This window comes from Lacerta agilis, chromosome 3 (assembly GCF_009819535.1).
Source record: "Lacerta agilis isolate rLacAgi1 chromosome 3, rLacAgi1.pri, whole genome shotgun sequence".
Lineage (NCBI taxonomy): Eukaryota > Metazoa > Chordata > Lepidosauria > Squamata > Lacertidae > Lacerta > Lacerta agilis.
Window position 1 is genome coordinate 79,430,850 of NC_046314.1, and position 63,189 is coordinate 79,494,038.

The 63,189-nt window shown below is 40.5% G+C and overlaps 1 protein-coding gene across 3 annotated transcripts; it reads right to left on the reverse strand.

The window, feature by feature from the left end:
* Positions 1 to 6,935: 6,935 nt before the first annotated feature.
* STRN (striatin) lies at positions 6,936 to 59,717 on the reverse strand. Of its 3 annotated transcripts, XM_033144456.1 has the most exons (19): positions 59,236 to 59,717; positions 46,979 to 47,082; positions 43,424 to 43,497; positions 42,567 to 42,645; positions 41,355 to 41,522; positions 35,662 to 35,797; positions 35,110 to 35,245; positions 31,194 to 31,304; positions 27,135 to 27,221; positions 26,462 to 26,605; positions 18,386 to 18,522; positions 16,286 to 16,461; positions 14,970 to 15,017; positions 13,571 to 13,692; positions 13,040 to 13,207; positions 11,374 to 11,514; positions 10,197 to 10,304; positions 8,117 to 8,203; positions 6,936 to 8,027 (listed from the first exon to the last, which is right to left on the reverse strand). In XM_033144456.1, exons 1-19 carry the CDS (start codon positions 59,527 to 59,529, stop codon positions 7,858 to 7,860), a joined length of 2,490 nt encoding a protein of 829 aa, XP_033000347.1. In that variant the 5' UTR covers positions 59,530 to 59,717; the 3' UTR covers positions 6,936 to 7,857. The 3 variants fall into 3 exon arrangements, with proteins under 3 accessions (XP_033000347.1, XP_033000348.1, XP_033000349.1); XM_033144457.1 differs by lacking the exon at positions 27,135 to 27,221 and having other exon boundaries at positions 59,236 to 59,716; XM_033144458.1 differs by lacking the exons at positions 27,135 to 27,221; positions 31,194 to 31,304.
* Between the last annotated feature and the right edge of the window lie 3,472 nt (positions 59,718 to 63,189).

The following is a 63,189-nucleotide window of genomic DNA, read 5'->3' on the forward strand; positions in this document are numbered from 1 at the left end:
TTAAGACTGCAACGATCGTTGCAGTCTTAAAACGCAGCGGCGGGGCTCCGGGAAGGAGGGAGAGGGCCGTGGGATGATGCCCGACATTGGGCACGATCCCACGCCCCCCTCCCGACCGGCACCGGAGCTCCGCGCCGCCGAGTTTTAAGACTGCAACGATCGTTGCAGTCTTAAAACGCAGCGGCGGGGCTCCGGGAAGGAGGGAGAGGGCCGTGGGATGATGCCCGACATTGGGCACGATCCCACGCCCCCCTCCCGACCGGCACCGGAGCTCCGCGCCGCCGAGTTTTAAGACTGCAACGATCGTTGCAGTCTTAAAACGCAGCGGCGGGGCTCCGGGAAGGAGGGAGAGGGCCGTGGGATGATGCCCGACATTGGGCACGATCCCACGGCCCCCTCCCGACCGGCACCGGAGCTCCGCGCCGCCGAGTTTTAAGACTGCAACGATCGTTGCAGTCTTAAAACGCAGCGGCGGGGCTCCGGGAAGGAGGGAGAGGGCCGTGGGATGATGCCCGACATTGGGCACGATCCCACGGCCCCCTCCCGACCGGCAGCGGAACTTACCTTTTCGCTGCGGTCGGGAGGGATGTTGTCCGCCTCTGCCATTTTGGATCGACTGCGCATGCACAGTCGATCCAAAATGGCGGACGCGGACATCACCCCTCCCGACCAGAGCGAAAAGGTAAGCCAGCTTACAGTGGTACCTCGCCAGACGAATTCGTCTTGCGAAAAACAGGCATAGACGAATTCGTCTTGCGAGTCAACTAAAAACTCGCAAAACCCTTTCGTTTTGCGAGTTTTTCGTCTAGCGAGGCATTCGTCTTGCGGGGTACCACTGTACTTACTACTTTAAGATATTCTGCTTTATACTGATTAAAAGGGTTTTTTAATTTAAAAGTGCTTATAAACTGCTTAATGTTTTTAAAAATCTAAGTGGTGTAAAGGGACCACTGACCATTGGGTCCAGTCGCGGACAACTCAGGGGTTGCGGCGCTCATCTCGCTTTACTGGCCGAGGGAGCTGGCGTACAGCTTCCGTGTCATGTGGCCAGCATGGCACCGCACGGAAACACCGTTTACCTTCTCACCGGAGTGGTACCTATTTATCTACTTGCACTCTGACGTGCTTTCGAATTGCTAGGTGGGCAGGAGCAGGGACCGGGCAACAGGATCTCACCCCGTCGCGGGGAATCAAATCGCCGATCTTCTGATCGGCAAGCCCTAGGCTCTGTGGTTTAACCCACAGCGCCACCCGCACTGTGGTGTACAACATAACAATAAAATAAAAATAATATAAAAACAAACAAAAACAGGAATTCAAAGAAATAATTGCCCTACGGCAGCTTTTGATTTTTTTATTTCCCAGTGGACCAACATGTCTACCTCTGAGTTTTCTGAAGTAAAAATGTAATTCATAAAGTCTGTGGAGAAAATGGTGACACATAAAGAGGCTTTTTTCACCCTGTGGCTTGTATTTTTGGAGAGGTTCCATAAACTGTAATATACATTTAGAACACACACAAAGATGTTGAAAAATAGTATTTATTAGCACCCAATTTACATAAATACATAGTACAAAGGACATTTATTTGCTGCAGTAATATTTAGTAAAGCTGCTCTGTATAGTGTTACTTCAGGAAGGTCCATTTGATTTTACTCAACATAGAATGCAGGTACTGTACACAGAAATTCACTTTGCAACTCTCCAGTGCCACTGCCTTCATTAGTACCTCAGCACTGCCTCATTTATGTGAGGTATTAACAGAAGTTATTTTTGTATTTAATAATGAGAACAACTTTCTCAACCTCTAGAACAAATTTACTCTAAATCTTCCACAAACTGCTTTGCTGTTCTTTACTTTTAAAGGCAGTTAGATATTAAAAGACTGAAAAACAAACAAAACCAGGTACTATTGATGCTTTTACAACTTATCCTTTACTTTACTACAAGAACTATTCTCCGCTGATCTATGAACAATATGCAATTTATTACCCATGATAAAGACAGAAACCATGAGGACACGTGGGCATGACTGTTCTTGGAAAGATTGACTAGACTAAGCAACCAGCCATACTCTGTGGTGCAATTGACCATTCATGCATCAGAAAATGGATAGTACACACCTCACACTGGTCCTAATTTAATCCACTCCACACATGCATTCTGTAGCCTATTCATAGTTAAGCTATTCCCATATACACATATATATTGCTGCCATTCCCCAACATGATAAAAGCGTCAAATGTTATGATCCCAAGTAACCAGCTGGAACATTCCCTTGAAACAAAACACTATGCAAGTGCAGAAGGATGCCTACTTCCGTTAAGTTTCCACATCCCTTTTCAAAACTGGTTCCAATTTAAGTTCAACTCTATTTAAGCAATGGAAGCAAGGTATAGTTACCTTGTCAGGAATGAAGAACGCACCTTGCACTTCCAGGCTACCATCAGCAACCTCTACTTGAAAGATGAGAATGGGACTTTAAAATACAAGAGTTTAAAGAACAAGCAGTAAAAATCAAAATTATTTAAATTCAAGTTTCTTCGGTGTTTGGAAGAGAAGGAAAAACGCTGCAGGAGGACAAAAGCCAGTGGTGGCCTAGCAATTTTGCTAACATCCAGCATGAGGGCATGTATAAAAAGAAAACAGCTGGCCAACATGTGGAAAATACAAACTAGCCTATTAAAAGAAATGGAGACGATCTAGCAAGATATTAAACAATGATTAATACAAGTTTTCAGTCTAAAATACAATTTGTTGGATCCAGAGTTGCATGGAGCAACATGCAGATCTAACCCACCTCCGCACTGACTGTGTTTAGTCAGTAAGACAAAGTATTCTAATATAGTTTCCTTTCCCTTCAAAAGAACTGCTATTGGTAAATCTGCCCAGCACACAGTACTGTGAAATATTGTTGTCAATCTGTGTTTTCAGCTTGCAGAGTTTCAGAAAGCCAAGAACACAGTACAAGAGACCCTTTCAGTTAATTTGGGTTGCCCAGTTACAAGATGTTACATATTTTGTCTGGTTTCAAAAGCTGTCCTGTGCTTTATGTAAAATGGCACAGATGCTGTGGCACTAAAATCTGTGTTTATCATGGACATCTGACTATCGCAGGAAATATTTTGGAAGGTGTCCACCTAGAAGCCAACTTATATTAGAACACCAGTTCCAAAAGGAGCAAGAAAAATGGTTCAGCCTGAAACCTCCAATTATTCCTTATATAATTTGGTTGGTTTTCATTAAGTTATCCATGTAAGCAATGGTGTGCTTTACTTGGCAAAAAGCTGTGTAACTTTTCTGGGTACTGGGACAAATATGCCACAGAACTCACATCAAATTAGGATCTCTCCATTCAAACTGAGTGCAAAAAGTTAAGAATTCTCAGACCTCGTCCACCCAGAACGTAAAGGCAATTCTGAAACACTTAAGTTCTATGTAAACTTCAGTGTGCGTCCAATACATGGAACAGCAGAAAGCATATCTGCTGATCAACTGCAGTGTGAATTTATCAATCTATGCATTAAAAACTTATTGGGGGAAACTGAACTTTTAAAATATTCTGGCATTCACTATGCTGCAGAAGATTCTGATTTTTAAAACTGCTCCCTGTCCCCTACCGAGACTACTGAGTCGGTCAACATTTTCATCAATGCTTAGGCCAAATGTATTGCTCTGTCTTCCTTTGGACCATATCAGCAATGCCAAGGGGGGTCTTGTTGTCTGGGAAGCCCAGGCTTGTGCCCTAGGGAGGTCACTTCAGTGCTGCTAACACAGTGGTTTGACTTCTCCCCGGAGGTGCACTCCATTGAGTATATTCTATGTCAGGGATGGGGGAACTTTTACAGCTCTTCCAAGCAACACGCCAGTGGTGTGCAGGGCCAGAGATAAAAGTGGAAGGAGCAACAAAGGTAAATTTCATCCAAGGTAATTTTACCGTACCTCACCCTCCTCTACATCCTGCATCCAGAAAAGAAAGGGGCATTATCAGAGTTCAAGCACATATTCCTGCTAGGCAAAGCAGGAAGAGCGAAAGCTGGGGAGAGTTCCCATGGCCAGGGAGCGAGGATTGTAGGGGCTGCTTGGGCTCCCAGGTCTGAGTAAACTCTGTTCTAAGCTCACAACCTGTCAAATTCATTGCGATGCAGATTCTAAGCAAGGGTTCAAAAAAGGTGCTCAGGCTCTAAAAGTAAACCACGTAAGATTTGTCTTAATATGGCAACTATGAAGTTAAGCTGTTCAATCTTTAATATATTATACTTCAAAGTCATTTGGTTAAAGAACTTAAGGTCAATCGAAGCATAAGAGCAGCATCTGGTAAAACCTTCCTGGACCCTTTACACTTCATTTGATGCTGCCTTATACCGAGTCTGCTGATAATAACTGGTAGCAGCTCTCTGGTGACTTTCCCAGTCCCAATCCCTCAAATTATCAAACCTAGGGCTTTATGACAGAGATATGTGCCCATTCAGAATGTCAGTGAGGGAAGCTCTGCTCACCAAGAACCCTGCCTGTGGAAAATCTAGGTCTCAAGAAGAGTTGTAGCCCAGCCTTATTCTTGATTATTTCTACTTGCAGGGTTTCTTTACGTGGGGTAACACTGAAATATTCAATTTCTTACTTGCATTCTGAAAAGATACATAACCAGAAGGGCTATACTACATACCTTTTCTGTCTCCGTGTAGTGCTTCTTATGTTTTTAAACTTCAGCATTTTCCTACATTTTTCACTGTATCTAAATCAGGGGTGGCCAACTACTGGCCTTCCAGATGTTGTTGAACTCCTGACTCCCAACAATACCAGCCACTATAGCCAATGGTCAGGGATGATGGGAGTTGTAGTCCACCAACCTCTGGAGGGTTACATTAACCATACATTTGCACACACATGTAAGACTCTGACAAAAATCAACTATGCACTGTTGTTATGAGAATGTGCTGAAATGGGTGGGCCTTGGGATGAAGCACTGTTTCCTTCCCACCCCCACACATATGTGTGGGAACATTTTAAGCATCCATTTGTGGTTTATAACAAACTGTTTCATCCAACTATGGCTCTGATCCCGGCTTGCAAAGCATCCATGTTTTGAACAAACCAGTGTTTCTCATATCCAAGAAAAAAATGGAAAATTGTGCTTTGTTAAGACCCTAATTTCCTCCCCTTGTTTACAAAGGAAGGAGGAAAGGGAGGGGAAGTTACGCTATGGTGTGTTCTTGTAACAAATCAGAGAAGGTACCTGTGCATTGTTGGTTCACAAGTTTCTTCTAGAATTAAGCTCATGCATGCAGGTTCACCGCTCAACGGTCACAGCATCAGATAACAGGCATATGTACAACAGTTCCTCAGAGATCAAACCCACAGGCAGAGCTTTGATATCACTGGACATGATCTTAACATTCGAATGAAGGCAGCTCACTTGGCCAGCTGCAACAGGGTCATGTACAGGCAAAAGGGGAAAGGAAAGAATGTGGTCTGGAGGTTAACCAAATGCTTATAAATCCACAATGGTAGTGCAACCCAATACTTGCAGGTAAACAGAACAGGTCAAGGTTAGAAAGGGTCTTTTTCATCTCTAACTGAAGATAGCATCTTGAAGAAGTTATAATATTTGTGCACAGTACAATGCAGTCTATAGTACACAAGCAGAGAAGACTGACAGACACTAACAGAGTCTAGAGAAGAACACAAATACAGAGTCCACAACCTCGTGGTAAGGCTACATTTTTTTGTTTGTCAAAAGGCACCTCAGCCTCTAGCTATTTGCCTATTTTTAAAGTCGCTTCACGTGGATCAGGAACTCTCTAAGCAGGACTGAACAACTTCCAATCCACATTTGAATAGCAACTTTTGTCTTACATTCATAATTTAATCAAAATGGGAGCCTCCAAAACAAGCATGCTGGTCTATTAGTTGTATGTACAGCAATTAAACATCAGCAACTATGTATTATATTGCTTAAGCAAAAAGCACAATAACCATACCTTTTATCCTTTGTACGCAACAAAGTCTGGAGAATTTTTAATACTAAAACATTAAAATTACCCTTAGAATCTTCCCTTAAGACACATTTAATACATACTGTTTACAATTTCTCTTTCTATATATATATCTATATATATATATGTACACACACAATATACACAACTTTATTGTTTTTCTAAATAAATCTTTGTAATATCCTTTTTAAAATAAGATCACAGAGAGAAGGGATACATACACAGAAGTCACATACAGATAAGTATGTTTGATGCAGTTGGTCTTTCTGCTTTGACTCAAAACTGGGGTTTAACGAAACCTGAACGTTTTGAGATATATTGGTAATTTTGTTTGATTCCATTAAAGGGAAACATGTTGCACATCAGAATCTGCAAGAGTGGAAACATCTACAAATAGGTATGCCACATATTTTTAGTACCAAATGCAGAAAACACGTTCAAACCTAAGGCTGGTAACGCAATGACAGAGAATAAACGGTTTCTTTTCTGGATTTGTGGTAGCTTAAGTAGTTATTTTAAAAAAAATGAAGGCATATTTTATGAATTCCAAATTCTTCCAAAAACCAATTCCAACCCATTGTGTCAGCTGGGGGAGTTGGGAACTGTAGTTCAAATATCTGGAGGGTACCAAATTGGTGAAGGCTGTTATACACCCACCCACACCCACACCCACACCCCATGAAAACAGCTTCCTGCTGCTGTGGAGTTTGTGAATTTGGCAGTCACGTTGGCCAACTCTACACCCCTTTCCTGCCAATCACCACCCTATTACAAGGGTGAGTACCAAGCAGAAAATCTCCTCCAGACAGGCCCCACCCACATGGTTGATTAAATAACTCTCTCACTAGATATATACACACACTATTCTTAGCAGCCAAAGACTGAATCACAGAGAGGTCACTTCTATGCATGAGTGTGTGAGTAAGCTTTGGAGAGGGGAGGGGTATCCAAGCAGGTTTATTCAAGAGAATGAAAATTATTAGGATCCCATTAACATGCATTTCAACCGTAAGGCCTATTAAAGCCTACACAGATATCACTTATTGTTTACTGAAAACAACTATGAATGGAAGAGTCATCAACATCTGAATTAAGCCTTATCCCTGTTGTAAACTGTGGTGCCGGTCACTTGCTAACAAATTCTTTCAAAGGCTTAAAATAAAACATACATTTTAAAGCATTTGTTAATATCTGCTTTAATACAATTTAGGGAAACTGCATTAACGTTCTTAAATATTTGATGTTTAAACCCAATCCACCTAACGTAACAGCCAGCAGGCTGAGACAAATCAAGCCTTATTCTCCTGTACATCATTCAACCGTACAATACGTAAAAAAAGGAGAAGAGATAATATTTATATGATATTTCTAAGAGTTACATCACCAAATTCAGGCTTATTTTACAGAAATATATGGGTAATATTCTCGAGGGGAAAAATAGGCAGAAAAGTTTATATCTACCCACACCCTGCAGAAATTGAGTTTTCTGCTTCCTTATTGCCCACACTGGAGTGCATATATTGTTTACAGAGGATCTCATTTTGCCCAAGGCCGGCCTGGACAAATACTGACACCTTCAAAAATAAGAACGGTTCTTCTATATGGACCATTTGAAACACGAGGGTTTCACAGCTCTCAGCACTAGCTGAGCTCATATAACCCAAGGAACCCCCTAATTTAGAAAAGAGCACCCTGAAAGAAAAGAAAGAAAAATAACCCTAGACCATTTGCTAACATTCACTGAATTAAAGGGCACGAAGTGGAGGCTCTTGCCCTTGTCTTTTGTACAGCTTGTTTGTTGTATATATATATATATATATATACACACACACGGCAGCTAGAGAGGAAGAGAAATACTGCGTCATACAAAGACTTTAGCAAGCGCATCTGCACCGGCACTGGCGATGTAACATTTCGTGGGATGGAATGCTACGTCATGAATGGATTCGTCGTGTTTCTTGCGATGAGCCGTAAACTCCTGAATGCAGGTCTTGCTTTCAAGGTTCCATAAGCGTATTGAACAGTCGTGGCCTGGATTAGGCAAAGAAGAGAAAATACATTTAGATTTGCAGTTACGTTTAATTAAGAGTAGATTAAAAGTGAATGTGGGATGTACTTACTGCCGGACATCAAGTACAAGCCATTAGGATCAACAGCGAGACTTGTGACTGCATCCAAGTGGGCCACCATGGAATGGATCAATTTTCCTTTGAAATTGAAGATGATTATTTTTAAGCAACTTGTCATCAGTTAATGCAATATAGAGCTTTAACAGAATTTATGGGAAATGATACTGATATCAAGCATACTAGCAACTATTCTCACTGAAACAGAGGATCTTTGAATATGAGCATAGCCCCCTTCCCTTTGGAAAGTGATCGTCTGACTGTGTCTCTGTGCTGGTCACTTTCACTTTCATGGTTATTTCCTAGAGCTCTGCTTCCCAAACTTGGTATCTGGTTCAGGTCCCTTCCCGCAGTTAAAAAAGTGAAAGTAGCATTCACTTTCACACTAAAACACACACTAAAAAAACACACTGCGGCTCCACTTGCACAATATTTTTGTGCATGCATGTGTTCCTCTCTTGTCCCTTCCAGCCCCCTGCACAACCTCAGAATCAGCTCTGGGGGCCTGGAGCAGATTTTAGGGGCAAGAGTGGAAATGAGTTGAACTCTGCTCCTGCAGCATTAGCTACAACCTAGACAGGTTTTTACTCATTAGCTCCCACAGAAATAAGCAGGCATCTTCCTTACAGCTGCCACACAGATCGTTGCTGCTCTGCATCCCACTTCCCTACTTTGCCCAGTCAAACAGGGATGTAACAGGTTGTTTCAGGGTAATGGTTTTACTTCTGGGAGTTCCCTGTACAGGCGACATCCCAGCTCACCCTTATTCACTCTTTTGTGATGTCACTGCCCATATAGTAATGGGGGGGGGGGAGAGAATTAACAATGCACAGGGTCACACTACTCTGATGGAGAAAAAGTAGAATGCATCCATCATAGTGCATGAGTTTTTACAAGGCACACTTCCGCATTTTTCACAGCAGAGTGGTGTGTCCTGGCACATATCTTTGAAATCCCTATCCTGAATAATGTTACTATCAATTGAAGTAAACTGCAGAAGGGTGAATTCTCGCATAATCAGATACAAAATGTATATCTACTGTCCATCATTTGTGCTCAATACTTGCAAATAAATCCTTCAACATTCCCCTTTAAAATGGAAGCAATGACCCAATCCTGCCTTAGTTGCCATATCCATATATTATGCAGAGATGCAGAGGTAAAGCAGAGATTTACACAAGTGCTTTGATATAGTGTGTTAATCATTCATATGCACCCCCACTTTTTTGTTGTTCCAAGTGCAAAGCAAAACCTACCCTGAGCTCAGTTTGCCACATCAAAGAAAAGGTAGCTGAATTCATGGGAAACAGAGTCTGAACTCCTAGGCAGCTTAGATATGAGCTTTTGAAAGCAAACCTTGCAAGTCACAAGGCTGAAGTTATCTAGTGGCTCAGGTTTAACAAAGTTGCTTGTATTAACTCTGCCTATTGATCGTTTGCCAAACTAAGCAGGAAACACCTGGACCAAAATTTCTAGAATTAAATAACAGAGTTCATTAACACGGTGCCTAGCTTTGGAATATGATGCATTGTGTGTGTTTTTGTTCTAAGCACATAATTAAGATACCAATCAAAATGACTGCAAATTTCTAACAGTTATTTTTTACATATTTCCCTTCACTATGGGTGAACATGGAGAACATGGAGCATTAAGAACAAGGGTAAAGAGTCTAAGTGCTCCTCTTTCAGATATTTAGAAGGGGACACACACACAAAGACAAATGCACACAAGCATCTATAAGCTTTGGCAGCAATTCCATCTTGTGCAGTGTGGAAATTTGGGATGCATAAATTTCCCTCCATGATCCTGTGGACCATCCACTTTTCTGTAGCAAAGACAAACATCGGGATTGGCTGGGAAGGATGTTAAAGCTGTAACTCAAATGCTGAGCCACACCAATTCCTTCTGCACAGCCAATAAGCATTTATTCCTGTCATCTGTTTTACAAGTCATAGAACTTTCAAAACTCAATTTTAAAATTTCTCTCTAAATGGGTAGATGTTAAGACTTCAGGCAATTTCATGATATTTTTGTTTTTTGTGTTAGGACCTACTGAGGGAAGAATTATGCTTACCTGTGTTATTGTCATAGAATTTGATGTGTCTATCCTCATGGGCTGTGATACTAATTGGAAGAGTTGGATGGCTGATTACTTTGTTTATTTGGCAAGAAGAGGTGACTGCTAAAGGAATGAACAAGTGCAAACACAGTCAACACAGAAAAATTATTTCATTCACATAAGCCAGTGGTTTTAAACCAGTGTGCTGTGGCACCCTGGGGTGCTTTGAATGATCAGGGGTGCCACAGGCAACACTGGCCTCTATCCTTCTTTCCTTCCTTCTTTCCCTTCCTCTGATGGCCTCTTGCATCTCTGTCCCACAAAGGTTTGCACAGCTGTTTGCTGCAAGCTCCCCAGGTGCCCTTCAATCTGGCCAGGGGGTGCTTCCCAGGCCCCTGTGGGCAGTGATGAGGCACCTCTTTTTGGGGCAGGGTAGCAGCTCAGAGACCAGGGGCAGCAGCTGCAGCTGCCCAGAGAACAGCCCCAAGGAGAAGGGAGCAGAGAGGTGGCTGAGAGGATACTCCACAAGGGAGGGTGTTCGAAAAAAGTTGAGGAGCTGCTGGATCTGCAGGCAAGGGGTGGCATAACTGGGCTCCTGAGCTCCACAGGGGTGCTTCAAAAAGAATGTGGTTGGTCAAGGAAGCTGTGGACCCAAAAAGGTTTAAAACCTCCGAAATAAGATATTGGAAAGTCTAATGACCTAATTTAGCAGGCCAATCTGGTGCAAAAATCCAAACATGTTCAGTCCACTCAATCTACTTGTACCTTACTAGGCTCATTCAATATACTGTCAACCTGCTTCTCAAACTAAGCTACGTAAAATTCAGGAACACCATACAGTTGCATAGGGGATGGTGAAAACCTAATCTTTAAGGAAGCCCAAAATATCTATGGATCATATAAGGAAGCATGGCAAGTGGGTGATGAGGGTCAGGGAGGATAAGAGAGCTAATCTGCTATTTCCTCATATTTGTTCTTTCAGAATTGTTTGTATTACAGTACGTTTATGGCTAGATTTATCAGTCCCATGTGGACTGATGCCAACAGTCCATCAGACGATTAGATGCAAACATCGGTCTCCTAAATGGAAGTACACTTCATTGAATTCCCTTCTATACATGATGGTCTCAAACTTTATCAATATAAACACGAACAATGAAAACACATGGAAATAACCCCTTTGGATACATACTAGTATCTGCGTTGGACTCGAAGGTAAGGATGCGTTGTCTTGTTTCCATATTATATATGCTTGTGTGGCCAGTATTAAAGGATGCTACCATGTGGCTTGGGTCACTGCTCACAATGTCCACAGAAGATGGAATCCCCATCTCTACAAAAGCAGAAGAGTGTTAGGAAGAATAGCAAGCTTGGTCCATTAGCCACTACCTGAAAGCAGCCACATTCATTCATTTACTTGGCACTCATCTAGAAGTCATTTCAAATTTTCCAGCCAAGTTGGCAAAAGCAAGAAATAATGGTTTCTCAAGTGTCCAAACAGATGTGTGAGTGTTGGAATATTAGAACTCTGTTTCAGTAATGAGACAATCAGTCCTCAAATCCATTACATTTACATAGGTATCAGCACCTGCTGTAACCTGAGATGTGCAGCGCGCCCACCATGCGCAAGAAGAAAGGAGCAGAGTAGCAAGAGCTAGTATACTGACTAATGCACCACAAATGCCATATGGATTAATATTGTGTGGGCAAGTACAAAGGCGATGGGAAGGCAGAAGGGCTCTAGGTAGACAAGAAAAAGAGTCTAGCTCAGTGCTTTGGAAACTGTTCACGTTAGTGACACACTTTTTAGACGTGCATCATTTCGTGACACAGTAATTCAGTTTTACTAGCAAACCTGAGATTAAACTAACCCCTTTCCGGTCCTGAGAGGAGCATGGGGGAACATTCGGGCAACACACCGCAGCCGACATGCTAACATGTTTAACACAGTTTGGAAAGCTTGGGTCTAGGTTATAGCAGCTCTGCTGCAAGGCCCATGTCATCTAGCAGAATCTCCCAGGAAATCCGGTAAACTATGCACCACACATCATAGGGCAGTGACTTGAATGGATACAGGCATTTTCCATTGGCAGGAGAGAGAAAAAAGGAGAGAGGAGATGCCTGCCTCCCAGAATCCTATGCTCCTGTCACCGGATGAGATCGTACCCAACCAGTGAATGGATCCCGACCGACGCAAATCAGGCATTTTCTCATATTGCCCATCCCTGACTATGGAATGCCTTTCATTCTTCCATATGCAAAGCAGTTGTCAACTGTTTCAGACATCTTGTGAAGCCTTGTTTTATTGTCCAGGCTTTCCCTGAAGCCAAAATATTTCTTAAACATAAACCTAGAATCTAACAATCAAGAAGTGTTCAGTGCTCTCCAGTGTGTGTGCTACAAGAATAGTTGTACATTTTTTCCATTTTAAAACTTCTAATGTATTGCCTCAGGAGGAAAACAGCAAGATTCAAATATAGTGGCTTGCTATGTAACTTACTATTGCATTATTGCTTAAAAAATGAATCTCTCATTATAATGCCCCAAATATAGCAATCAACATGTTCTATTAACAGTGGCTACTTTATATATATATAAAAAACTGTTGTGAGATTCTGCAACACACACGTCCTTCAAAACAAATGCAACCGGCAAGTGGGGTTTTGATTCTCACCTCATGCTTTCCCAGCAAGCTTCAATGTAGTGATGTTGGGAATCCACTAAAACTCAATGACATACTAAAATCAACCTACCTGTATTGCACAATTATGTCAGAGTGTGGTTATAAACAGAAGCATGGATAATTAAAAGCGAAGTTCCTTTTGATAGTGTTACAATTCAAGAGATTTATTAAATACCTTGATTATCATTAAATGTGTTCAGAGCTGGAGAGATCTCCAAAGCTTTCCATAAACGGATAGTGCCATCTGCTGAACAGGAGAGCAAGCGCTGGTGTGCTCCACTGTAAACCAAGCCCCACACTGCATCCGTGTGGCCTACAAATGCACCTCTTAAGACTGAAGGATCTGTGGGATGAAAAAAACACACAATACAAGAGGAAATGGGATTTCTTTATAATTATTGTGTGCTGTAAAGATGCTCTAATGCCAGTTATCTGTTTACAAAGCCTCTAGTCCTTCCTTAACTGCAGAATTCCTGACACACTAATTGCTGACTCAGTCTACCTCCAAAGCAATAATACATCATGACCTTCTTCCATATCTTTTTATCTCTTTCACCCGGTTCAAGCTGCATTTTATTTCTGAATAGAATCGTTTTTCCTTTTTCATAGTGAGTTGCACTGCATTCAACAAGCTGTTATGCACTTTTAATGTTTTCCCTTGCCCCCCCCAAAAAGAGGAACCTGTAAAAAAGGGGGGGACACTTACCATAGGAATCATAAGGGTCAATATTTGGGTTTGTAGTATTCCAGCCCTGAATGAGGCCATCAGTTCCTCCACTATAACACTGCTCACCAGTATTACTCATTACCACACAAAGCACAGGACTGCTGCAAGAGGAAGCAATACTGATTTAGTGGAATTTTATTTCAAATATTTTCATTTCTTTACTGCTTTACATTTTTAAGGGAAAAAAATCTCAAAGTGGTTTACAACACATTAAAACACCAATAAAACAACCCACAATAAAACATTACTGAAGAAAATGAAATATGAAGTATACCTTCAAAGCAACTTAATTAACAGAAAACATTTTTCCTTCTGCCCCCTGGCATGCATTCCTCCTCTGCAAGATCCCTTCAACAAGGTATTTACAGAAGTGCCATAACGGGGCCAATGAGGTCATAAGATACAGGGCTATGGCAGCAGACCACACCCCCGTCAGCAGCCCATGGCGCTATCTGCCACTGCTGCCATCCACCTGCGGAGCGCCACTTTCACTTTTGCTGCTGTGGTAAGTAAAACAGCATTTGCTTCTGCAGGGAAATGGCCAGCAGCACTCCAATAGGCTGCCTCCCGAGTGCTGGTCTTCACCTCGCTCTGAGCAAAGCATTGTGGGCGAGGTGGCCTCAGAGAGCACGGCTCTGCTGCAGCAGCAGGAAATACTGTTTAACATTAAGAATTTAGGCAGTATGTACCAACACTGCAGCAAAGCACTGGAGGTAGTGAAGCTGCTCTCCAGGGCCATGTCATGCACAATGCCTTGCGTTGCGAATAACTCTTTGATGAGATGGCCTTGGAAATGCTGGTGGAGCTCATGCTGATCGTTCAGGGGAGAAAAGTGGCAGCAACCCACCTCGGGGGGCGCATTGTTGTGGGATGGCTCTCGCCATAACCTCACTTTTTAGTCCATCCTCAACCACTTTTAAATTGCCCCTTCCCTATCCCTGTGGCACACTTATCAAATCTCTTTGGCCATTCCTCTCCCATTCACATGCTGAAGACAGTTAAGTCCTCTTGCTAAGGAAGTGTTGTATCTGTGCTCTGCGTGGTACATAGCAAGACACTAGCAACGCACAAGCGAAAGGCGAAAAAAAGAAAAGAAAAAGGTTAATGCAATCTGCCTCACCAGAGGCTGAACTGCAGTTCGGATTGCACCATCGCATTGCCAGGCTGCAGCTTTTACCACCCCCACCCCTTTCGGAAGGAAGAGTTCACTAGCATACTAGAGGAGTGGTGAGCTGAGCTCGAGCCACAAGATGAAGAAACCACATGACTATTTGACAGGCTGAGTCAACACACTGTTTATCCCGTAAAAGGAGAACTCTGTCAAGCGCTGCAGCTATATTCTCTGATAACAGAAAGAAGTTTCTGAATGTTTACTTACTTGTGTGCCCTGAAAGTGTAGATAGGTTCAACATCAAGAGAGGTGCTCCTAAACGGAAAAAAACCCCAGCAGAATCACAGGTTCAGAAAATATCTGTTAAGGCATGAAAAAGTTCGCTTCCAGGCTGGCCTAAACTTACAGGACGCTTTTGAACACTTTTACCTCTACATGCACACTAAGTGTCCCTGACTCTTTGCCCCTCCCCACTTTTTATAAGCCACAGGCAGTCATTTCTTGTTCTACAATGTGTCCTTGTAAAAATCATAATCAAACAAACAGATAAAGAATCAAAAAGGACGGTGAAAGAATCAGCAAGAGCTGATTTCAGTGGCCAACCACCAATAGCCTATATACTGTGTTAGGAAAAAGACAAAAAATGTGGCTCTTGCAAAGCTATTTTATGTATGCATATACAGTGTGTATTTATGTATATCCCACTTTTCATCATGTAGGTCTTGAAGAAGCTTACAAAACAACAAAATATACAATATTCAAAATTTTAAACATAAATTAAAACCTCTAAAACTTAAAAACTCAAGAATTTTCTTTTTCCCCCCAAAGTAAAATATCTATGAAGCGTTCAGGGCGCAAAGGCCTCCTTAAATAAAACAGTTTTGACCAAGAGTGGTGAGATTTAGTAGGGGCTGAGGTGGTGTTTTGTCAAACTTCCTGTGGGAAGGGCTCCCCACGATGATCCCAGTAATTAACTTGGGGTTAAGGTATGCTGGGCCTAGGTTATTCTGGGTTTTGTACACTAGCACAAGAACCCTGAACTTGGCCCAATAGTACACAGGAAGCCAATGCAGGTATTTTAACACCAGTGTCATGTGTTGGAGGTAGTCTGTCCCCATCACCAGTCTACCCGCAGCATTCTAATGAATATTCACAGAACCAAGCAATTCTTGTTGCGGCAACAGCTGCCTTTCCCCCCACTGCTGTAAATACCAACTGATCCTTCCTAAGATTCTTGAGATATAGAAGAAGACTATGAGTAAGCTCCTTCTTCTTATAATGGCAACAGGTTATTACTTAAATAGGACCTTTATTTGCTTTTATATAATTCGATATGATACACGATCACATATATACACGCGCCATTTATAAGACTTATAAATGTTTATAAAGTTTAAATCTAACTGGCATGCATTTTGGAAGAGAAACAATATTCCTTAACCAAATAACTGAGTCAGCAGGTAATATTTATCCTGGAGAGGATTAATCAGGCCTAAACTAGTCATTATGTTGCTACCATGTTTCTACAATGATTAGTCTAAAAAAATTAATCTCCACATATCTTTTAACAATCACAATCTTACTTTTTTGCTGGAGATGTCTTCTGTAAATTCCACATTTTTAATGTATGGTCTTCGGATGCCGTAATTAACACAGGTTCAACTGGATGGAAAGCAAGACCTCTTATTCCATCAAAATGACTCCTTAAGGTGAATTTGGGGTTCCAGGTCTTTCTCAGCGCATCTTTATTGTTTGCTATCTGTGGTAATAAAAACAAAAGCTTCAGTTTAGCCAATGTGAGGCGGGGCGGGGAACTATCAAAACAGATGATATTTCATTTTCCTGCTATCAAATGCAGAGTTCGGACTATGTGGCAGGAAAAGTAACAAGAAAAAATAATAGAGATGCAACTGTTTTTTCCTATTAAAGTTAACCCTCCGAGCATCAAAGTCAACAACAACAAAAACCCATCAAGAGCTGTAAACCTGTATTTCTTCATTCTAACAGTGTTGCCTGCAAAACAGTGTGAGATGGAACCTTGAGGGGACAAGCATTCTTTTTTAAGAAATACACAGCATGCCTTATGAACAGTTGGCAGCTTCTCGTCAATTTTTCTTTGCTCTGATTTATGCTTGCCTCCCCTTTCCCGTAAAAGCCTGCGTATATTCTTGGATGTCCGCATACTTTCTGCCCTCCTCCCTACTATTTCATCCACACAAGAGGTGGCTTCTTTAAATATCTGCAAAAATAGCTTCATTCTTATTCCTTCTTTAAAACATGCTTCACCATTTAATTCATATATATTCCACTTTTTCATCCCAAGGCCTTAAAAGTAGCTTGCAAAATGGAAAGATACAATCCAAAACCACTACATTAAAATACCAGATGAAAACTGTAATAAAAGCACAGCATGGATCAGCAAAATACAATGCAATCATTAACCAAGAATAAGCAGCTGGCAAAATAAGTCTGAACACTGCTCCTGAAAAAGCCCTCTCTCAAGGCAACACCAGTGCTGGTGAGATAGAAAGGAAGGCCTCGGCTGATGACTCCAACAAATTGATAAATTCATATGGAAAGTAACCCATTCAGTGCCTCTGAAAAGCTTTTGGAAGTGTATGCAACAAATGGTCAGCAATAAATCATTTATCTTGGCCATGCATTAGAAAGAGCGGCCACTTCCAATTTTAAAATAACTACTGCCACATCAGAGCATTGTCCTGTAAAAGAACATCCTCTACTTAAGGCCGCTTTAGGTAGTTCAGGGATCAGCACAGCATAGACATCTTTTGTAGGACTGTAAGCAGATTATACTTATGGGAATCAATTTCTAAAGAGATAAATGACAGAGCGCCCTTGTGGATGCAAGCTTTCATATTCTTATCGGGATAATTACATGGTTGCATGTTTTATTATTCTTACATGTTAAATTGTGATCCCCACCACCACCACAAACTATGCATTGTACAGGAATGCAAAATTCCAGAAGTCTGGTCACCAAAGGCAACCATACTGTTAGGTCTGGCACCTAGGATAGAGAAAGAACATTCTCCCTCCCGCTGCAAAGCGAAGGAACACGACTGCATTCAAATGGTTGAGCTGCAGAGGTCAGAATTGCCTATAGATGGCACTGCAGCCACTCCAGCGATGTTGCTTCCAAGAGTCTTTGCAAAGAGGTAGGAGATGCCCTATTGTTGCCACAGTACTGCTCAACGGTTTCACCAATGGAAGGGTTTTGGAAGAAAATCAGGGGGAAAGGTGGGGAGGAAGAGGGAACAAGGAAGCAGAGATCACAGAAGCAACAGAGGGAGTAGAGAAGGCTGTAGCAGCCACTGGCCATGCTTATGTGAGCCAGACTTTTGGGCTTATTGTGACTTTCAGAGCATCATGCATCACTCCCACCTTAAGGAAATGCCCTTGTAACAATCCTCTAAGGTAAATCAAAAGGACCATAGCTCAGTGGTAAAGCACATGCTTTCCATAGAGAAGGTCCAAGCCCCAGCATCTCCATATAGGGATGGGAAAGACTCTGGTCCAAAACTCTGGAGAGCCTCTGCCAGTCAGTGTAGACAGGACTGGGCTAGATGGAACAATGACTCATTACAAGGCAGCTTCTTCCTGTTTTCCTATCACAATTTTTACCTGTTGAAAAATAGAGGCAACAGTGACAAACTAGCACTTACATCATACGTCAGAGAATCTGCCTCATTGGCTACTGTAAGGCCTGCCAATTCCCCAAGACCAAGCTCGTTTTCAAGGGCCTCATCTGCTCCCATAATGAAAGACTTTCCGGATGAAGGGGGGAATGTTAAAGCTTCCACTGAAAGAGAAGAAATGAAAGTTAAGTACTCCATACAATCAGAAGCTTGGCATAAGCAGTTCAATTGAAATTCAGTGCAGTAAGCTCTTTACAAAACAAAGTGAAATTAACATGCGCAAATCAACACCAGCAGAATCCAATTTTTGCCAGAAATAAAGTTCTTAAATACACATACCTCGGAAGCTGATTTCTTCAGAATTGTTCAAAACAATTAAGCACTAAGAAAGGAAATACTGTTTGGCTGATTGCACTAACATTTGTGCAAGAGACTTCCAGGGCCTATTGGTTCATTACAAAGGAAAATGGTGGTATGGATTTGACTCTTGCATGCCCACCCCTCTCCCACCCGATTCCTTCAAGTGTTTTGTAGTTCTAGGGAAGGATATATATTTTAATTGTATTGTTTTCGAATTTACATATTTGACACTCTGGACCCCTTTGAAGGAAGGCGAGGAGTAAACAATTAATACAGTACATACATACGTTCATTCATACATACATACATAAGGTAAAAAGTAATTTAGATAAAGAATCCTGAAGCAAAACAAAATCATAACCGACATTCATTTTTTTACTAATAGAAATTAGTGACTCATGAGAAAGAAGAACCCAAGTAAAGATTTTTCTTAGCAGAGCTTTTTCAGTGGTGGCTCCCCTTGTATGGTACACCCTCTGCAGTTTGGTTAGTTGTTTATTATTATTATTATTATTATTACTACTACTACTACTACAAACTGTATGTACAAAAGCGGAACTATTTGAAAATATTTGTATCTAATATAAAGAAGCCAATTTAAATATTCACATCAATGTTGTATAAGAGATAATACTTGCTTTACATTTTTTGTGTTTTTATTATGCTTTGTTTAAGTTGCCATTAAATCTTATAACCACTACGGTATTTTAAATTACCTAACAGTGCTGCTTAAAATAAATAAAAAACTGCTACAAAGTATCTGTTACTCCTATCTGATCTTATGCAACTGTCTCCTGTTTTGTGAGTTTTATAATTCTGTATTTTATGTTTTATTTTAAATTTACAATATACTTTGCAAGTAGGGGGATATAAATATTTTAACAAATTGTTTCCACACAGCAAAATTTTATGGCATTCTTGGCACAACACTGGTGCTAGATCCAATACAAAACTGGTAATATGTACAGTGGGGCAGGAGGAGAAAGCAAGTGTCAGGAGATGGTGAAAGAGAAGCCTTGGCACTTATTCTGGTTTGAAGGGGAAGAAAAGTAATCTTGGGGTAGTAAGAAGAAAAGAATGGCATCCGTGGAATTGATTTCAGAGGTGGAATCTCCTTGCATAACACTCAGAACTCAGGGACAGCCAATGAAATTGAATGTTGGAAGACACAAGAAAGAACTCAGAATCATAGGACTGCAGAGTTGGAAGGGACCACAAGGGTCATTTAGTCCAGCCCCCTGCAATGCAAGAATCTTTTGCCCAATGTGGCGCTTGAACCTACAACTGTGAGAATAGGAGCCTCATGCTCTACTGACTGAGTCACAGTGCATAGTTAAACTAGTCTGGTAACTGGGAGGAGCTGCTGAGACCACGTAACACCGGTCCTTAAAGACCTACATTGGATCCCAGTACATTTCCATGCACAATTCAAAGTGTTGGTGCTGACCGTTAAAGCCCTAAATGGTCTTGGCGCTGTATACCTGAAGGAGCGTCTCCACCCGCATTGTTCAGCCCACCCTGTGGAATGCCTTCCTTTCAGATGTTAAGGAGATGAGTAATTATGTGACATTTAGGAAACATCTGAAGGCTTTTTAAGGTGTAATGTTTTATTATGTTTTTATATGTGCTGGCCTCCTTCATGGATCACTGCCTTGTCGTGGCGAAGGGGCTTGAATTACTCAGGGAAGCTATGAGCTATGCCGTGCAGGGCCACCCAAGATGGACAGGTCATAGTGGAGAGTTTGGACCAAACGTGATCCACCTGGAGGAGGAACTGGCAACCCACTCCAGTATCCCTGCCAAGAAAACTCCATGGACAAAGACAACAGGCATATAAAAGATATGACGCTGGAAGATGAGCCCCTCAGGTCGGAAGGCGTCCAACATGCTACTGGGGAAGAGCGGAGGACAAGTACAAGTAGATCCAAAGCTGATGAAGCGGCTGGGCCAAAGCCGAAAGGACACTCAGTTGCGGATATGCCTGGAAGCGAAAGGAAAGTCCAATGCTGTAAAGAAAAGTATTGCATAGGAACCTGGAATGTAAGAACCATGAACCTTGGTAAGCTGGATGTGGTCAAAAATGAGATGGCAAGAATAAACATTGACATCCTAGGCATCAGTGAACTAAAATGGACGGGAATGGGCGAATTCAGTTCAGATGACTATCATATCTACTACTGCGGGCAGGAATCCCGTAAAAGAAATGGAGTGGCCCTCATAGTCAACAAAAGAGTGGCGAAAGCTGTACTGGGATGCAATTTCAAAAATGATAGATTGATCTCGATACGAATCCAAGGCAGTCCTTTTAACATCACAGTAATCCAAGTTTATGCACCAACTTCCAGTGCTGAAGAAACTGAAATTGACCAATTCTATGAAGACTTACAACACCTTATAGAAATGACACCAAAGAAGGATGTTCTTCTCATTATAGGGGATTGGAATGCTAAAGTAGGGAGTCAAGAGATAAAAGGAACAACTGGCAAGTTTGGCCTTGGAGTTCAAAATGAAGCAGGGCAAAGGCTAATAGAGTTCTGTCAGGAGAACAAGCTGGTCATCACAAACACTCTTTTCCAACAACACAAGAGACGACTCTACACATGGACATCACCAGATGGGCGACATCGAAATCAGATTGATTATATTCTCTGCAGCCAAAGATGGAGAAGCTCTATACACTCAGCAAAAACAAGACCTGGAGCTGACTGTGGCTCCGATCATCAGCTTCTTATAGCAAAATTCCAGCTTAAACTGAAGAAAGTAGGAAAAACCACTGGGCCAGTAAGATACAATCTAAATCAAATTCCTTATGAATACACAGTTGAAGTGAAAAACAGGTTTAAGGACTTAGATTTGGTGGATAGAGTGCCTGAAGAACTGTGGATGGAGGCTCGTAACATTATACAGGAGGCAGCAACGAAAACCATCCCAATGAAAAAGAAATGCAAGAAAGCAAAGTGGCTGTCCAATGAGGCCTTAAAAATAGCGGGGGAGAGAAGGCAAGCAAAATGCGAGGGAGATAGTGAAAGATACAGGAAATTGAATGCAGATTTCCAAAGAATAGCAAGGAGAGACAAGAGGGCCTTTCTAAACGAGCAATGCAAAGAAATAGAGGAAAATAACAGAATGGGAAAAACCAGAGATCTGTTCAAGAAAATTGGAGATATGAAAGGAACATTTCGTACAAAGATTACCACAATTAAGGACAAAAGTGGAAAGGACCTAACAGAAGCAGAAGACATCAAGAAGAGGTGGCAAGAATACACAGAGGAACTATACCAGAAAGATATAGAGGTCTCATGCACCCCAGGTAGTGTGGTTGCTGACCTTGAGCCAGACATCCTGGAGAGTGAAGTCAAATGGGCCTTAGAAAGCCTTGCTAACAACAAGGCCAGTGGAAGTGATGATATTCCAGCTGAACTATTTAAAATCCTAAAAGATGATGCTGTTAAGGTGCTACACTCAATATGCCAACAAGTTTGGAAAACTCAGCAGTGGCCAGAGGATTGGAGAAGATCAGTTTACATCCCAGTCCCAAAGAAGGGCAGTGCCAAAGAATGCTCTAACTACCGCACAATTGCACTCATTTCACACTCTAGCAAGGTTATGCTTAAAATTCTACAAGGCAGGCTTAAGCAGTACGTGGACCGAGAACTCCCAGAAGTGCAAGCTGGATTTCGAAGGGGCAGAGGAACCAGAGACCAAATTGCAAACATGCGCTGGATTATGGAGAAAGCTAGAGAGTTCCAGAAAAACATCTACTTCTGCTTCATTGACTACGCAAAAGCATTTGACTGTGTCGACCACAGCAAACTATGGAAAGTTCTTAAAGAAATGGGAGTGCCGGATCACCTCATCTGTCTCCTGAGAAATCTCTATTTAGGACAAGAAGCTACAGTTAGAACTGGATATGGAATAACTGATTGGTTCAAAATTGGGAAAGGAGTACGACAAGGCTGTATATTGTCTCCCTGCTTATTTAACTTATATGCAGAATTCATCATGCGAAAGGCTGGGCTGGATGAATCCCAAACCGGAATTAAGATTGCCGGAAAAAATATCAACAACCTCAGATATGCTGATGATACAACCTTGATGGCAGAAAGTGAGGAGGAATTGAAGAACCTTTTAATGAGGGTGAAAGAGGAAAGCGCAAAATATGGTCTGAAGCTCAACATCAAAAAAACTAAGATCATGGCCACTGGTCCCATCACCTCCTGGCAAATAGAAGGGGAAGAAATGGAGGCAGTGAGAGATTTCACTTTCTTGGGTTCCATGATCACTGCAGATGGTGACAGCAGTCACGAAATTAGAAGACGCCTGCTTCTTGGGAGAAAAGCAATGACAAACCTAGACAGCATCTTAAAAAGCAAAGACATCACCTTGCCAACAAAGGTCCGTATAGTTAAAGCTATGGTTTTCCCAGTAGTAATGTACGGAAGTGAGAGCTGGACCATCAAGAAGGCTGATCGCCGAAGAATTGATGCTTTTGAATTATGGTGCTGGAGGAGACTCTTGAGAGTCCCATGGACTGCAAGAAGATCAAACCTATCCATTCTCAAGGAAATCAGCCCTGAGTGCTCACTAGAAGGACAGATCCTGAAGTTGAGGCTCCAGTACTTTGGCCACCTCATGAGAAGAGAAGACTCCCTGGAAAAGACCCTGATGTTGGGAAAGATGGAGGGCACAAGGAGAAGGGGACGACAAAGGATGAGATGGTTGGACAGTATTCTCGAAGCTACTAACATGAGTTTGGCCAAACTGCGGGAGGCAGTGAATGATAGGCGTGCCTGGCGTGCTCTGGTCCATGGGGTCACGAAGAGTCGGACACGACTGAACGACTGAACAACAACAACAACATATGTGCTGGAAGTCGCCCAGAGTGGCTGGGGCAACCCAGTCAGATGGGCGGGGTACAAAAAATTATTTATTTATTTTAATAATAATAATAATAATAATAATAATAATAATAATAATAATAAGGAATCCACTCCTACAAGAGGCATGGTTGGCCACTCTAATTCTGACTACTTGAAAAGATTGCATTGCAGGTGGGATAAATGTTGTGCTCAGGTTCTGCTTGTAAGCATCCACTGGAGCATCTGGTTGGCCACTGTGAGACCAGAGTGCTGGACTAGATGGGTCTGATCCAAGTTCACTCTTATGTTTTCAAGTAACCCCATTGATTCCAACAGGAGAATTAAATATTCAGCCCAAAATTCAATGGGGCTGAAAAGTGGGTGGGTCACATTCATAATATTTTCCTAAAAATAAAAATATTGCATTCTGAATGCTAGGAAAATGCAACGCAGTAAAAACAGCACATGACAGTGGCCGGGTGGGGGATGACAACGGGAATCACCTGTAAAAGTCCTAAATCTCGCCATAAGTTTGCCAAAACATCAAACACCCATTCAAAAATCGAAGGTAGCCTTCAGTCCAATTGTGTGAAGGTCAAAGCAATGCTGAGACTGAAAGCTCAGGACACCCAGGGGGTTCATTTAGCCAACTGAGCAATTGTGGAAAAGCTACCACCTAGGTCTTTCCAGCAGTGAACCCAACGTGGGATAGGGGAAAAATGTTCCAAGCAAAAGGAGATTCCCCCTCCCCCCCCCCCATTTCTCAAAGTGTTGCTAAGTAACATTTTGTCTTTCAAAGCATATATTTTAAGCATGTGGGTTGTTGATCGTTCAGTGTTCTTCTCCACTTGTTCTATGTAGTGTGTTACACCCACTTCTTAAAATGCAGCCAGCAGAAGTTGTTTTAATCAGACTAATAGCCATTACATGACAAATACATATTTTCTATTTCTAAGTATGTCAAGACAGCAATTTTTAACTGAGGAAGTTGGATCCAGTTCACGACTAGAGGTGGCTTTGCAAATGGCAACTGGAAGATTTCAGGGCCGGTATCTGGCAGCGTTCAAGTTGGAGGCATTATTATCTCTGAGGCAGAATCAGCTGCAACTTCTGCAACTGCAGCCTCTCAAAAAGTGTCACCCACAATAACTGAAATGGAAAGCCCCCACGGGGACGTGCCAGTCTACATAAATGGTATCTTCATTTGAATGCTGGTCAGGAGATAGCCATCGAGTGTAAACTGCCCCTTAAACTTAGCAAGGTTAAGTTTAACGTGAAATCAAAAGCGCTTTCTTGGAAGACATGTTAAAGAAAACCAATTATTTAGCTTGTTGACAGTGGAATGGTGATGTTTCTATATAAGCCGAGGGGGAACTATCTTCAGGTTTTCAGGACTTGCTTCATTTTTTCGTCCAATATCTATCAAATAGAGACTGGTGCAAAAGATAGGCACTGAGAATTAAAGTCTTCTGAATCCAAATATTTATTCTGAGCACCAAAACTTATGTAAGCTCATAGTCCTTCCACACAAAAATCTATTCCTGGCGGCTTACTTCTCTTCACCCACCCACCTGCTTTCCTTTCTTTCTTCTAATATACTCCTTGCCTCCAATTTTCTTCATTCTAGCAGCCTAATTTAAAAAGGTCATTTTGTTGCCAATACTAGTCAGAATCCTTGTCACTCTGCTTCAAATCATCCAGAGCTCCCCGTAGATCCAGATCTACCATTAATCCACTCCTGCTTTATGTATTGGTAAGGTGCATTAAGCGTTGGTTCTGTAATTTGCCATGTGCTTGAAAAATTGCTAGCAAAGTTACAATTTTCAGAACACAGTAGTCTTGGAATCTTCCCAGGGCACTTTACTCATAAGAATTATCATGCACAACAGCAGATTTGCAAAACTGAAAGGAACGCAGGTGGCGCTGTGGTCTAAACCACAGAGCCTAGGGCTTGCCGATCAGAAGGTCGGCGGTTCAAATCCCTCCGACGGGGTGAGCTCTCGTTGTTCGGTCCCAGTTCCTGCCCACCTAGCAGTTCGAAAGCATGTCAAAGTGCAAGTAGATAAATAGGTACTGCTCCAGCAAGAAGCAGCTTAGTCATGCTGGCACATGACCTGGAAGCTGTACGCTGGCTCCCTCGGGCAGTAAAGCGAGATGAGCGCCACAACCCCAGAGTCGTCCGCGACTGGACCTAACACTCAGGGGTACCTTTACCTTATACAAAGAAAGGATGGAGCATTTAATCAACTGCTTAGTTGGAGTAACTGATTAAGAACATTTAATCAGCTAAAAAGATGCCCCCAAATATTTGGACAACAGATTGGGGGAGATTTCTTTTTAAAGAGAAATGTATAGCATATGTATTTGTAATACAAATAATTATAAAAACTACAGGTTGGAAGCTCCATCCTGAGATTTCCTCTTTGTTTTCACATTGGAAGGATTATTACTTCTTTTAAGGTTATGCTTGCTACAACAAGCATCATCTAAAAATCATCGTCGCTTCAGAACACATATACAGAGCTGACAGAATAATAGGCAAATGCTCAAATATCAACTAGTTCAGATTCCTTTAATTCAGGAGTAGGGACCCTTTTTGGCCAAAAATGTCAGATTGTTATTTTCCCCAGCCGTCAGACCTATTCAGGCCTGAATGTCACAATGATGTCAGGTGACCGCAGAGGCCTCCAGAAGCACCTTCCAAAGCCCTATTTTGCAAGCGCCACTTGATCAACCCATCAAAGGTGCCTGCAAAACACCCCAAAGGGTGTGGTTTGGCCAAAATGGAAAGGTCTGGCAGGCCTGATTAGGCCTCACTTTTCTCAAGCAATAGCTCTAATGCACCCCTTACACACACACACACACACACACACACAGCCCTCACCTTCCTCTGTCCTACTGATTTCTTGTTCAATAAGCCGTGAAGTACTGGATCTGGTAAGAGACATGGCTGACTGTTGTAATCCAGGCAGATCATCAACATCTCTCAAATTGGCAAGCATATCTTGTAGTTTTGACCTGTTGGGCCCTGGCCAAAAACAACAAAATGTGGGGGGGAAAGTTTTGCAAACATTAATAAAAGTAATGTTACTTTTAACTAACATGTTGCACCAACAATAATGACAATGAATGCTATTTATAGTAAAAGAAAAAGATGAACTTGAGTCAAATAATGATTCCTACTTCCACCAATAACTAAATTTATGGCATGAAATGAAGTGCTTTAAGAAGGAAGTGATGAAAACTGAGGTTTTGCACACACACTTCTGTTCACTGCATGGACTTGCTTGAGAAATGTAAAATGCATCCAAGTGACAGCAAATAAAACAAAAATTAATTTTATTTTTCCAAAGACTGTAACACTTGTGAGTTAAAATTTTTGCACAAGTTTTCAAACTTTCACAAAATTGTGCAGGACTGTGACCGTGCCACAATCTAAACAATGACAGTTACTTTAAAAAAAAATTGAAAAATAAAAACAATCAAGCAAGAGTCGCTGGTTTTGTTCTTCCTGAAACTACATGTGGTGAAAACCCAATGCCCTTCTCAAAACTTACCTGCATTTTGCTCCATCATTTTCCCACATCCCTGTTTTGACTGTTTTATATAGGACTGAGGCTGAAACATATCTTCGGTAGTTTTTCCTGTTGTAAGTTTAATTAAGAATGGGAAAATATCTTACCCACAGTCCATAACCGTTTTTCCTAATCTACTAAATAAAACAACTATTTCTAGTCACCTTAAAGTGTATTCTAAGACAGGTCTGAACTTAGCACACTTCACAAGGACTTTTTACAACAGCCTTGCAAAATCACAGCACTTTCCTCATATTATTCGGTCCAAATCCTGCCATAATAATAACAATGATTTGTAACGACTGATATTTGTTTCAGACAAACAATTCAGGATTTTGCAAGACTATAACAGAAGTGCTTGTCTGCAGATATACAAAATTCTATAGGTGTGCACATTCATTAAAGTTATATATGCTTTACAGCTGAATCATTCATGCCCCTAGATTTCCACTTTTAACCTTTCTGTCACCAAATAAAACTGATTTATCACAGTTACAAACTATTCTAGATTATGCATAACTGATGCATCTTCCAAGAGTGTTGGCCCTGAGCAGATGCTTAATTTCTGTAATGGCAAAAAGCTACTTGATTTCATTTAATTAAGATTCATAACCAGTTATTTTTCATATCAGGGAAAGCTGGGAGAGAGGGAAGCAAATTCCATTCTTTCATCCATCACTCTTGTTTAAATATTTAGCTCTTTAGTTCAGAAAGGATAGTGGCATGTTTTTAAAACCCAATTTGGTTATAGACATAATTTCCAGTCAAAACAAATGCTTCAACTCAAATTTGAAAATCTATTTATTTTCTGCTAAGTGTGCCACTCTATTGAGCACCACCTTCATGCAGTCCTCTGTGTTTTAGTTTTATCTCATCCTGATCAACAGTTTGCTACTCACCAAATGAAACACATTCCACCAACCATGACCTGCCTGGCATTTAGCAGCCCCCACCTCAGTTCTTGTAGTCTCAGGTAGAGAGCAAAAAAAATAGTTTTAAAATGAGAGCCTCTGGCAGGCTACACTAGGGACTAACCTACACTGGTAGGTTATAACATTAAAAATGTGTTATAAAAATGTGTTACCAGGGGGTGCTGCAGAGCTGTGATTCGCAGGCAATGGAAAAAATGGATTGAGTGATATATAACGTTATTTTAAATTAATGGTTTTACAGATCAATGTAGCTCCAGCCTATGTTGCTAGGGGGCAGGATTCAGCATGCGAGTTGCAGAGGCCCATGCTTTAATGCAAAGTGCCATAAACTCCTGTGGTCTATGCTACCTATGATATTCAGACCACGTATCTATCCATGTTCTATGCATGAGTCTCAACATTTAACAAGCTTGTAGTGAGTCCCAAATTCTGATATTTTTTGGGTGGCGAAGAATGTATGGAAAAGGGGAAAGCAATTTGCCAAACCTCACAATGAGGAATCTAGTAAAGACTTGAATTACTAGATCTTGTAGCAATGACTAAGGCAAGAGCATATCCCCTCTTGCCTTAGGGCCAGTACCGATGAACAGGAGAATGAATACTCCTGAAGTAGGCCTTAGGATCAGTGGATAGGACTTCATTCGGCCAGACTAAAGCCTGTCTCAGTCCCCTTAGCTGAACTGGGTGGGGTGGCATAAGCCTTAGGGTTTGAAAACAGAACAGAATGTGTCAGGCTGCCAGGAGATCTGGACATTGCCCCAGAAAAGTGGCTAACCCTTAAATCAGCCTTTCTCAACCTTGGGTCCCCAGATATTTTTGGCCTACAACTCCCATCATCCCTGACCATTGGTCCTGCTACCTAGGGATGATGGGAGTTGTAGGCCAAAAACATCTGGGGATCCAAGGTTGAGAACCACTGCCTTAAATGATGTTTTGGAGGAATACACGATGTACAGCATTTTGAAAGAATGGTTTGCAAGGTTTTGGGATTTTTTCAGTCTGCGCATGCGCAGAACAAATTATTAAGTACGTAACCTGGGGTACCACTGTACTTGTGTTATTGCTGCTGAAGCATTTCTCCATAACCAAAAAAACTTCCTTATTTTCAGTACTCAGGTGTAGAATACAGGGAATCAATGAAGTGGTTATGCTTCAGTAAAGCACTCTAAAAAAATTCAAGGAGGGGGACCTGCATCTCCTCCTCCCTCTACAACATCTAGGGGAAATACAGGTAACTTGCCAGGTATCATATTTTAGAGTTTACCAGAAGAAATAGCTGGTGTAAGGAGGACTTTTTCTCAGGTTTGTAAATGCATTATGAATGAGTATTCCAATTTGAGCAACAAAATAGAGGAATATACTGATATTCACCCAAATTTCAGACTCTATTGTGCCTTTTGCCATTAGGCCCACAAGTAATCACCAAATACATTTTAACACTACCAAAATTTGGTACTGTGATGCAATCATAATATTAGCTGAAAAATTATCTGTTCTATTATCTTAACAGTGCTAACACTATAAGGCTGCACAGACCAAAAGCCTCTGCAACATGCTGAAAGCTAGCATTTAGCAAAGTCCTCCCCAAGAATAATGGGGAAAGCTAATACTGTAATTTTTAAATCAATTTTGCAAAGACTAACATTAAAAATTAAGCATCTTACTTTTTTTGTACATCTTGATTTCTGTGTGCATTTGTTCCATATAATTGCTACCCAAATTTTCAGAATACAACTGCTGTGTATGACATATAAACCTAGGATTTCCATATTAAACATCCAAAAGGGTTGCATTGCAAATTTTGAGCGCACAGCTTCTACATAATGGATTTATATTGTAAGAGATGTAACACATAAAGGAAGTATGACACACAGGGCTAGAAATTAAACTTCAAATACCGATCCAATTGTTTGCCTGGTATAAAAATAGCACTCAACCGAATTAGGCAAAGTTCGATGAGGACTTACTGTTATTACTAAAAGCCTGATAAGATTCTCCCTCCCCCCATTTCGAGCCCTGCATTCAAATTATGAGGATAGCATGACTTGCATGTAGCAAACATTACATAGAAACAAGGGTAGAAATTAATTTGCTTTTGTCTTTCACTTCTAGTTAAGGGTATGTCCAGACCTAAGATTCAGTTATCTGTCTGCTTGTCTCATGAGCTGCTCTTTACAGTTTTGCAGTACATACATCTCCTCTCCTCCTCCCAGAACTCTATTATTTCTTTTTTGTAAAAAAAAAAAAAAAAAACCACACCAACGACTGCTAAATATATGCGCTGTACACCCTCCTATATACACACCCTAACTTCTCAGATGTGCTGGGGTGGGGGGTGGGCATGAGGGTGGCACTGGATGGCAAAGTTTATAACTTCATACAAAGCTGTTTGCTTTGTTTGGAAGGAGTTGTCTCAGGGCTCCCAAAGGAAAATGAACAGTTGAACGTATCAAGTGATGGGATCAGGTTAGTCCAAAGGCCTGTGCGTGGGAAGTAACTTTTTGCATACTATCAGAACATTTTTCAGTCTCCCTCGGTTTCAAAAGCGTTTTGCCAGGTAGCATTGGGGATGGCTGTTCAATAAAAGCAAATGCAAACCCAAATCCTTGGGAAATAGCTGAATGGTTCTCCTGAACCCACTGTAAATGGCAGGGTGCACTCACAGACTAAACTAACTTCAAAAATTAGATGGAATGATTAGCAATCATTTACTAAAGCATTAAGTTCTGCACAAAGATTCCCAGAAATACAAACCAGGAGAGATCACACAATCTACTACAGCCTCTATGGTCTCCAAGTCAGGCGAAAATTGGCTGGTTTGGACAAACCTTAACAAGAAGTGTTTTATGGTAGCCAAAAATTAAATATTAATATTTTAAAAGCATTTCCCCCCATACTTTATCCAACTGGATAAAAGCAATGACCCCAACACCTCTGGATTTTAAGTATCATTAATTTCCACCCCTGGTAACTGTGAACAGGAAAGCAGTCAGGAGCAGCAAAGTAAAAGAGTAAGTAGTTTGAGGAAAACATTGAAAGAAAGATAGTATTGGTGAAGTGAAAAGAGGCAGGAATTTATGAATTTTAAGGTGCAATGTTTTCCACTTACTCTTCACCCCCTTTTTCCCCTTGCGCTCCTTTTTGTATTGTTCCTTCAGTTTGGTTATTACTCCCTGGTCCACATTCCAGGCTTCAGGCATGGGACACTGGTCTTCCTTTTCTAGACAAAGTAAAACAAATGAAACATCCTCTTTATGTCATTTATTTATTTGATACTGAAGAAGGCAGCAGCTGGTGATCTATAAGTAATTTATTTATTTTGCACTGAAGGCAGCAGAGGTTGCTGATCTATACATTTGGGGTTTTTTTTTTAAAGGCAACAATAAACAGAGCTGCAGTTGAAGGCCAAACGGTATGTGATTCTTTTCACATGTTCACCTTGTTCATATGGTGAGGAAGGGGGAGTGTTGTTTAGCAGAGCAACAGGAGAGGAGCCCTGAACCCTTCCCCACTCAATGCCATGCCTTCCCTCAGTGTTGTTCCAGCTCCTTTTCTCTGTTCTCAGCTCACTGCTGTTACCAGAGTCAGAAATAGGATAAAAGCTGCTAGAGCAACTGATTGCAGTGAGATGAAGCATAAGTGGGGAAAGAGTTTAGTGCTCCCCTCGCTGCACAGCTTGTACTGTTAAAAGTAAGATCCACCCACCCCTCTCTGCTTTATAAGTGGACTGAGCCAAAATATGAATGCTGGCTCCACCACAGCTCAATTGAGCCTAAGTGCCATTCTATTTCACTTGTACAGAAGTCTTCAAAAAAGTAATTGGGGGTTGGTGTTAGCAATAGCCAGTTTCTGATCCCAACCCTTTATTCATTCTGAGTGAAAATAATTCTTTTTAATGTAATTTGGTAATTACTTCAAACATTTCCTCTTTCAGCCTTCACTATCTATGTTACTTGAGTCTTTGAATACCCACTTATTTTTGACTGGGTTTCTCTTATGTTGCACAACATACATAAAAATAATATACTTAAATTCTTTAGTAAGAAAATGGGCACACCACTGTATTAGATAGTAACAGAAACAGTAAATCTAGGCATTATTCTTCAATGTGGGTATGTGTCTCCTTTTAATAATGGTGTTCAAGAGCTGTAAGAATAACCTGGTCTCATTCATACAGTTCAAATTATGACATTTTACAACAGCTATAGATAGCAGAAGGCATACAATCCAGAGGTTCCACAAACCACACTTTACACACCAAGGCTGAATCTTAGGCTGCATCAAAATGGCAAGCACCCCCCCCAACTAGTGTAACATGAGAAAGCAAGTGGAATGAAGGTACTTTAAGCCCAGAGGTATCATCTAATATTAGGTTCGTTTAATAACTGATTTGGAGAGTGCCACATTACTGATCCTGCAAGTCAATTCAGAGTAGCAAAGTCTACCACAGGACTTGGCACATTTTCATATGCCAAGCTGGTGTTGCATAAGCCAAGCGAGCATGCTTAACACTTGCAAAGGATTCCATCTGAAAGCACACTTAAATGTACGTTCTGCAATGACGTGTAACACAGCGTTTTGGGAACTGTTTTCCAAGTGCAGGGTGAACTTCAGAAGAATTTTGCAACTTGCCATCTGCTTATACAAGATTGTCTGTATTACAGTGAAGTCAATATGGAGCATTGTAACATCATCATCATTCAAATTTCTATTCTGCCCTTCACCCAAGCATCACAGGGCAGTTTACAATATAAAAACACAAAAATGCATAAGATAGTAACAAAAACTAATACACCCCCAATTATTATTATTATTATTATTATTATTATTATTATTATTATTATTATTATTTACTCTCATCAGCAGGAAGCCAATAAAAAATGTATAGATTGTTTGTGTTTCACATCCCTGGTGCTAACCACCTGACTGTGTTCATGTCAGGAGCACAACACTGCTGCTACCTCTGCAGATCTTATGAAATGGCTTTCCACCTGTTGTTACCTTTTTGGGAGGGTCACAAGGAGCAGGGAGTAGCTATAATTACACATAACCCCAGATATTGTGTAGAAATGGCATTCTGACTTGTCCTAACAAGTTTTTACCTCTGGTTATACATCATTTAAAAATTCATTCAAGTGGCTTTTTGAAAAGTAACCCATTCCAGCGTTTTGTTTTATTTTTAAAGTCTGTTTGTCACATGAGACAAATCTAGCTCTAATAAACTATATAGATTACTCAGATGTTTTATTTCTTCCATTTCTGAATGCTGACGCACAACAGTATCCAGCTCTCAGATTTTCATGTCCATAGCATATGCATACTTACCAAGGATTAAGCCCCACAGAATTTGGTGGGACTTCCTCCAGGTAAAGTATGCATGTGATTGGGCTGCCAGAGTCAGTGGAGCATAAGGTATGATGGATTCAACCTATGCCATTTGAACAGGTGTGGGAGAAAGAAAAACAAAACATAGCCAGATATGGACAGGATGGAGCAGAGGAAGTTCAGCAAATGGCAGTTACAAAATCCAAAGGCTGGGAAACTAAGCAAAAAGTGATTGTCGGGAAGCAAGTAGCTAATAAAATAGGAATAGATGCAGAGTTTACAACAATAATGCCAGATAAGAAGGACCAACCAATCACGACTGCAACAGAAACTGGCTAAGAGTGAAGCAACTGGAGTATCAGCCAGGGAGGAGAGCTCCCAAGTAAGGGAACATTTCTCTCTCTCTCTCTCTCTCTCTCTCTCTCTCTCTCTCTCTCTCTCCCTCCTTCCCTCTCTCTCTCTCTCTCACACACACACACAGCCTCAGAGGAACAGTAAATATGGATAAGTATGAGTTTATAAAGGATTACAAGAATATCTGCAAGAAATGGATTAGTATGATGGACCCTTCAGAAACAGATTGTAAAGGCAAAGGCATCATTTCAATCCCATTTCGAATTATTTGTATTTGGCCACTCTGGAAGAAGTGAAATGCCATCAAGGATGCCATCAAGGAAGTGCCAAGTAAAAATAATGTATATAACAACTGACATGTAAGGAGATAGGAGACAGATATTCTGCATTTTAGACACCTGCTGAAAACTTCTCTTTTTACTCTGGTCTTCCCCAGTTGTATTTTGAGTTTGCAGAGATACAATCTACAAAAGAAGCTAAATTATGCTTTATAGTTTTGATTTGATTGATCTTATATTATTTATTCTTATGTCCTCTTGTTCACCACTCACAGATATTCTATATTAAGCATTTTATACATTCTTAAAAATAAATCTTGGTCTAGTAGGCAAAGGGAGTGCAGAGAATGAAAGTGAACCCAACATACAAAACTGGCTTCAGAAGGAATGGGAAGCCCTGACACTGCATGTCAGACTCCCATCTGGCCGCTTTGCCCTGACACAGGCTCACACTGTCTGCCATTTTATTCTATTTTTTTACTCTACCATTTCACTACCTGAAGTCATGAAGCTAATGCCAAAGCAGACTCTGTGGGGCTTATTATGGCCCAAGGGCTTTAACGCTGAGAAGTATCAAGAAGTGGAGCTGGTCTATGTCTTGGTCGTTCTCTTATGTAATGAGATTGGACCAAGTGTTGTTTCCATCTTGGCCAACCAATGAAAAACATGAAGTCATGACAGGCACATGACCTACAGCATTCTCCTACTGGGTTACCTCTACAGCCAGTTTCCGTAGCATTGCATGGCTAAGATACTGTATCTGTCATGTTCCTAAGAAGGTTTTGTATGATGTTTTAGTGGCATCCCAAAAGAATAGCCAATTTCCTTACAGTATAGTGTTTTAAAAGTTACATCTTACAACTAACTCAAACTATTAATAGAAAATAATAACTTCAATAAAATTATTTATTCAATCTAGATAAAATATAAAGGTGGGGAGGATCTGGCAGGGCTTGTGTCACCCCAGAGCTACAGCAGGATATCCTTAACAATATTACAACCACTATAATTTTTTTTGTATTTAACCAAGTTCCTGCATTTCTGAAGAATTCCTTTTTACTTCCTTACCCCAGTCTGTGCCGTCTCCTGAACTTCTTGACTCTCCATCTCCTTCATCGGATGTAGCCAAGAAATCAAACTCTTTCAAGGCCTCTTCAGTATCTCTGTCTTCACTGCTATCTGATATCACCCTTTTCCTCACAATCTATGAAGGACAGAAAATGAAATCAAACATTTGTGTCTGTATTATTTCTACATATCCCTGCACTCTAGTGCGGGGGGCAAGAAGAGAAGGATATATACATCACTGTTTGTTTTAAATCTAACTTAAATATTAATGTACTATATAATCTTTAGGACACTAGGAAATTTAATCAAATCTGTGTTTAATTTGTACTTGCATCATACAAATGTAGAGGAGGCCAAGCTAGGCTTCTTTTAATTGGACAGGAGGTAGCAATACAGTACTAGAATACTATTTATCAGACCAACTTGCAAAAATGTGCCACGAATAAATCCTTGCATTTGCTCACACATAAGGATTGGAATATATGCCATATCATGATTTTTAAGATCCCATCACTGAAAGTCTTGTTCTACAATTAAGAGTTCTCAGCCCACCGTTGAAGTGTCCATGATTGTTCTCTCTCTTCCATCAATATCATCATCTTCATCCTCGTCACTAAATTCTGCTGCAGCATTTTCAAGGAATTTAAATGTTTCTAGCAGCGAAGCAGAGTCTGTCAAATCTGGTTTCCTAGATAAAAATTAAAATAGCAGTAAAGGGTTATTTTGTCTGTTTTTCTCTCTTCATTATGTTTAACAAAGCCAAAAACACATAAAAAGGGGAAATGATATAATTCTCTACTGGATCTGCAATTTCTTTTTAATATATAAATGTTCTTATTTATTTTCATAATAAAACCAAACATTTACAACAATTTAAAATTTGGCATCCATGTCATTATACACAGCATTGGTGTGAAAGGGTTTTATCATTAGTCCAAGCGATCTCTCTCTGTGAGCTACTGGAACTTCATAATTCATAAATGTATATTGTGGTGCATGACAAAAACTAGAATGAGTCTCATGGCACCATCAAACCTAAAAAAAATGACAGTACACACTCTTTTATAGACTACAGTCCACTCCATTCAATGCACAAAGCATAATTCTCGGTTTGAAGGTATAAACACACACAAGCAAAGGGGGAAAAACTGTCAAAGTTTTGAGTTAAATTACAATGAAATATAAAATGTATATTCTGATAATTCAATTAGAACTTAAATGTATGCAAAATATCCAGTGATTGGTTGATTACTCAACAATGCTAGTGTGTGTGTGTGTGTGTGTGTGTGTAATGAAAATTGGGAAAGCTGGAGTTAAGTGATAATGAAACACATTAATGGAAGCATCTTAGCATTGTTGAGTAATAGACACTCCTCTGTCTATTTAGGATTGCAATTCAAGCAACCGGAGTTCACAAAAGCTTGTGACATAATGAATTTGTTAGTCTTGAATGTACCATAAGATTTAAACAGCTATTTCTATGAAAAATGACAACGAAGGGGCCTTTTATTACATTCTGGGCTGGATCCAGAGATTGCATGAGTCCCCTGGTGTCCCTAAAAATGTGCTCAGGAAGTTAGAATCCCCTCTTCCTCTTTCTGTGAATGGCAGCCTCCACTGGGTCGCCAGCTCTTCCATTTGCAGAAGGCTACCTCTTGATCCAAACTCTTTAAATTTATTTACCACACTTCGTTTAACATGGACTCCACTTGAGTAAACACTGTGAAAAGTGAAACTTTGAAATTATCCACATTTAGAAGAAAACACACACACACACACACACAGCACAAGCAGCACTACTTTTGACAATGAGCATATATGAATCCACAACATTTCAACAGACTAGCCAACCACTACTAATCAGCAATATCACAATTCTCACATTGATACCTGAAATTGTCTTCTTTTTTCTTGAGATTAGAAAGTAATGTCTTCACTGATATAGTTAGATGCTTAAACCTCAAGTTTCTAGATTACTACTTGGGACAGTGGTGGGGGAGTGTTTTTCTGGTTTTTTTTTTTTTTTTTAAAAGAAGCAACTTGCTGGGTTTCAAGATTCCCAACGCACGGTGAGGGGGACCTTCTTGGACAAGAATAGAACAAATGAAGCCACAACTATAACTCCCCAAACACCTAGCTTTACTGATACTTTCTTCAGATTTTCCTAAAGAAACTAACTGCTGTTTTCTTCATTCACTTAGTAACTTATTAAATACATTTTCTCTTATCCAGATAGTTGTATTGTTTCTTTTTCTAGAACTATGAAGAAAGTTGAGAATAAAACACTGCTGGATCCAGAGTTTGTTACTGTATTTTGTTCTTAAATCTGCACAGTTTCAAGCTACAAGCCTCTCTTATTTAACCCGTCACTTGATTCCAAATACTGGTTAAACACTAAAACAAGAGAGGAGTCATTATTATTTCTACACTGCATTTTAATTTAAAATATAGCCTCAAGCATACTAGGAGGCTGTGTGGGGTAACCAAGGCAGTGCAGACAAGCAATTTTTCATTATGTAACAAACGGCAGTAAAACAAGGAAAACGGGCCAGGTCATAATTAATGCCATGTCAGTCAGGGTATAGAAAAATGTAAAGTAAAGTTAGCAAGGCTACAATTTTTAAAATCTGAAATTTCAAGAAAAAATCCCATGCATGTTTGTCAATATATTAATAGGGCCAATAGTGCAATCCTATGCTCAAAAGTGCATAAGATTGCAGCCTAAGTGTCTCAAAAGTTCTGGAAACATACATTCAGATTTAACTGCAAGCCACCCAGAGAACTTTGCTATTGTGTGTCTTATAAATGTCATAAAACAAATTCTGCGGCTAACTAGCACCATATTGTAGAAACATGACAATATAACCTTTCTCAGAGATGTATGAATGTTTCTGCATGTGGTGGCAGAAAATTATTATAATAGCTGCCTGCCCCTAAGTCATGTCTACTTGGAATCTATGAATTGGATGTAATATTTAAATGGGATTTATACACATGCAACCCTACACACATAATTTTCGAGGTAAGGATAATGCCAATGAGGCCTACATACATTTGAAGTTGAGTTTAGATAAAAAAATATCTATGTGAACATGAGGCAGTCCAGGGAAGTGATAGGTGCACACAAAGTGATCCTGTTCTCCACTTTATGCAGACTTTACACACTGGCAGGTTATGCATAAATGGTGGACATGAAGCAACAGTAATCATACTAACACTGTTAAAGCGAAAATCTTGCTAAAGAAATGATATTCACTGTCCCATACAAATCTCAAGTGATGAACACATTCTGAATTCTTTTATACACACTGCCCAACAAATTATGCAAATGTCACAATATTAATGGAAAATTATTTTAAAACGCAGCTAAAGTTTACTGCCCAGATAAACAGAAATATCACAATGTGCAGAATCTTAATATTGAAAATCAGATAACATCACACAGTAAAATCCAAGAAGTATCATAAGGATTATCTTTGAAAAGTAATAATCATATGACATGTACACTTATTCTTCTATTGCATACTTATAAGTTACACAGAAAAGGGCTTTTTACATCTTTTCTATACACCTTCCTTACGTCTTATCTCAATTTTTTTTAAGGATTTCAATTCTATAGTTTCTTTGTCCGATGAAGACTTGAGGTGGGGAGACAGCACAACAGCAGAATCCCTAAAACACCAGAAAGGGCGCAAATGTGGAAAAGATTCTGATACAGCTACAACTTTTATTATTTCTGCTTTAAATCAATTTATAAGCCTAAGTGCTCATTAATATTCCCAATAATGCTATGAACAAGAGCACCCTTTCTGGCATTCAGCAAATCGACTTTGTGATGTCACACAGCCAAATCTAATTGTCGCATGATGTCATCACTAATACCATTCCATGTGAGATCAGGAAACATGATCTTCACTTTGAATTGGCTTTCTGATGCTGTAATGCAGCTAAATCTGATTGGCTAAGTGATGTCATCACATTTACAACATGATTCTTGACTGGCTTTTGTCAGTCCCAGGAACATCAAGTGGCAGTAATAAGGGGGAAAGCACCAAAATAGTAATAATAGAACCCTAATGTTCTGCTCAAAGAAAGTGGCTTTCCCACTTCCTCCTGCCTGTGCAGCATCTTGTGACCTCAGAGCACACTTCATATTGTACAAAAATCTGCAGCTATTGGCCAGGGTGGGCAAGATCAGCAGAAACCTATGTCACTCCTTGGGCAACTGGAAGTGTTTTCAGCTCATGCAAGTTGTTTTGTTATGGCTGAACCACAGCCAGCAAATAAAAGCAGGAAGTCCGGAACCAGGCCTTCAGAGTGGTGGCACCTACCCTTTGAAACTGCCTCCAGTTATACAACAGAGAGGCACCATCTCAATCATCTTTTGGAGCCTATTGAAGACCTTCCTTTTTCAAGGTTTTAATCCCAGTTTATCAGATCTGAAATTGTTTTTATATACATAATTTGTTTTTAATTAGTTTCATTGTTGAAGTTCTCATTGTGAAGTGTTCTGACATATTTTATGGGAAGTGATTCATAAACAGAATCAAATAGATAAATAAAAATAATATATGCAAAGCCCTAGTCCTTGGGCATGCTAGTATGAATTGGAAAATACCTGGCACAACCCTAATCTTAAAATGTAAGCTTAAAAAATAATCAGTCTCAGCTTTCTAGAACAGAAAACTTTAAAACTAACATTACTATTACTGCAAGATCCTTTAACAAGTTCTGATATTTGTGTACATTCAGCTTTACCATGAACCCTTTTGAAAGAATTCCAAGTTGGGAGTTGAGTCAACTAACAACTTTTATCAATTACAAAACTCATTAAAATGTTACAGTATGTCAATTTGCAAAACAGCAAGTTGAAAGATGCATTTTCAAAAAGAAGAAGTAAAGCATTTATTGCTTGAAAAACACCTTAAACATATTACCCAATAAGATTTATAAATGTTTACAACAATGCTTAAAAGTCAATTTGAAAATCAGAAATTTTACATGGGCTGGGCTTTATTACTGCACACTGTGCGTCAGAAAGCAGAACAATGCAATTCCCCCAACTTTTTACTTAACTTGCAAAGGAAAAGGTAACATCATTAAACTAAAGAAGCAGGTATTAAAATGAGAACTAATTGGTATCCCACACAAGGCTACACCCGGTTTCATTTGTTTTTCTTCTGCCAAATATGTTAATGACAATGTGCATCTTTTACATCCACGGCAAACACTGGAAATGCTAGATGTTAATACAAAGGTTAATTATTTTAGTGTCCCCTGCTGAGTTCAGTCATGCTGAGCTGTGGTACTTATCTTTTATAGCACCAGTGTGCTGATCTGAAGTAGTGAACCATTTCTTTCAGTAAACATTATGAAACATGTGTGAGTAACATTATAACTGTCAAACTATCAATATAATGTTTCCACTGATGGATTCAATATCTTCCAGGATACATCCCAAGTCCACATGATGCTCTTGAGTGCAAAAGTTTTCACTGGGATCTGTACATTAGCAAATACATTGACTTGCATAAAAATTTCCATGGACAGAACAAGTAATTCTTCTTTAAGGAAGCATTATGACATTTTTACATCACCTTAGAAAGCAGCAGAATAAAAAAAAATGCTCCTGAAAATGTTTTCCTGTCTTTTGTTATTTATCCTTGCTGATTTAGAACTACTCTCATAATAGTAAATAAGAACACACTATTATCAACAGAGTTGTCACCAAAGAAAAATAAAGAATTCCACAGGAGTGGAATCCCCTGAACCCAAAGTTCATATGAACAATTTAAGTCTTTTCTCCCTCCAGTTTCCATCCAAATCTGCTCTAAGACATCAGCAAAACTACTAACATACATTATGAAAGTGCACTCAACTGTTGTGTTTACAGTTTGGGATGCAAGCGGCATGTTACATCTCAGGACATCACACGTCTTTCAAGACTTGCATAATATCTGCATAGATAAACAGGCTATTCACAAACCTAACAATGGCCTAAATTGAGCTTGATGTAACCTACTAGAGTACTTAAAAAAAAGAGTCCACTAATTTTCCTAGACTAAGCAAATTTAGTTGCTTAGCTTATAAGGAACAGAATGAAAAATCCAGCAAATATACACACAAAGTTGAGATGCAATAAACTGGTGCAGTATATGACACCACTGGAAAATTTACTTAAGTACATTATGTTCAAAAGCATAATTTGGTACCACTGGAAGCATCCCACTGTCAAAAGCACTTACCCAATCATCACCTTTTCTTTAATCTCAGCATCTGTGCCATTCACCATTGATTCTTGGTTTTTGTCATTTTCCCTGTCTGGACCATCACCTGAGAGACCCAGTAAAGTTCGTACCCGCTTTGACTTCACATCCAGTATGGTGTCAGTGTATCCCACCTCTTGCAGATATCTGTTATATATAAACCATGTCAGTTGCTTGTGAGCTGTCAGCAAAGATGTTACAGTCAATCGCCACAATCCACCCAGAATCAACCAATAGTTTGTGGTAAGAAGAAGAATGTAGCTGTGTGCTGACACAACAGGCTTAGAAATCTTCTTGTACCAGTTTCAGAGGGGATTGTCTCTTGCAGTACCAGTCTCTGCAGTCCCCAAGAAAGGCAAAGAGCTCTGCTGTCTTAATATACACAATACTTTATTCATTATACTTGCTGAAAGAAACAAAGGTTCTCCGTGCATTTTCAACCCATTTTTTTTCATAAATACAGTTACTTTTATATAGGCAACTCTTTATAAGAAATTTTCCACAATCAAAACCAATGCCTTTCCAAAGCATTCTTGGCCATTAGGCAAGTTTATAAGAATTTGTGTTCTCTCAACTGTCTATTCTACCAAACGGTATTTCCTTCCAGCTTCCCTTTTCAGATGAATACTGCCTTACAATAAAGTCAGAAATTGTTTAAATTTGCTTTTAATATTTTTGCAATCCTTAAACTTTTGAGAGAAAAAAGGTTTCAAACATTATTGCAATGACCACAAAGAATAAATACTGTCATGCTTCTGAATTCCCTCACCTGTCACCAAGCCCTGCTGGTCAGTTCCAGTAAACTCAAGGCTCTTGGTGAAAGGGGTTCCAGTTCTCTCAATCTAGAACCAGAAGTTCCAAACAGGAACACTTAACATGGGCTTTTCAAGTGGGGAGGAGTGGAATGAGCAGCCTTCCATACCCAATCCTTACTGCTATCAGGACAGCCCAGAACTAATTTAAGAACCATCCATCAAGTGTGACACCCTTTAACCCCACCCTATTTTTCTCATCACATGCTATTCAAGTTTTAATCAATACCTCATCCTGCCTTCGTTACAATTTTGCTATCTATCCTCAGGGAAGAAGCATAGCTCAGCAGTAGAGCATGCATTTTGTCTGTAAAAAGGTCCAGGTTTCAGTCCCAGATAGGAAAGACCCTCATCTGAAACCTGTTTTTAGGTCACTTACTGTCTGAGCAGCTGTCGTCCTTGTTTCCATATTAGCTGACTAGTTGGCTGTGACTGAACTTCAGTTTCATTCCCTTCATCTGAAATATTAAAACCAATAGTTTTGAAAACCACTTTTCTTAAGCAGTCTTGTGCATTATACCATGCTTAAAAAAATAAAATAGTTACACTCTCTTAAGTATTTACATCTGTAGAATAATGCACATTTAATTCCTATATATCTGTGTTTTTGCAAGGACTCATACAACATAGGAGAACAAATGCAAACTGTACATAAGAATTCAGAACAGGAACATAAAAACTTGTGATAAGTTTAACAACAGTCTACCTTCTCCACCTATTCACAAAGTTTTACGCGCCCTCAAAAAGAGAAAGAAACCAAGCTGCTTTCAGTAATGAGGAAATTTTGAAGCAATGGGTGCATTTGCATGCAGCATGCCAGCACATTAGAATACTTAGCTACAGTACTAAGTATTTTCCTAATGTAACTTTCCTTAAATCTCCCACTAAGGACAGAAGGACCAGCAAACTGCTTGTTAAGAGGGTACAGGAATTAAAACCAACAATAAGCATCCTCCTTAACATTGCTTTATATATTATGGGTCTGGCAGCATACAGGCGGTTTCATTTTAAGCCAAGGGGACAACAGCTAGCTATGGAGGCTAAGGTTAAATTTAGACAGACTTAATTGGAGGGAGGGGGAGATTTGCACATGAAGAGGCAGAGGATGTCACACCCAACCCCTCAAAGCCCTGGCTTCTATTACATACATATCACACTAAGTCAATACATTTTAAAAAATGACAGCTTTTCTTCTTCTGCCCAGTCTCGTTTTCCTCTACACAAATCAATCCTTACCTGAGTCATAGTTAGGAGGCTTCATGTCTCCCTGATTCAGCTCTGTGCCGTATTTTAACTTGTGGTATTTAGCTCTATAAAGGAAAAGAAAAGGAGTAAATTAGTGTGTGAAAATGCTACCTGTCCTTTAGAAAGAGGACATGAAAATTTTTTGCTCCCACTTGTTTCTTCAGTGTAAAATACATGCATTTTTCCTAGAAATGCCTTCTCTAAATCATTCTTTTATAAACACCAGAAGCATTATGAGCCTTTGCTGTTGTTTTTTTGTCATTCATATATGCTTGACATATGAATTACTAACAATGGGCAAATTAATCTCACAAGGCTGGCTCCTACTGAAAGGACCAGTTTAGTTTGCCAAACCTGCAATCTAAAGGCCTGAAAAATCCAATCCAGCTGTGCTTACCAAGTCTGCCAAACATGCAGGAGTTGCTGCCAAACCAAGAGACATAAACAGGCAACGCTGCCAGGAAAAGCACTGAGGCAGGAGCTCTCTCAAGGAGAAGCTTCTAATCTCGCACTGACCAGAAACATAACCCAAAAGGCATACATACAAATATGGGTATTGTTTTTTTTTTTTTTTTTTTAGTATAGTACTCAAGGTATGAAAGTGAGTGAGACTGATTGTGGGCATTTATTACATATAAAAAGATGGGTGTCTTTTAAGGGTTATTGTTACATTTTAATCTCCTGACAATGTTAGCAGTGAAATATACGAGAGCAGCTTTGAAATGTGCTAGAACAGATATAGTACTGCAACTTGCTGGTGCATCCTTGGAGCAGTGCTCTGCTCACAGAAACTCTGGATCCAGCGCTATACATAATAATTTATCAATGAATTACTCAGAAGACCAACAATATAGGCCAGAATCCAAAGAGCCATGCAGCTACTTCCGTGCTCTCATGGAAAGTGAACTTTTAAATTAAACAGTTCCCTCTAATGGAACTTGAAAATTACAGAGGCAGTTTATGACAGCATCACAATCTGTTGCTCCAAGTCAACATTTCTATTTGGTTAGCTCAAGTCCACAGGCTTGCTGAAAGTAGCTCTTTGGGTTGCAAATTATAAAGAAGTGTAAAAAAAAAAAAAACACCACTTCTACAAATCGTATCCTTTATGCATCTTCAAAATATTCAGTAAAAGCAGTCACCCTAAATGACTCCAAAGGAATTGGTCAATTTGAGAGTTTACACAAGCAATTTAAGTTTCCTGCCTGGAGACCATCTGAACATACTGCTAACTTTGTCTATCACAGAGGTGATGCCAGTTTCAGTTTGGAGGTAACCATAAAGCAGCAATTTTGGATATAAATGGGAATATAAACAATAAACTAAACCTAAACTAAGCTATATTAGAGCATTCTGGGTTTAGGCATTAGAAAAGACAGAACACCATTACCAAAGCTTGCATTTTCCTTGATTGCTGCAACTCAAAGCTTTCCACAACACAGAGATAGATCAGTCACCTACCGATCATGCAAAATGCAGCACTAGCCAACATCCTGAAAATTGGTGGCAGACAGGTGTTCAAATCTCCGTTCATCCATGAAGCTCAGCAGATGGCCTTGACTAACTCTCCTACTTCAAAGGGTCGTGATGAGGGGGAAAGTGTGACACCCCATCTATGTCACCCAGAGCTTCTTGGAGAAAGGATGGGTCCAATAATCAAAATAAAGATTAAATTAACCTGGCATATCCTGTGTGCATGTGTGTGTTTATGAGCTAGAGAGATTTTTGAAACTAACGTTAGTTTTCTCTTAATTCTTCTTTTTTAAAAAACCATTTTGAATCATTCGCTTTGCTTTGCAAGTGCAATTTTTCTTAGGGCTACTGCACAGGATATTCATATAGGAAAATCATGTGCACATGTGACCAGAGTATCTTCTCCAGTAAAATCCAAGTTGTTTAAGTTGGCTCTGATCCTGCTAAGGTGCAGCCTGATCATATTCAGAGTTAGGTGTGCCCAAGCCTACTGAAGCAAATGAGTTTAAATGTAACTAATTGTGAGTAGAATCTGACAGTTCATTGTGATTTAGGATGAAATCCTGAAGATATTTACTGTGAGATAAACCCCACTGAAATCAGTGGAATTTACTTCCAGTTAAATTAATGGAACATGTTAAGTCACATCTGATTTAAATCCCATTGTTTTCAAAAGGGCTTAATCACAACTAGCTAGAACAGGGTCTGTGATGTGGTCCTCAGTGTTCTCAAGCAAGTCTCTACTAGATGTTTTTTTCTTTAGGGGTCTAGATTTTACTCTATTTACACTGGAAGCAAATAATTAGATCCAGAGAAACACCCATGGAAGGGAGTTGATAGGAAAGCTGAGATCTACTCTCCCCCTCCATCTGGTACCCCCCCCCCAAGCAGCCAAGAAAGCTTCTCCCAATGGTTATAGGGTTCTGTTGAATGGGGTGGACTATGGCATGACAAACTGAGGAAGGAAATGGCTATCTGAAAACTGGACGGAGCACATTCTGAAAGCTTCTGTGAGGCAGACATTTCTCTGAATCCAGTCCTAGTTTCTGGGAAGGAAGCAAAGTGCTACACACTGGGGAAAAGGAGGTTGGACTAGATGTCCCTAGTGGTCACTTCCAACTCTACGGTTTCTATGATTCTATTTTTTTCTGAGTTATTTCCCACATCACCTGACAGCTTGTGTGCATTTTCAAGCCTTTTCTGGACTAGTCTAGGAGACTTTAGTTTTAGAAGACATCTGAAAGCAGCCCTGTTTAGGGAAGCTTTTAATGTTTAATAGATTATTTTATTTTAACACTCTGTTGAAAGATGCCCAGAGTGGCTGGGGAAACCCAGCCAGATGGGCGGGGTATAAATAAATAAATTATTATTATTATTATTATTATTATTATTATTATTATTCCCTAGGTCTTTTCCCAAACACAGTTCAGCTGCAAGTCAGCAATGAGCAGCTCAACTGGCATCAATATAGCAGTTCAATTGATTTATTCTGATACAGGATGCACATTTGTCAACACTGTCTTATAAACAAGTGCACTGGTCAGCTGTCTGGCTTAAATGCACATTATTAATTTATTTGTTGACTTTCCCATCTTGACTTAGCCTCTTCTAATTTTATTGTGGATTTTAGCACATCAAGATACTCCAACTTACATTGTGGAAATTAAAATAACTGATTGATTCCTTACATACCATATCTATATTTTCTGCATCTTCAGACTGACTATTCAGTACTGTACTTTCTTTTATTCTCTGTGCATTTAGTTTACCAGACATTTTAAAAATAACTTGACACATGTGTTCTGCTCCCTCTCTCTCATCAGGAAAGAGTTTAAGTCAAGCCTCAAGGATGGGCAACAATATTAATATCTATAAAGTTAAGTATGGCTGAGGTTTTTGGCAAAATTATATTTTCTGCTGAACGGTTTGGAAAAGCCTGCACTTAGCTACAGGCTGTTTTGTGGTGAAGGCATGAATAGGGACCAGAAGGTCAGTGTTGTTGCCTTTCCAAGACTGAGAAGCAGTTCCTATACTCACAGTTAACAATTCAGGGTTTAGAAAACTGGCACATACCTTTCTTGTTTAAGAGCATATTCCAGCATTTTTATTCTCCTCACTAGATCCTTCTTCAAATTCTCTTGACCTTTTCTTTCCCCTTGAAGAAAGGCAATTTGGGCCTGAAAGAGACAATACTTTACTTGAAAGAAAAAAACCAACTTGCTTCTCCACAGACGTTCCAGGACAATTTTGCAATCTGAAAGTTAAGTCATTCTTCAACATGTTACATTGCAAAATAGAGGGTCTGCCCACTTGTAACCAAGCAAGTAACAGTACCTCAAGCAGTGGCAGTGCACTCCCCACAGCAGACCTCACCACTTACCTAAGCCCTGCCACTTACCAAACAGACATGAATTTCCCTATATAAAGATTGCTGAGGAGGTTTGATGGCATTTGAAGCTTAATTGGTAGGAGTTAATATTTTACTATTTTTTAAAGGAAAGGAAAGGAAATGAGGATTTACCTCCCCCCCCCATATATTGGAAGGAAGATGTAATACTTAATACAAATCAAAGATGCACCATAGGAGAATTCTTTTCAGAGCAGGCTTAAAGGAAAAGCCTTCACATGATGCAGTCACTATACTAAGGAAAAGCAACTGAGTCCTAGCACACAGAAAGGTAAAAGGTGGTATTATAATGCCACATGGTCAATAGTTTAGGCTGTGTCCACAAATTTATAAAGCATATTATTAAGTAGTGGGTGGACATAGCAGACGGCACAGTGATTCTCCAAGCAGCTCTCGTTATTCTCAGGCTGGAAAAGAACTGGACTGAAGGGCTCAGCCAGCCTGCTTATATAGTACTCAGTAACATGCAACAGTAACAACTCTCTCTAGCTACCCAATCCGTGAACGGCACTCTCAATCCTTCATTTGCATGTTGTGGACCTGAGTGAGAACTGGAGTCATGGTGGGCAGAGTGAAACTATATACACAACACCCCTAGTGGCCTAGGGTGAGAACTTCAATACATAACACATATGACTTATGCCAAAGAATCCTGTAGCTTACCCCTCACAGATCTACAATTCCCTGCACCCTTTACAAATAACTTTCCCAGAATAATTTGGGAGAAACCATATGCTTTAAATGTGCTTCAGATGCAATGCAGGAAAAGGTACCATGATGCACATATGGTGGAATTGCCCAAATATAGTTAGATTTTGGGAAATTGTATACAATGAGATGAAAAGAATGCTTAGATACTCCTTTAAAAAAAAACACCAGAAGGTTTCCTATTGGGAATAGTACCAGGCAGCTTAAAGATAGAAGATAAAACATTATACTTATATGCAACAGTAGCCGCACGGTTACTGATAGCAAAAAATTGGAAAAGTGGAGTAATTCCAACAAAAACAGAATGGCTTGCCAAACTTCTAGAGTACCACAATATGTCTAAAACAATGGAAGAAATTGGAAGGACCACAAGAGAAAGGGCGGACAAAGATTGGAAAGCGTTCAGAGGATATTTGCAAAATTATGTTGAAAAGTTAAATCTCCTATTATAATAAACAAGTTCCGTTATAACTATTGGATATTAAGCAAGTTAGACAACAAAGGGGAATTGTAAATAAACAAGAAATTGGAATAATAGTGTGTTAGAAGAAAGAAAAAGGATAAATGGAAAGAAATTACAGCTGAGTTGATTGGAAGTCAAGCACAGGGTGGGGTGTGGGGTGTTGAAAGGTGGTGGGAAGAGGCAGTAGAGTATGATGATGATAAGGAAGAGTATGATGGAGTGTTTGGTTTTTAAGATGTCTAGAAAGAATGTTTGTATGTTGTGTATGTCTTGTCTGTAATATGTGAGTGTATTATAAATTGTAACAATAAAATAAAGTATTTAGTTTTAAAAAAAAGTGCTTCAGATGTATGGTGTGCCTGCGGCTGTAATCACCATACATGCAAACGCACCATGGACTAAACTTTAAGCATTGGTAAGGTAGTTATTAGCAAGGGAAGACATAGTTTAACTGCAACATGACAAGCAGCGCATCAGTGATAAGCAAGCTTCAAAGGTTTTCATAAACAGCCATACTGGCAATAATGAAACAAACTGTAAACCTGGTAATAAACTTTTTTTTTTAAAAAAAAGCAAGCAGCAGGAGGAAAAGCCGCAAACTACAATAGGATAGGTTGGCCTAACCATCAAGTGCCTGCTTGCACACAAGATGCCTAAACCAAAATCAGACTTGAGTATTTAGTATTTTAACAGAAGGAATGCAAATTGTATTTTGAAAAGTACTAGTACTAACAGCCCCTTAAGGTTGTTTTGCAGCCACTCCCAAGGCTGTGCGACATTCCAGTTTATACACACACCCTAGAAACATCACCAACAGGTTTTGCAAAGACTTCTTGGCTATAAGGTCACCATTCAGTCAGTTGCAGCAATTCCTAAAGGCCTGGAAGGGGGGAAGGGATGGAGCATAGATACTAAATTGTTTTAGTCATTGCGGGGGGGGCAGGCAGGGGAGAGTATGTTTTCTACATTTGTTCCAGTCCAACCTCATTCAATAATATCAAAGGTAAAATGAGGATGGGGAGAGAAGAATAACAGATACTAAGAACTTCAGAATTAAAACAAAGGTTTAAAGGGCAAAACAATCTAACAAAGTCTCGTAAAATTTCTATTATTAAAGCACACATGTGTTTATGGCCCAAGCTTTAAGATCACAGAATTGATCTTAGAATCACAGAATTGTACAAGGGTCATCTAGTCTAACCACTTGCAATGTAGGAATCACAACTAAAGCATCTCTGACAGATGGCCATCCAACCTCTGCTTAAAAACCTCCATTGAAGGTCTACCCCCTTCCAAGGGAGTCTGTTGCATTGTCAAATAGCTCTTATGGTCAGAAAAAACCTCCTAATGTTTACTTGGGCTCTCCATTCTCATAGTTTGAATAAATTGGTTCAGTCCTGCCCTCTGGAGCTAGAGAAAACAAGCTTGCTCCATCTTCCAAGCAACAGCACTTCAGATATTTGAAGATGGCTATCATATCATCTCTCTATCTCCTCTTTTCCAGGCTAAACCTATCTAACTCCCTCAACTGTTCCTCATAAGGCTTGGTTTCCAGACCCTAGATCATCTTGGTTGCCTTCCTTTGCACACATTCTAGCTTGCCAATTGTTGGTATCCATCTGTCTCAAGAGACAATGGAGTGTGCCTCTAGGGCCAAAGTCAAACCGCTGGAGAAACACAGCACCTGCAGAGACCAGTAACCTATAACTGCTGCCTCTCGTGTTGTTTTTGCTGTGTTAGCAGAAGCAAAGTGACCTCCTCTGGAATGTAAGCCTGTGCAGTATATATGGAGGTCCTGGCTTGCCCATATGATAAGACCTCCTTCTCAGCCTTGCTGATGTGGTCCAAAGGAAAGCAGAGCAATACATTCTGCACCAGCCTGGCTGCAGGAGTTGCTGGAAGGAGGTGTACAAGACACCATCCAATTGTTTTAGGGACTCGACTCTGGATTTGTGTAGGCTAAGCATTTTCCTCTCCCAAACATATCCCGGGGCTTAGGATCAGAGTTTTCCGTATCCGAGATTGGCTACCTTTCCAGGTTTACAAGCTCCATCTGCCCCATGTTCATCAATACCCTTCTTAAATTGTGGTGCCCAGAATTGGACACAGGAATCCTGGTGTGGTCTGACCAAGGCAGAATAGGGCGGTACTTTTACTATACTTCTGTTGACACTATACTTCCGTTGATGCAGCCTAAAATATCATTAGCTCTTTTTGCTGCTGCACTCACTGTTGGCTCATGTTAAGCTTGTGGCCCATCAGTTTTCAAAGCAAATCACTTTCATATGGGGATACTCAGAAAGAAAAACGAAGGTCTATCACTTTGTTTCCAATCTTCTCCGCCACTTACCATGCTGCTAGTTCTAGAAACACAGGGTTGGACTGAACTGTTGCTGCACATCATGCTCTTCCCATCCTTTCTAACTTAAAGAGTTGTTGGCCCAATTAGGACAGACATGCACCGGCAGATGTGATAGCAATAACAGCTGCAGACTTGAGTGCACAGATCAAGGCTCCCAACAACTTTGTACGTACTTCCAAAGTAATTTTGACTTAAATATTGATTGCCACTGTTTCTCTGGGGCCCAGGAGCCACTTGGGACACACAGAACCTAATCCCACATTTAGTTTCTTTAAGGTCTGAGTTGTGGGAATGAAATCTTGCAGCTTTTCACTCAGAATCTTCAACCCCAAAAAGACAGATTAGATGAGACACAAACAAGAACCATCCCTTTATTTCAATGAAACTACTACAGTAAAAGTATGGCTTAGTTGGATATCACCCTAAATCTTTTTTTTAAAAAAGAGCTTTCACTGTATGTCTTGAAAACTTGTTGCACACTCTGAGCTGGCAAGACTAATAAATTTCTGAGGCTTTCGCCACCTTTTGCTGCACTCAATCTTTTTTCCAAATCGGATTCCGTATTTAGCCAAATGCATACAGGCATGTGTGCACATGCACATACACACATATGCACATACTATGCATTTAATTGTGCTCTAGACATTTAATCATTTCTGCAATAAAGTTGGGGGGGGATCACATGACTGGAGTGCTATCAATGCTGTTTGCCAGCAGTGTGTTTATTATATATAGCCTGAAGGACTGTGGTATTATTAGAACAGGCGATGATTACAAAAACAAAACAGAAGACAGAATAAATTGCGATCTAAAGAGTTGATGCAAAAGCTTCAAATACATTTGCATTTTAAGTCAATACAGAAGATTTTGAATGATGCAGTGCACACTCTATTCCGGTGCTTTTTATTGACAGCTTTGGCTTGGGTCAGGTAGTTGTGTGTGGTTTTTTTTTAAGTGTCACATTGGAAAGGGGGAAAGTGCATTAAATTGCTCAGATTACAGCATCTTTCCCATTCTGCATCTCTACTAGAATAGTTCTAAAGATGTTTTATCACTTACTGTCTCCCACCCTGTGCTCATTTGGGAGGAAGGGTGGGATATAAATTTAATAAATAAAATCAAATAAACAAAACATCAATAGCAAGTATATGCCAGAGCAGCATTAAATCACAAACTGATACAAGCCCCATTTTCAGTTGTGCTTAAAAACTGGTGGGTCTAGACAGGGGCACCTCCATCAGACAGAAACCCCAATGTGAGCTAACAATAAGAACAGATTTGGAACTACTGTGGTGGATACATGTGTGGAAGGCTTATTCTAAGTGCAGCTTTCCCATGATGATCTCTTGGATCAACCAATGATTCTAACACCTATCTAAGAGTGTAGTTTGCTATCTTTTGCAGAGCATTCAGGGCCACTCAGACTAAAAGGGCTGTGATCAATGAAGTGTTCAGGTTTAAAACTCCAGTTTTCATTGTATTCAATTCTAGTAGTCCTTTTCATATGTTTTTGCATACAAAATGCAGCTTTTGCACAGCTTTTGCACAGGCATTTATATTGTTTGAAGGTTTATCTGAAAAGCAATTAACAGTCTGGGTTAGATCCAGAACTCTCATGAGCAGGGATGGCCATTATGCTGCCACAGGCGGAATAGGAAATAGCACCTCAACCCCACATCAAGGTGCAAGGCTGGCCAACTGATTTTTGCACCCGAGACAGAAAATTTCACTAAGTGCCTCTCCCTCAGAGTACATACACAATAAAAATTAACCAGGTAACTAACCACTTCCTGCCCATTCATGACACCCAAAATCAGCTGCCTGAGGTAGCCATGCTCATGGGACACTCTCAATGAAGGAAAGGGAAGGCAATTGTTACTGATTCCTCCTTTCCCCTACAGTGCTGCTCAGAAGGATTGGGTGACCCTCTAGAAAAGGATGGGATACACTGCTGGGGGAATCAAAACAAATCACCTCCTCGCTTCATCCGTTGGGAGCCCCTGCTGGATCTCCATCCCTTCCACAAATGGAAGGTGCCGTTCCATTAGTGGAGGGACAAGTCTGAATAAGGGTCAGTACATAATAATTCAATAATGGAAAGGATTACCACTTGACTGACCCTAATATGCATATTATAAGAAAGAAAGACCATATGGCAATTTAAGTTTTGAGTATATGTGCTGCTGTGCAAAACACACACACAATAAAAGCATTAACCCAAATCTATCTTTGATAAATATGTGCAGGTTTCCTACACTCACAGAGTTTATAAAAGAATTCATAAAAGGCTATTCTTTCTCATATTTTTAAAAATAATAAAAAAACTAAAGAAAGTCAAAATTGTAATTACAGTATCAGTTTCTAGGTACCTTAAGTATCTCTCAATGTTAGGAAGTCAACTTTGAATGGATTTCTCATATATGCCTGCTGACTGAGGTGTGGCAGGTAGCAATCAGACAGAAGGCTTTTTGAGTGATGGCAACTTGCTGGTGAAATTCTGCTGTCTTTTTTTGCCAGGTGGAAGAAAGCTTTTTTTTAAAAAAAAAAAACATATTTATCTGCGAAAAATGGCAGTGCTTTTCCCTGGTGCTTTCAACGTTTGTTGTGATACTGTGTTATTTTGTATTTTATATGGATGGTTTACCTTTTTTGTAAGCTACTCTGTGAAAGAGTGGGGGATAAATGTATTAAGTAAATAAACAGGGCAATACTGTTTGCATGAGCCGTCTTCTGTTCTGCTTTCTAAAGAGGAAGTAACCCTTTGCTTGATTGTTTACAGGAGCACACTGTTAGGGGTAAATCAGGCTCTACTCCAGTAATAAATACACCATTCCAACATAGGGCCATAAACTTCTACCAAAAACTCATTTTCTCGTCACCAAAGCAAAAGCAGCTATCAAGAGGATTTTTTTTAAGACATAAATTACCATTCACTTGTGACCAAAGACTGCTTAAACCAAGCAGTGTTCTCAAAAACCATTGCTATTATGGTATGAGAATTTCCCACTCCCACAAACAGTGGGACAAACAGTACATCTGCATTTATAGTACCATCTGCCTGTAATCTACAGAGCGCTATTTCTAGAGGAGGAAAATTAACTTTCAGATGTCACCTTTCCAATCTGATGTACTTTCCCAAGGAGAAAATAAAATAAAATCTGCACAATTAGCAGTTGCTCCAGCAGAACCTTTCAAGATTCTATCTCCAGTGTTGACTGTTACTTTATTCCATTTCATTCTTGAATCATTAGCAGGTAGAAAAATTATATGCAGCGCTCAGAAAGCAGGCCCACTTCAGTAGAAATTAATCCTAAGTAAATGTGCATAGAATTGCATTTAGCCTCAGAGATGCTTTAACTTCAAAAGAATATCATTGTATGATGATGGCAGTAAATCAACCACAACAATCCTGAAAGCTACTTCTGGTAATTTAGAAAAGCCTGTGGAACTTGGGATCTCCCAGAAATAAGCAGATCTCCAAGTCATCTGCCTCGAGTTTTAAAACTGATCATGTGGCATGGGGATCTGCCATCCCCCAGAAAATAGGAGTCTGTAGTCCAGCAAAATGTGCCAAACAAGGTATGAGATTCCTGGATTATAGCCAATTAATATTAAAAGCACTCACTTGCTTATGTAGAATAATTGTGAAAGAGAAACATAGCATAAGCTGAAATATAGCATGTGAGATTCCTCTATTTGCATTAGGGGAAGGGATGTAGTTTAGTGGTAGGTACAGTATCTGTCCCCAGGATATCCAGGTAGGTCTGGGAGAGAACCCTTCCTCAAACCCCAGAAAGCTGATGCTAGTCAGTATAGGTTTCCTATATTCCTATGTGCACATAATACAAAGAACACAAACATGGACACACATGTCAGTCAAACCCTATTGTCACTGCCTGAAATGACACTACTCGCCTGCTCAGGCAGTAATATTTAATTTTCCACTGAACTTGATTATCCTGAATCTAGAATGTCAGTTTAGAATACCAGAGAAGTGGCAGCCAGTCACAGAACTATTCCACAAATTGAAAGTCACTTACCCTTCACAGGTGAGAAACTTTATTTAACCTGATTTTTCACTTCTAAGTTCAATAGGAACATTTGATTTTTTTTCTATTTCTACTTGCACACTTTCAATCATAGGAAGGCAACTAAAAATACGAAGCTTACAACAGACAGACTAGGACTCTTAATTCTGCTACGATTATAGTACCTTGTAGGGTTTGAGGCTATGAAATTTTAACGAACACAATAACCCCATAAGAGAGTACACTTTGCACTATTGTCACTACTTACCTGTCTTGGTAATGTTGCAAAACAATCATACCTGTGGATTTTCTGAAAGCAAATACGATTGTGTACAATGAGGCTTACTCCTTGGTAAATGTATAAAGGACTGCATCTTTACATCAAGCTTAACCAGTATCACTGAGCAAACATGGAGGTACATTCCTCCACTTTTCAAAGCTCAAATAATCAGGATCACAATAAGGGACGGAAAGAGTGGAGGGGATGCTCATCAAATTTGCAGATGACACCAAACTGGGAGGGGTAGCCAATGCCACAGAAGATAGAACTGGGATTCAAGATGACCATAACAGATTGGAGAACTGGGCCGAAAGTAGCAAAATGAATTTCAATAGGGACAAATGTAAGGTTCTACACATAGACAGGAAGAACCAGCTGCACGAATATAAGATGGGGGACACCTGTCTTGCCAGTAGTACATGTGAAAAGAATCTAGGGATTTTAGTAGACCACAAGCTTAACATTAGTTAATAGTAAAAAAAAAAAATCCTTCCAGTAGCACCTTAGAGACCAAGTAAGTTTGTTCTTGGTATGAGCTTTCATGTGCATGCACACTTCTTCAGATACACTGAAACAGAAGTCACCAGACCCTTATATATAGTGAGAGAGTGAGGAGGGGTATTACTCAGAAGGGTGGTGGGAATGGGTGATTGGTTGATGGGTGTGGAAAACCAACCGTTTCATGCATGCACATGAAAGCTCATACCAAGAACAAACTTACTTGGTCTCTAAGGTGCTACTGGAAGGATTTTTTTATTTTTTATTTTGTTTTGACTATGGCAGACCAACATGGCTACCTACCTGTAATTAGTTAATAGTGTGATGCATCAGCAAAAAAGCTAATGTTATTCCAGGCTGCATCAACAAATGTATAGTGTTCTGATCGAGAGAAATAACTTTCCTGCTTTATTCTGCCTTGGTCAGACTACACCTGGGAGTACTGCATCCAGTTCTGGGTGTCATAATTTAAAAAGGATATTGACAAGCTAGAATGTGTGCAGAGGAGGGTGACCAAGATGATCAAACCAAGCTTTATGTGGAACAGTTGATGGAATTGAGTATGCTTAGCCTGGTAAAGATGAGACTGAGAGAAGATATGATAGGTATCTTCAAATATCTAAAGGGCTGCAACAAGGCCGATGGAACAAGCTTGTTTTCTCCTACTCCAGAGGCTAGGAAGCAATGGATTCAAGTTAATGACCCTTGGGGTCCCTTCCAACTCTACAATTCTATGAAAAAAATCTAATATATAAACAAACACTTAAACCAATCAGCAGCACAAACAAAATATAGCAAATGATGGAGAGAGAGAAAGGGTTTATAACCTTATTCTCTGCATACACAAATGCTAGCTAGCAACTACCTATACTAGCATTTATCTGCCCTGCTGGGTCAGATGAAAAGTACACCTAGTCCAGCATCCTGTTCTCACAGTGGCCCACTATATACTGGTACCTAGAAGAAGTCTGCAAGCAGGACAGGACAGGACTCCAAGTGTGGTTGTATCATAGATTTGAAAATGGAATTATGACATGGGCAGTTTTATTTTCAATTCCTTTCTTAATTCTCTCTAGCACAGAACTTAGCAAGGTGTCTTTCCTGGCCAATCACATATAAGTATATATGTGAAGTTGCAATATTTTGCCCCAATGTGCCTTATACTTGCTTACATGATTCACATTTGCCATTTCAATGCAAATCTGTTATTGATCCTTGATTGTTTTTCCAACCATCTCTGTGGCAAACTACCATCCACTGTGCAGCTAATGAGCATCTCAGAACTCATGCTATCTATGGATGATAGTGAAGTGCACATTTTTTTGCTTCAAATGACACAACAACCTCTCATGTGGAATAATAGCAGAGGCTATTCTACAATATTAGATAACCATGAACCGCTCAATCAGCCTTTGCTCAACCTGAAAAAGGAGACACAGCAGAGATCAGTGCCTTCACCAGGGACTTTATGCAGCCTATGACAAGTTCAGGCTCAAAGATTTACAGGCAGCTCCTGTTTTGGACGCAACCGATACATGTGTGATCATGCACAAGTGCACATATTTCGAACCCGGAAGTAACCCAGAAACATCATAACGACATCACTGAAATATCACGAAAAGGGAGGAACAGGAATTGGGGGGGGCCTTTATGCAGGCTTTTCCGATGGGTTTCCAATTTCATATAATTTCACGCAAGCACACAATGACCCGGAATGCAATCCCTGCATAAATGGGAAGTTGCCTGTCAAGGCATTTGCTGCCAAGGAGTGTGGTGGAGTCTCCTTCTTTGGAGGTCTTTAAGCGGAGGCTTGACAGCCATCTGTCAGGAATGATTTGATGGTGTTTCCTGCTTGGCAGGGGGTTGGACTGGATGGCCCTTGTGGTCTCTTCCAACTCTATGATTCTATGATTCTACCAAGTCCAAGTTATGTTGGTAGCTTCTTGCACAATCTGGAATGCAGAAGGAATCTTCATCCTGTTGCACTTGTACATTTAATGCTTTTAAGAACCCACTAAAAATTGAAATATCTAAAGTAATATCTAAGTAAAGGCCACAGTAATTGAATCACTTGCTGAGCAAAACTCCCACTGTAGCTAGTGTGTCTACTACAGAGCATGCTGTCTGGAGATCTTAAAGCCTTCTATCATAAGCGTCAGTGATTCTCCCCCACCTTCCTTCAACTTAGGGTCCTAAGGCTTGTCACAATATCCCAAGATGTAAGAACACGCAGCAAACTCCACACCTTGCAGGTTTTGTCTAATTTTCCACATGTATGCCCATACTGACAGAACATGCATGTGTATATCCTTCCATTCCACCTTCTTTACCAACTAGTCTGACATAAGATTTTTCACACATGGTACCAACACATCAAAGAAGTGCTTCTGAAATGCTTGAGAATCATAAACCTTACTACAGCTCCTTACAATATGGAGCCCTGTTTCCATCATCCAAAGAAACTAAATGCCGCATCAGAAAAAAAAACCCTTACTGGCCTCACACTTTCCCAACAATAAACCAACTGCCAAATCTGCATCCCATTCAGCAAACATATTGTGGGGCTTTGGTGTGACCTTTTTTTGCCAGAGAGCTCAAAGTGGTATCTGTAAATTATTTTCCCCTTTCTCATTTAATCCCAACACCCCTGTGAGGTAGGTTAGGCAGAGAAGCAGCAACTGGCCCCAAGTCACCCAGCTTCATGGCCATGTGGGGATTTGAACCCAGGTCCTAGTCTGACACTCTACCACTACACCACTACTGGCATTCATGAAAGATGAGTGGGCACAGAGAAACAGCAAGCAGGCCCTTGCCATTTGAATTGCCTTCAGCGGGCGAGGATATTAATATCACTTCTATTTATCAGGGCTGTTATAAGTATTTCTCAGACAATGTATGTGATGTGTTTTGAAAAATGTTCACACATATAGTCCCACATTGAGTCAACATTCCAAAGCAAAGCTGTCTTACATGCAGGAGACATCAATTCTATAACTAACAGACATCACACAAATCTCAGATAATTTCTTTCTCAAAAGGGTAGTACTTGGGAGAGCAACTACCAGATCACATCCTCTCTCCTTTTCTATTCCCATGTGGAGCAAGGAGGCACATACACAACTCATGTTCTCCTGGGACCAAAAATCATTATTATCAAGGCACCAAGCATCTGTGCATCCTGTAGGCAAGCCTGACCCAAGCTAACAGTTGTCAAAGGAAGCTCTCTTGTTAGCCCCTTCCCACCTAGCACTAACCAGGACTTTGCTTCTTCAGAAGAAAGACCCCGCTAGCTTAGACAAGCTAGAAACCCTCCCGGCAACCCCTAGGTTGCGAGTGCGCGTTGATAATAATCACTGCATATGCTCAGAAGCACACTACTCCTCCACAGTTCCGAGGCTAAACCCTCCAACCGACGGGGAAGCACGGAGATGAGAGAGGTGGGGGGAGGGAGGGAGAGCAGACAGGTCCGGGCGGGGAAGACGAAGCAAAAGACGCGCGTGTGGAAGTGTCTGCATACAGGCGCGGCGAGAAGAGGCGGCGGCCCGGACGAGGCAAAAGGCGAAGGGAAAGCGCCCGGACGGTACCTGCAGCTCCGCCCGCTCCGCCTCCCACTCGGCTCTCTCGGCCTCGAAGCGGCCCCACTCGTGCTGCAGGAAGTGCAGGATGCCCGGGACGCTGTACTGAGCCCGCGCCGCAGAGGCCGGAGCCGGGACCGCCGAGGAGCCTCCGGCCGCCGCCGCTACGGCTGCAGCCGCCGCTGCCGCCGCCTCCCCCGGCTCCAGCCCTTGCCCGGCCCCGCCCGGAGGCGGCGGCAGCAGCAGCGCGTTGTTGTTGTTGTTGTTGCTGAAGAAGACCCCGGGCCCCGCCTGCTCGTCCATGGCCGGAGCCGTCGTCGCGGCCCGAGGCCGCCACGCAGTCCCCACCGCCGGGCAGCCCCTGGAGCAGCCGCTGACGACGCCGACGACGCCCGCGCCCCGCTAGTCAGGCAGCCGCGTCTCAGTGGAAGCAGCAACAAACTGGGCGCGTCCTGCCCGCCGTCAGACGCCTGACAGCCGCCCCCGCCGGCTGCTACGGCGCCCGGCTAGGGACAAGGCAGAGGGAGGGAAACGAGCGTTGAGAGGGCGGGCCCGGGGCATGCTGGGAAATGGAGTTCGTTTTGTTTTCCGTCCGGTTTCTTTAATCGAGAGCGAGGCGGTAAAAGCGGCTGAAGGCTATTCTATGCAAGTCTCTAGTCGCAAATGGATTCTCTAACTGCCCTTCCGCCTTCTGCACCGTTTTCTCTGCTCAGGATTAAATGGCTGTAAACAGGAGAGAGTTGACTGTGCTGTGCATCATTCATGGTCGGGAAGAAAGGAAGTTATGCTGGTGAAAGCCCTGTCTCAAAATATCACTTAAAAGCTCTGAAGTTTCCTTGAGGACTGAACATGCTACTTCTGAATCGTCTACGGTCGGGTGTCCTGGGTTTTTAGATATTTTTAATGCAAACACATGTTAAAAAGAAAAAGGCTACACGTGCACAAACTTCTTACAAAAGTAATTATGCAGACGCTTGTATTTGATACCTGTTTACACAACCTATCGATACTCTAGGAGCCTAAAATCAGGGCTGGTGCTATTAGGCAAAAAAGAGGCGAGTGCTACAAGCGATGAATGTTTGGGGCCGGCGCGATGTTGATGGGAGCAGAGGCAAAGGACACGAGATCTCCCCTTTCCAGTACAGAATCTGATCAAACTGGGAATTGATTCAAGTCCTACACCGCTGGCAATAGCGAAAACAGCGTCCTCTACATGTGAAGGACTGGCCACCTAACTGCGCAGTACGCACACACCTCTGTCCTTCATAAGCTCGCCCCTGGTCCCAGCACCTGACTCCCTGAGGCAGCTGCTTGTGCCTAATGGAGACATGGTTTGATTATTGGTTCCTCTCTTCCCCCTAGACAGAAGACATTTATTGCTAGGTCTATAATAAGGTTGCCTATGCTTTTGTTGTGTTTACATCCACCTTTTCTCTAAGCTCAAGGTGGCCTTCATGGTTCTCCTCTTCCTCATTTTCTCCTCAGAAAACAACCCTGTGAGGTCAGTTAAGCTAAGACTGGGCCAATGTCACCCAATGAAATTCCTGACTGAGCAGGATTTTTGCGCTTTGGTCTCCTAGTCCAGCATTCTAACCACTAAACCACAGCCTGACCAGGATAAACCTTCACAATGCAGCCCAATCCAGACACTTTACTGAAAACCTTCACTAGTTAGTTATTTGTTCATTTCTTTGACTAAGAGAAGGTCTGGAGAACTAATCCTATGCAGAATTTCACATTCTTCTTTGATTAGATCAGTCACCCTTCAGATTGTGGGTTAGTTCTTCATAGAACAGCTGTGAGATATTCTTATGGTATTTTTATTTCTTTTATTCCTCTATATTGATTTCCTGGATTTGTCTCCTCCTCCACAGTACTGAGCTCCTCCTGCAGTACTGAGCTCACAGCATTTTCAAAGCATCTAATATTTGTTTGTGTTATTTAAACCTTGTTTTCAAGAAATACTGCATTTTTAAAAAACTTAGTTGTATTCATAACAGCTATTCTGGTTTGCTTATCCTTTGTGTACTACCACATATGAAGACATTTTAAAAGCATGCAAAATACATTTTAACTCTTGCACTCCAGTGCAACTAATCTGAGTTCAGGATTCAAATTCCTCAGCCAGCCAGGCTCGCTTCTCAGTGTGATAGTGGCCTTCTAGCTAAGCATTGTTAAGGTAACAAAGGAAGTGGCTCAGTGCCTTTCTTTCAGCAGAGACTACTGCTCTGGAGCTCAGTTGAGGTAAAAGAAGAGACTTCCAGGGAGTAATTGGTTAGACACCCACATTCATTTGCATTCTTTATTTTAAAACTTGATCCTTCACCATTTATATTGGGTAGATTTGAGTTGAAATAGACTTCCCGCTGGATTGGACCACAGAGGTTTTGGGTCAGGAACATCTAACTCTAGAATCTAGAGACTAAGATTAAGGATGACCATGCAACACTATTCCTGAAGATCCCAACAAGTTGCATATTATGGTGCAATCATTGTTAAACTGACCTGATTTTTTTGTGCCAACAAAGACACAGCTTAAGTCAGCCTCTCCTACTCATCCAGTCCCACTTTATAGGGTGGTTTTACTGATATAAATGGAAAACTGGAATTACTAGACTAAAAACAAACAAAAAACTACAGCCTAAAAGTTAAAAACAAAATTAACTTCAAAGAGTTGCAATTATTATGTAATTATCACTTATTAAGAAAATATATGTTTACATTTACTGTCACAGTTGGTTTGCTTAAGTACTGCAGTATGTGCTTTGCTGTCACAATTAGAGCTCTGACAAGCAGAGATTTTCAAGTAGGATGGGGTGTTCATAAGCCTCAAGCCCTGCCCCCCATCCTACTTGAAGGAAGCTTGGTTAGGAAGCTTGCGGAGTTGGAATAATGTCTCATAATAAGAAGGAACAGACCAAAGCTATACACCAGAGATGGTGAAGGGCAGCGGATTATGCCTACCACTGTCATGAACCAGTCTCCTTCCAATAAACTATTTTGGTATTAGGAGTTGCTGTGACAACCATATCCAGTCTTCCGTCTCCTACATGCATTCTTTCTGCAGTTTGGATGCAATTCTATGCATATAAAAAAGCCCTGCCAGCTGGCTTTCATACAAGCACTGTTTGCATCTATCTCTTATCTTCATTGTGGGCCACAATAGTTCACATTTCTCATAGAACACTTTCAGTATGTTTAAAATATGAAAATACATTATCAGGCTAGTTGGGTAATAACAATTTCATTTTTAAAATTGTCAGAGATCCGTACGTTTTGAGAATCATTATATATATATATGATCTAAAACAGGCTGGACAAGACATATATATATCTTGTCCATCCTGCTTTAGTTATAAAGATCATTCAGTAACTCCCACACTATTACTGCAAACAGTTCAGGAATCTATGACAACAAAACAGCCCTACCCTTCAGAAAAATCCCTAACTTAAGAGGACTGATCTTACGTAATGACATTTCTCAACCAGAAGCATGAAAATGTTTCTAAGATCAAACTAAATTGTGGAAAGCTCAGACAACAGGGGCTTAGTGTTAGCAGAGAATGAACACTATCCACTGCCCGTTCACTTCATGGTCCTGTACTAGCTTTACCAGAGGAAAGCAAGGCTCCTTTGTGAAGCAGAAGATTCTGTTGTTCAATAAAACTGTTTTAGTTGCTGGTCCTTTTTTTAACAGAAGACATAGAAGTTTATCTCCTTATAGAAAGCTTTCTGTACTAGATAACAAGCTGCTGGCGTGGACTGTGTTTGTGTCATATAATTGGCAATAAACTTGCTGCCTAAGAGTACACCTCTTTTAGTAAAGAACCAAATAATGTGGGGGAAAAGAAACATAGGGTCTTGGCCTCCTGTTTGTCTTTCCATGGGTCATCTTGGTCTATAGTAGTCTTTACAGGAACATTTGGCAAAAAGAAAGTGCACATTTGTCACATTTTCATTCTA

Coding starts and splice junctions, on each gene's coding strand:
- STRN (XM_033144456.1), bottom strand. CDS start 59,529: ATGGACGAGCAGGCGGGGCCCGGGGTCTTCTTCAGCAACAACAACAAC. Junction 47,083..59,235: donor CGGAGCGGGCGGAGCTGCAG/GTACCGTCCGGG, acceptor TGTCTCTTTCAG/GCCCAAATTGCCTTTCTTCA. Junction 11,515..13,039: donor CACATTTAATGATAATCAAG/GTATTTAATAAA, acceptor CTGCTTTTGTAG/AGATGGGGATTCCATCTTCT.